General features: G+C 31.2%; 3 long non-coding RNA genes across 4 annotated transcripts; all 3 read right to left on the bottom strand.

Moving 5' to 3' along the window:
* Nucleotides 1–23,903: 23,903 nt before the first annotated feature.
* On the bottom strand, nucleotides 23,904–31,287 carry LOC148610662 (uncharacterized). The gene is made up of 6 exons (XR_015924730.1): nucleotides 30,943–31,287; nucleotides 30,430–30,702; nucleotides 29,712–29,811; nucleotides 29,107–29,195; nucleotides 27,475–27,848; nucleotides 23,904–25,770 (listed from the first exon to the last, which is right to left on the bottom strand). It is a non-coding gene; the product is annotated as an uncharacterized LOC148610662 (long non-coding RNA).
* Nucleotides 31,288–39,811: 8,524 nt separating this feature from the next.
* LOC148610661 (uncharacterized) lies at nucleotides 39,812–46,267 on the bottom strand. 2 transcript variants are annotated; one of them, XR_015924728.1, is made up of 4 exons: nucleotides 45,340–45,442; nucleotides 45,081–45,131; nucleotides 40,303–40,446; nucleotides 39,812–40,065 (listed from the first exon to the last, which is right to left on the bottom strand). It is a non-coding gene; the product is annotated as an uncharacterized LOC148610661 (long non-coding RNA). The 2 variants fall into 2 exon arrangements; XR_015924729.1 differs by lacking the exons at nucleotides 39,812–40,065; nucleotides 45,340–45,442 and adding exons at nucleotides 45,889–45,956; nucleotides 46,129–46,267 and having other exon boundaries at nucleotides 40,357–40,446.
* Nucleotides 46,268–46,300: 33 nt separating this feature from the next.
* LOC148610660 (uncharacterized) lies at nucleotides 46,301–48,153 on the bottom strand. Its single transcript, XR_015924731.1, has 3 exons — nucleotides 48,037–48,153; nucleotides 47,156–47,278; nucleotides 46,301–46,438 (listed from the first exon to the last, which is right to left on the bottom strand). It is a non-coding gene; the product is annotated as an uncharacterized LOC148610660 (long non-coding RNA).
* Nucleotides 48,154–60,948: the final 12,795 nt, after the last annotated feature.

Here is a 60,948-nt window from a genome sequence, read left to right as displayed (position 1 = left end):
TGAAATAAAGATGTACAGCCCATGGAAACGAGATGAAAAACGCCGAAAATGTATAAACGGAAAACAAGTCCGTAAATTCCGGAATTACCATGTCCAAGAACCAAAATACAACTTAAAATCATATAAAACAGCAAAGTATTTGAGGAAAGGGGAGAGTAACTCTGAAATAAAGATGTACAGCCCATGGAAAAGAAAATTAAAACGCCAAAAATGAATAAACGGAAAACAATTCCGGAAATTCCGGAATTACCATGACCAAGAACCAAAATATAACTTAAAAACATATAAAACAGCAAAGTACTTGAGGAAAGGGGAGAACAACTCTGAAATAAAGATATACAGCCCATGGAAACGAGATGAAAAACGCCAAAAATGTATAAACGGAAAACAAGTCCGTAAATACCGGAATTACCATGTCCAAGAACCAAAATACAACTTAAAATCATATAAAACAGCAAAGTATTTGAGGAAAGGGGAGAGTAACTCTGAAATAAAGATGTATAGCCCATGGAAAAGGAAATTAAAACGCCAAAAATGTATAAACGGAAAACAATTCCGGAAATTCCGGAATTACCATGACCAAGAACCAAAATACAACTTAAAATCATATAAAACAGCAAATTATTTGAGGAAAGGGGAGAGTAACTCTCAAAAAAAGATGTACAGCCCCTAATTCCGGAATTACCATGACCAAGAACCAAAATACAACTTAAAATGATATAAAACAGCAAAATACTTTAGGAAAGGGGAGAGCAATTCTGAAATAAAGATGTACAGCCCATGGAAAAGAAAATTAAAACGCCAAAAATGAATAAACGGAAAACAATTCCGGAAATTCCGGAATTACCATGACCAAGAACCAAAATATAACTTAAAAACATATAAAACAGCAAAGTACTTGAGGAAAGGGGAGAACAACTCTCAAATAAAGATGCACAGCCCATGGAAACGAGATGAAAAACGCCAAAAATGTATAAACGGAAAACAATTCCGGAAATTCCGGAATTACCATGACCAAGAACCAAAATATAACTTAAAATCATATAAAACAGCAAAGTACTTGAAGAAAGGGGAGAGCAACTCTGAAATAAAGATGTACAGCCCATGGAAACGAGATGAAAAACGCCGAAAATGTATAAACAGAAAACAATTCCGGAAAATTCCGGAATTGGTACAACTAATTACCAAAAAATAAGTTAAAATCATAAGAAAGTGCAACGAACGGAAAGGGGAGAGCAACTCTGAAATAAAGATGTACAGCCTATGGAAAATAAAATTAAAACGCCAAAAATGTATGAACGGAAAACAATTCGGAAATTCCGGAATTACCATGACCCAGATCCAAAATACAACTTAAAATCATATAAAACAGCAAAGTATTTGAGGAAAGGGGAGAGTAACTCTGATATAAAGATGTACAGCCCATGGAAAAGGAAATTAAAACGCCAAAAATGTATAAACGGAAAACAATTCCGGAAATTCCGGAATTACCATGACCAAGAACCAAAATATAACTTAAAATCATATAAAACAGCAAAGTACTTGAAGAAAGGGGAGAGCAACTCTGAAATAAAGATGTACAGCCCATGGAAACGAGAAGAAAAACGCCGAAAATGTATAAACAGAAAACAATTCCGGAGAATTCCGGAATTGGTACAACTAATGACCGAAAAAATAAGTTAAAATCATATGAAAGTGCGAAGAACGGAAAGGGGAGAGCAACTCTGAAATAAAGATGTACAGCCCATGGAAACGAGATGAAAAACGCGAAAAATGTATAAACGAAAAACAAGTCCGGAAATTCCGGAATTACCATGACCAAGAACCAAAATATAACTTAAAATCATATAAAACAGCAAAGTACTTGAAGAAAGGGGAGAGCAACTCTGAAATAAAGATGTACAGCCCATGGAAACGAGATGAAAAACGCGAAAAATGTATAAACGAAAAACAAGTCCGGAAATTCCGGAATTACCATGACCAAGAACCAAAATACAACTTAAAATCATATAAAACAGCAAAGTATTTGAGGAAAGGGGATAGTAACTCTCAAAAAAAGATGTACAGCCCATGGAAAAGAAAATTAAAACGCCAAAAATGTATAAACGGAAAATAATTCCGGAAATTCCGGAAATACCATGACCAAGAACCAAAATATAACTTAAAATCATATAAAACAGCAAAGTACTTGAGGAAAGGGGAGAGCAACTCTCAAATAAAGATGTACAGCCCCTAATTCCGGAATTACCGTGACCAAGAACCAAAATATAACTTAAAATCATATAAAACAGCAAAGTACTTGAAGAAAGGGGAGAGCAACTCTGAAATAAAGATGTACAGCCCAGTGAAAACAAAATTGAAACGCCAAAAATGTATAAACGGAAAACAATTCGGGATATTCCGGAATTACCATTACCAAGAACCAAAACAAAACTTAAAATAATATGAAGCAGCAAAGTACCTGAGGAAAAGGGGAGAGCAACTCACTAAATTTTTTCACTTTTAGTACTTTTCAGATCAAATTAGTTGGTTTTTTTTTTTTAGAGAGAAACTGTCTGTTTTTTTCGGCATTTTTATTTTTTACCTTGAAATGACTTTTTCAAAAAATAATTTTCACTAAAAATTTTCTTTTTTTTGTTATTTTCTTGCCAAAATTAGTTGTTTTTTAGCCACTATTTGTGTCTTTTTAGGCATCTGTGACCCTAAAAATTTCTGGTTAAAAAAAAAGTTTTTGTATCCAAAAATATATTATTTTTAGCAAAATTACTTTTATTTCGCTAAAATTGGTCGTTATTGTGCTTTTTTTCACCTTTCTAATGACCTTTATAAAACAGAAAATATGACTAAATTTTTGCAATTTTTCATCCAAAATTAGTCATTTTTTAACCAAAATCTGTCGTTTTGGCGAAAATTTGTAGCTCTCTTTGATATTTTCCACCTTAAAAATGACTTTAAAAAAACGACTAAATTTTGTCAATTATAGTAATATTTTACTCAAAATTAGTCAATTTCTAACCATAATTGTTTCATTTGGCATATTTGTCCTTAAAAATGACTATTTTTATGAAAAAAAATTTAATAAAATTTGTCACTCTTAGTTCTTTTCAGCCCAAATGTGTTGTTTTTTTTCGACAATGTTTGTCTCTCTTTTTGGCATTTTTGACCTTAAAATTACTTTAAAAAAAAAAAAATTTTTACAAATTCTTGTCAATTTTGGTAATGTCTTACCAAAAATTAGTCATTTTTTAGCCAAAATCAGTAAATTTTTAACCATAATTGTATCATTTCGGCATATTTGTCCATAAAAATGACAATTTATTTAGAAAAAAAATTCAATAATTTTGGACACTCATAGTACTTTTCAGCCCTAATCAGTTATTTTTTCTAGACAAAATTTGTCTCTCTTTTTGGCATTTTTGACCTTAAAATTACATTTTTTGAACAAAATTTTTTTTCCAAATTCTTGTCAGTTATAGTAATTTTTTAGCCAAAGTTAGTCGTTTTTAGCAAAAATTTCTCACTTGTTTTGGTATTTTTTATCTTAAAAATTACTTTAAAAGAGACATTGACTAAATCTTGTGAATTATAGTAGTTTTTTTCCTTCAAAAATTAGTCATTTTTTAGTCAAAATTATTTTTTTTTAGCGAAAATTTGTCGCTCTTTTTTTTGGTATTTTTCACCTGAAAAATGATTTTAAAAAAAATACTAACTAACTCTTGTCAATTATAGTAATTTTTTACCCAAAATTTTTTAGCCTTGATTTATCTCATTTTGGCATATTTGTCATTAAAAATGAATTATTTTTTTATGAAAAAAAATTCACTTAATTTGTCATTTGTAGTACTTTTCAGCCCAAATCAGTTGTTTTTTTGACAAAAATTGTCTCTCGTTTTAGCATTTCTGACCTTAAAATTACTTTTTTCAAAAAAAAAAAATTAATTAAATCTTGTCAATTATAAGAAAGTTTTTTTTACCAAAAATTAGTTATTTTTTAGCCAAAATCAGTCGATTTTAGCGAAAATATGTCGCTTATTTTGTATTTTTGATCTTAAAAATGTCTTTAAAAGAGTTATTGACTAAATTCTGCCAATTATTGTATAATTTTTTTCCAAAAATTAGTCATTTTTTAGCCAAAATTAGTCGTTTTTAGCGAAAATTTGTCGGCCTCTTCACGTTAAAAATGACTTAAAAATATGTTTTATTGATTAAATTTTGTCAATTACTGTAATTCTTTATCCACAATAGGTCGTATTTTAACCACACTCTGTGTCATTTTGGCATATTTGTTCTTAAAAATGGCTATTTTTTATGAAAAAAAAATTCACTAAATTTTGTCACATTAAGTACTTTTCAGCCCAAATCAGTTGTTTTTTTTTTTTTACAAAATTGTCTGTTTTTTTGGCATTTCTTTTCCTTAAAATTACTTTTTTTTCCGAAAAAAATTTTTTACTAAATCTTTTCATTTTTTCTTATTTTTTAGCCCAGATTAATTGTTTTTATCGAAAATTTGTCGCTCTTTTTTGGCATTTTTCACCTTAAAAATGATTTTAAAAAAACATTGACTAAATTTTGTCAATTATAGTAATTTTTTACCCAAAATTACTCATTTTTTAGCTATGATTGATCTCATTTTGGCATATTTGTCCTTAAAAATGAATATTTTTTTATGAAAAAAAATTCACTAAATTTTTTCACCTTAAGTACTTTTCAGCCTAAATCATTTGGTTTTTTTTGATAAAATTGTCTGTTTTTTCTGGCATTTTTTTTCCTTAAAATGACTTTTTTCGAAAAAAATTTTTTTACTAAACCTTTTCATTTTTCCTTATTTTTTAGCTCATATTAATTGTTTTTAGGGAAAATTTGTCGCTCTTTTTTGGCATTTTTCACCTTTAAAATGACTTCCAAAAAACACTGACTAAAAATTTTGTCAATGATAGTAATTCTTTACCGAAAATTAGTCATATTTTAACAACAATCTCTCTCATTTTGGGATATTTGTCCTTAAAAACGAATATTTTTTTATGAAAAAAAATTCACAAAATTTTGTCACTTTTAGTACTTTTCAGCCCAAATTAGTTGTTTTTTTTTGACAAAAATTATCTCTCGTTTGAAGCATTTTTGACCTGAAAATTATTTTTTCCAAAAAAAATATTTACTAAATCTTCTCATTTTTTGTTATAACATTTTTCAGTACAAATTAATCGTTTTTAGCGAAAAATTGTCGCTCTTTTTTGTCATTTTTCACGTTTAAAATGACTTCAAAAAAAACACTGACTAAATTTTGTCAATTATAGTAATTCTTTACCCAAAATTAGTCATATTTTAACCACAATCTCTCTCATTTTGGCATATTTGTCCTTAAAAACGAATATTTTTTTATGAAAAAAAATTCACAAAATTTTGTCACTTTTAGTACTTTTCAGCCCAAAGTAGTTGTTTTTTTTTTGACAAAAATTATCTCTCGTTTGAAGCATTTTTGACCTGAAAATTATTTTTTCCAAAAAAAAACATTTACTAAATCTTCTCATTTTTTGTTATAACATTTTTCAGTACAAATTAATCGTTTTTAGCGAAAATTTGTCGCTCTTTTTTGTCATTTTTCACGTTTAAAATGACTTCAAAAAAACACTGACTAAATTTTGTCAATTATAGTAATTCTTTACCAAAAATTAGTCATATTTTAACCACAATCTCTCTCATTTTGGCATATTTATCCTTAAAAATGATTAATTCACTAAATTTGGTCACTTTTGGTACTTTTCTGCCCGAATCAGTTTCTTTTTAGATAAAAATTGACTTTTTTTGGGTATATTTTACCTTAATATGACTTTTAAAAAGAAAAGAAAAATTTTTACTAAATCTTTTCAATTATAGTAATTTTTTTTTATAAAAAAATTAGTCATTTTTTATTCAAACTTAGTCGTTTTCTGCGAAAATTTGTCGCTTCTGTTGGCATTTTTCATCTTAAAAATGACTTTAAAAAAGATATTGACTAATTTTGTCTCTTATAGTAATTTTTTACCCAAAATTAGTAATTTTTAGCGAAAATTTGTCGCTCTCTTCCGTATTTTCCACCTTAAAAATGACTTAAAAAAAACGACTAAATTTTGTCTATTATAGTAATTTTTTACCAAAAGTAGTCATATTTGTTCTTAAAAATGATTATTTTTTTGATGAAAAAAATTTAATAAATTTTGTCACTCTTAGTACTTTTCAGCCAAAATGAGTTTTTTTTTTTAGACAATATTTGTCTCTCTTTTTGGCATTTTTGACCTTAAAATTACCTTTTTTTTTTTTTTTAAAATTGTTTACAAATTCTTGTCAATTATAGTAATTTCTTACCAAAAATTAGTGATTTTTTTTTTAAATTAGTCGTTTTTCGCAAAAATTTGTCGCTTCTTTTGGCATTATTTACCTTAAAAATAACTTTAAAAAAGACATTGACTAAATTTTGTCAATTATAGTAATTTTTTTACAAAAATTAGTCATTATTTAGCCAAAATTCTTATTTTTAAGCGAAAATTTGTCTATCTCTTTGGTATATTTCACCTTAAAAATGACTAAAAAAAAACGGACTATTTATTTTTGTCACTTGTAGAAATTTTTTTACCCAAAATTAGTCATTTTTTTAGCCATAATTTAACTGATTTTGGTATATTTGTTCCTAAAAATGACTATTTTTATGAGAAAAAAAATTCACTAAATTTTGTCACTTTTAGTCCTTTTCAGCCCAAATAAGTTGTTTTTTTGGAAAAAATTGTCTCTCGTTTTAGCATTTCTGACCTTAAAATTACTTTTTTCAAAAAAAAAATTTTAATTAAATCTTGTCAATTATAAGAAAGTTTTTTTTTACCAAGAATTAGTTATTTATTAGCCAAAATCAGTCGTTTTTAGCAAAAATATGTCGCTTCTTTTGGTATTTTTGATCTTGAAAATGTCTTTGCAAGAGTTATTGACTAAATTCTGCCAATTATTGTATAATTTTTTTCCAAAAATTGGTCAATTTTTACCAAAAATTAGTCATTTTTTAGCCAAAATTAGTCGTTTTTAGCGAAAATTTGTCGGCCTCTTCACGTTAAAAATGACTTTAAAATATGTTTTATTGATTGAATTTTGTCAATTACTGTGATTCTTTACCCAAAATAGGTCGTATTGTAACCACACTCTGTCTCATTTTGGCATATTTGTCCTTAAAAATGACTATTTTTTATGAAAAAAAATTCACTAAATTTTTTCACATTAAGTACTTTTCAGCCTAAATCAGTTGTTTTTTTTTTTTGACAAATTGTCTGTTTTTTTTCGCATTTTTTTTTCTGAAAATTAGTTTTTTTCAAAAAAAAATTTTTTACTAATCTTTTCATTTTTTCTTATTTTTTAGCCCAGATTAATTGTTTTTATCGAAAATTTCTCGCTCTTTTTTGGCATTTTTCACCTTAAAAATGACTTTAAAAGAACATTGACTAAATTTTGTCAATTATAGTAATTTTTTATCAAAAATTACTCATTTTTTTACCCATTATTTACCTCATTTTGGCGTATTCATCCTTAAAAATGACTATTTATTTATGAAAAAAAATTTAATAAATTTTGTCACTTTTAGTACTTTTCAGCCCAAATCAGTTGTTTTTTTTAGAGAAAATTTGTCTCTTTTTTTGGCATGTTAGACCCTAAAAATACTTCTAAAAAAAATTTTTTTTACTAAATCTTGTCATTTTTTGTCATTTTTTAGCCAAATTCGTTGTTTATTAGCTAAAATTTGTGTCTTTTTAGACATTTGTGACCCTAAAAATTTCTTGTTAAAGAAATTGACTAAATTTTGTAGGGAAAAAAAGTCAATTTTTAGCAAAATTAGTCGTTTTTAAGGCATTTTCCATCTGACTAATGACTTTTTTAAAAAAGAAAATATGACTAAATTTTTGTCATTTTCCATACAAAATTAGTCATTTTTTAGCCAAAAGTAGTCGTTTTTAGCGAAAAATTGTCGCTTCTTTTGGCAATGTTCGCATTAAAATGACTTTGAAAAAAGACATTGATTAATTTTTGTCAATTATAGTAATTTTTCACCCACAATTAGTCAATTTTTAGCCTAAATTTGTCTCATTTTGGCATATTCGTCTTTAAAAATGATCATTTTGTTATGAAAAAAAATTCACTAAATTTTGTCACTTTTTTTACTTTTCAGCCAAAATCAGTTGTTTTTTTTAGACAAATTCTGTTTTTCTTTTTGGTATTTTTGACCTTAAAATTACTTTAAAAGAATTTTTTTTTTTACTAAATTTTGTCATTTTTTGTTATTTTTTTTTAGCCCAAATTAAGTGAAAATTTGTCGCCCTTTTTGGTATTCTTCACATTAAAAATGACTTTAATGAAAAAGCTCTGACTAAATTTTGTCAATTACTGTAATTTTATACCCAAAATTAGTCAATTTTTAACCATGATTGTCTCATTTTCGAATAGTTGTCCTTTAAAATGACTTATTTTTTTTAGGCAAAATTTGTCTCTCTGTAGAATTTTTAACCTTTAAATTACTTTTTTTGAAAATTTTCTTAAACAAAATCTTGTCAATTATTGTAATTTTTTACCAAAAAATTTGTCATTTTTAGCGAAAATTTGTCTCTTCTTTTGGCATTTTTTATCTCAAAAATGACTTTAAAAAATTTTGTCAATTATAGTAATTTTTTACCCAAAATAAGTAATTTTTAGCGAAAATTTGTCGCTGTCTTCCCTATTTTTCACCTTAAAAATGACTTTAAAAGAACGACTAAATTTTTTCAATTATAGTAATTTGTTTACTAAAAGTAGTCATATTTGTCCTTAAAAATGACCATTTTGTTGATGAAAAAAATTCAGTAAATTTTGTCATTCTTAGTACTTTTCAGCCGATTTTAGCAACAATTTGTTTCTTTTTAGGCATTTTTGACACTGAAAATTGCTTGTTAAAAAAATAGACTATATTTTGTAGCCAAAATAGTTAATTTTCAGCAAAATTAGTCTTTTTTTCGCAAAAATTAGTCGTTATTGTGGCATTTTTCACCTTAGTAATAACCTTTTTAAAACATATAATATGACTAAATTTTTGTCATTTTTCATTCAAAATTAGTCATTTTTTAGGCAAAATCTGTCGCTTTTGGCGAAACTTTGTCGCTCTCTTTGGTATTTTTCACCTTAAAAATGACTTTAAAAAAAACGTTTAAATTTTGTCAATTATAGTAATTTTTTACCCAAAATTAGTATCGACGATTTTTAACCATAATTGTCTCATTCTGCCATATTTGTACTGACAAATTTGTCTCTCTTTATAGCATTTTTGACTTTAAAATTACTTTTTTTCTCATAAAAAGTTTTTACTTAAGTGTTGTCATTTTTTGTTATTTTTTATCCCAAATTAGTTTTTTTAGCCAAAATTTGTCGGTTTTTTTTTAAATGATTTTAAAAAGGTTGACTAAATTGTCAATTATAGTAAATCTTTACCCAAAATTAGTCATATTTTAAACACAATCTGTCTCATTTTGGCATATTTGTCCTTAAAAATGACTATTTTTTATGACAAAAAATTCACAAAATTTGATCACTTTTAGTACTTTTCAGCCCAAATCATTTGTTTTTTAGACAAAATATGTCTCTCGTTTTCGCATTTTTGAACTTGAAATTACTTTATAACAAAAAAAAAATCTTCTCATTTTATGTTATTATATTAGCCTAAATTAATTGTTTTTAGAGAAAATTTCTCCCTCTTTTTGGCATTTTTTATCTTAAAAATGACTTTAAAAAAAACGTCTAAATTTTGTCAATTATAGTAATTTTTTACCCAAAATTAGTATCGACGATTTTTAACCATAATTGTCTGATTCTGCCATATTTCTACTAACAAATTTGTCTCTCTCTTTATAGCATTTTTCACCTTAAAATTACTTTTTTTCTCATAAAAAGTTTTTACTTAAGTGTTGTCATTTTTTGTTATTTTTTATCCCAAATTAGTTGTTTTTAGCGAAAATTTCTCGGTTTTTTTGGAATTTTTCATATTAAAAATGCTTTAAAAAAAATATTGACTAAATTGTCAATTATAGTAAATCTTTTCCCAAAATTAGTCATATTTTAAACACAATCAGTCTCATTTTGGCATATTTGTCCCTAAAAATGACTATTTTTTTATGACAAAAAATTCACTAAATTTGATCATTTTTAGTACTTTTCAGCCCAAATCATTTATTTTTTTAGACATAATATGTCTCTCGTTTTCGCATATTTGAACTTGAAATTACTTTATAACAAAAAAAAAATCTCATTTTATGTTATTTTATTATCCTAAATTAATTGTTTTTAGAGAAAATTTCTCGCTCTTTTTGGCATTTTTTATCTTAAAAGTGAAAATGAAATGAACATTGACTAAATTTTGTCAATTATAGTAATTTTTTTCAAAAATTAATCATTTTTTAGCCAAAAATATATTTTTTAGCGAAAATTTGTCGCTCCTTCTTGGTATTTTTCACCTTAAAAATGATTTAAAAAAAAAAAATACTAACTCTTGTCAATAATAGTAATTTTTTACCCAAAATTACTCATTTTTTAGCCATAATTTATCTCATTTTGGCATATTTATCATGAAAAATGACTATTTATTTAGCAAAAAAATTTAATAAAATTTGTCACTCTTAGTTCTTTTCAGCCCAAATCTGTTGTTTTTTTTAGACAACGTTTGTCTCTCTTTTTGGCATTTTTGACCTTACAATTACTTTTTACAAAAAAAAAAAATTTCACAAATTCTTGTCAATTTTAGTAATTTCTTACCAAAAGTTAGTCATTTTTTAGCCAAAATTAGTCAATTTTTAACCATAATTGTATCATTTTGGCATATTTGCCCTTAGAAATGACTATTTATTTAGAAAAAAATTCAATAAATTTGGTCACTCTTAGTACTTTCAGCCCAAATCAGTTGTTTTTTTCTAGACAAAACTGGTCTCTCTTTTTGGCATTTTTTATCTTAAAAATGACTTTGAAATAGAAATTGACCAAATTTTGTCAATTATTTCTTTAAAGTGATTTTGAAGGTGAACAGTGCCAAAAAAGAGCGACAAATTTACGATAAAAACAATTAATTTGGGCTAAAAAATAAGAAAAAATGAAAAGATTTAGTAAAAAATTTTTTTGGAAAAAAAGTCATTTTAAGGAAAAAAAATGCCAAAAAAAAAAGACAATTTTATCAAAAAAAACAACTGATTTAGGCTGAAAAGTACTTAAAGTGAAAAGAATTAGTGAGTTTTTTTTTCACAAAAAATAGTCATTTTGAAGGACAAATATCCCAAAATGAGACAGAGTGTGGTTAAAATACGACTTATTTTCGGTAAAAAATTACAGTAATTGACAACATTTAGTCAATGTTTTTTAAGGTCTTTTTAAAGTCATTTTCAAGGTGAACAATGCCAAAAAAGAGCGACAAATTTTCGATATAAACAATTAATTTTGGCTAAAAAATAAGAAAAAATGAAAAGATTTAGTAAAAAAATTTTTTTGGAAAAAAGTCATTTTAAGGTCAGAAATGCTAAAACGAGAGTCAATTTTTGTCAAAAAAACAACTGATTTGGGCTGAAAAGTACTAAAAGTGACAAATTTAGTGAATTTTTTTTCATAAAAAAATATTCATTTTTAAGGACAAATATGCCAAATTGAGATAAATCATGGCTCAAAAATGAGTAATTTGGGGTAAAAAATTACTATAATTGACAAGAGTTAGTCAGTATTTTTTTTTAAATCATTTTTAAGGTAAAAAATACAAAAAAAAGAGCGACAAATTTTCGCTGAACAAAAAAATAATTTTGATTAAAAAAATCCCTAATTTTTGATAAAAAAAACTACTATAATTGAGAAGATTTAGTCAATGTCTCTTTTAAAGTAATTTTTAAGAAAAAAAATACCAAAAGAAGTGACAAATTTTTGCTAAAAACGACTAACTTTGGCTAAAAAATTACTATAATTGACAAAAATTAGTCAATGTCTTTTTTAAAGTCATTTCAGTGCAAAAATTGCCAAAAGAAGCGACAATTTTTCGCTAAAAACGACTACTTTTGGCTAAAAAATGACTAATTTTGTATGGAAAATGACAAAAATTTAGTCATATTTTCTTTTTTAAAAAGTCATTAGTAAGGTGGAAAATGCCACAAAAACGACTAATTTTAGCGAAAAGAAGACTAAGTTTGCTAAAAATTGACATTTTTTTACTACAAAAATTTAGTCAATTTCTTTACCAAGAAATTTTTAGGGTCACAAATGTCTAAAAAGACACAAATTTTATCTAAAAAAACAACGAATTTGGCTAAAAAATTACAAAAAAATGACAAGATTTAGTAAAAAATTGTTCTTTTTAGATGGATTTTTAGGGTCAATACTAAAAGTGACAAAATTTATTGAATTTTTTTTCATAAATAAATAGTCATTTTTAAGGATGAATATGCCAAAATGAAATAAATAATGGCTAAAAAATGAGTAATCTCTGGTAAAAAATGAGTAATTTTTGATAAAAAATTACTATAATTGATAAAATTTAGTCAATGTTTTTTTAAAGTCATTTTCAAGGTAGTAAATGCCAAACAAGAGCGACAAATTTTCGATAAAAACAATTAATTTGGGCTAAAAAATAAGAAAAAATGAAAAGATTTAGTAAAAAATTTTTTTTGGAAAAAGTCATTTTAAGAAAAAAAAGCCAAAAAAAAACCACAATTTTGTCAAAAAAAAAACACAATTTTATCAAAAAAAAACCAACTAATTTGGGCTGAAAAGTACTAAAAGTGACAAAATTTATTGAATTTTTTTTCATAAATAAATAGTCATTTTTAAGGATGAATATGCCAAAATGAGATAAATAATGGCTAAAAATGAGTAATCTTTGGTAAAAAATGAGTAATTTTTGATAAAAAATGAGTAATTTTTGATAAAAAATTACTATAATTGACAAAATTTAGTCAATGTTTTTTTAAAGTCATTTTCAAGGTAGAAAATGCCAAACATGAGCGACAAATTTTCGATCAAAACAATTAATTTGGGCTAAAAAATAAGAAAAAATGAAAAGATTTAGTAAAAAATTTTTTTTGGATAAAAGTCATTTTACTATAATTGACAAGAGTTAGTCAGTATTTTTTTTAAAATCATTATTAAGGTAAAAAATACCAAAAAAAAGAGCGACAAATTTTCGCTGAAAAAAAATAATTTTGATTAAAAAATCCCTAATTTTTGATAAAAAAAAACTACTATAATTGAGAAGATTTAGTCAATGTCTCTTTTAAAGTAATTTTTAAGATAAAAAATACCATAAGAAGTGACAAATTTTTGCTAAAAACGACTAACTTTGGCTAAAAAATTCTATAATTGAAAAAAATTAGCAATGTCTTTTTTAAAGTCATTTTAATGCAAAAATTGCCAAAAGAGGCGACAATTTTTCGCTAAAAACGACTACTTTTGGCTAAAAAATGACTAATTTTGTATGAAAAATGACAAAAATTTAGTCATATTTTCTTTTTTAAAAAGTCATTAGTAAGGTGGAAAATGCCACAAAAACGACTAATTTTAGCGAAAAGAAGACTAAGTTTGCTAAAAATTGACATTTTTTTACTACAAAAATTTAGTCAATTTCTTTACCAAGAAATTTTTAGGGTCACAAATGTCTAAAAAGACACAAATTTTATCTAAAAAAACAACGAATTTGGCTAAAAAATTACAAAAAAATGACAAGATTTAGTAAAAAATTGTTCTTTTTAGATGGATTTTTAGGGTCAATACTAAAAGTGACAAAATTTATTGAATTTTTTTTCATAAATAAATAGTCATTTTTAAGGATGAATATGCCAAAATGAAATAAATAATGGCTAAAAAATGAGTAATCTCTGGTAAAAAATGAGTAATTTTTGATAAAAAATTACTATAATTGACAAAATTTAGTCAATGTTTTTTTAAAGTCATTTTCAAGGTAGTAAATGCCAAACAAGAGCGACAAATTTTCGATAAAAACAATTAATTTGGGCTAAGAAATAAGAAAAAATGAAAAGATTTAGTAAAAAATTTTTTTTGGAAAAAGTCATTTTAAGAAAAAAAAGCCAAAACAAAACCACAATTTTGTCAAAAAAAAAACACAATTTTATAAAAAAAAAACCAACTAATTTGGGCTGAAAAGTACTAAAAGTGACAAAATTTATTGAATTTTTTTTCATAAATAAATAGTCATTTTTAAGGATGAATATGCCAAAATGAGATAAATAATGGCTAAAAATGAGTAATCTTTGGTAAAAAATGAGTAATTTTTGATAAAAAATGAGTAATTTTTGATAAAAAATTACTATAATTGACAAAATTTAGTCAATGTTTTCTTAAAGTCATTTTCAAGGTAGAAAATGCCAAACATGAGCGACAAATTTTCGATAAAAACAATTAATTTGGGCTAAAAAATAAGAAAAAATGAAAAGATTTAGTAAAAAAATTTTTTTGGATAAAAGTCATTTTAAGGAAAAAAATGCCAAAAAAAAAACAATTTTGTCAAAAAAAACAACTAATTTGGGCTGAAAAGTACTAAGTGACAAAATTTATTGAATTTTTTTTCATAAATAAATAGTCATTTTTAAGGATGAATATCCCAAAATGAGATAAATAATGGCTAAAAATGAGTAATCTTTGGTAAAAAATGAGTAATTTTTGATAAAAAATGAGTAATTTTTGATAAAAAATTACTATAATAGACAAAATTTAGTCAATGTTTTTTAAAAGTCATTTTCAAGGTGGAAAATGCCAAACAAGAGCGACAAATTTTCGATAAAAACAATTAATTTGGGCTAAAAAATGAGGAAAAAAATGCCAAAAAAAAACCACAATTTTGTAAAAAAAAAAAAAAACTAATTTGGGCTGAAAAGTACTTAAAGTGAAAAGAATTAGTGAGTTTTTTTTTCACAAAAAATAGTCATTTTGAAGGACAAATATCCCAAAATGAGACAGAGTGTGGTTAAAATACGACTTATTTTGGGCAAAAAATTACAGTAATTGACAACATTTAGTCAATGTTTTTTAAAGTCATTTTTAAGGTGAACAATGCCAAAAAAGAGCAACAAATTTTCGATAAAAACAATTAATTTGGGCTAAAAAATAAGAAAACATGAAAAGATTTAGTAAAAAAATTTTTTTGGAAAAAAGTCATTTTAAGGTCAGAAATACTAAAACGAGAATCAATTTTTGTGAAAAAAAAACAACTGATGTGGGCTGAAAAGTACTAAAAGTGACAAATTTAGTGAATTTTTTTTCATAAAAAAATATTCATTTTTAAGGACAAATATGCCAAATTGAGATAAATCATGGCTCAAAAATGAGTAATTTGGGGTAAAAAATTACTATAATTGACAAGAGTTAGTCAGTATTTTTTTTAAAATCATTATTAAGGTAAAAAATACCAAAAAAAAGAGCGACAAATTTTCGCTGAAAAAAAATAATTTTGATTAAAAAAATCCCTAATTTTTGATAAAAAAAACTACTATAATTGAGAAGATTTAGTCAATGTCTCTTTTAAAGTAATTTTTAAGATAAAAAATACCATAAGAAGTGACAAATTTTTGCTAAAAACGACTAACTTTGGCTAAAAAATTCTATAATTGAAAAAAATTAGCAATGTCTTTTTTAAAGTCATTTTAATGCAAAAATTGCCAAAAGAGGCGACAATTTTTCGCTAAAAACGACTACTTTTGGCTAAAAAATGACTAATTTTGTATGAAAAATGACAAAAATTTAGTCATATTTTCTTTTTTAAAAAGTCATTAGTAAGGTGGAAAATGCCACAAAAACGACTAATTTTAGCGAAAAGAAGACTAAGTTTGCTAAAAATTGACATTTTTTTACTACAAAAATTTAGTCAATTTCTTTACCAAGAAATTTTTAGGGTCACAAATGTCTAAAAAGACACAAATTTTATCTAAAAAAACAACGAATTTGGCTAAAAAATTACAAAAAAATGACAAGATTTAGTAAAAAATTGTTCTTTTTAGATGGATTTTTAGGGTCAATACTAAAAGTGACAAAATTTATTGAATTTTTTTTCATAAATAAATAGTCATTTTTAAGGATGAATATGCCAAAATGAAATAAATAATGGCTAAAAAATGAGTAATCTCTGGTAAAAAATGAGTAATTTTTGATAAAAAATTACTATAATTGACAAAATTTAGTCAATGTTTTTTTAAAGTCATTTTCAAGGTAGTAAATGCCAAACAAGAGCGACAAATTTTCGATAAAAACAATTAATTTGGGCTAAAAAATAAGAAAAAATGAAAAGATTTAGTAAAAAATTTTTTTGGATAAAAGTCATTTTAAGGAAAAAAATGCCAAAAAAAAAACACAATTTTGTCAAAAAAAAACAACTAATTTGGGCTGAAAAGTACTAAAAGTGACAAAATTTATTGAATTTTTTTTCATAAATAGTCATTTTTAAGGATGAATATGCCAAAATGAGATAAATAATGGCTAAAAATGAGTAATCTTTGGTAAAAAATGAGTAATTTTTGATAAAAAATTACTATAATTGACAAAAATTAGTCAATGTCTTTTTTAAAGTCATTTCAATGCAAAAATTGCCAAAAGAAGCGACAATTCTTCGCTAAAAACGACTACTTTTGGCTAAAAAATGACTAATTTTGTATGGAAAATGACAAAAATTTAGTCATATTTTCTTTTTTAAAAAGTTATTAGTAAGGTGGAAAATGCCACAAAAACGACTAATTTTAGCGAAAAGAAGACTAATTTTGCTAAAAATTGACTTTTTTTTTCTACAAAATTTAGTCAATTTCTTTAACAAGAAATTTTTAGGGTCACAAATGTCTAAAAAGACACAAATTTTATCTAAAAAAACAACGAATTTGGCTAAAAAATTACAAAAAAATGACAAGATTTAGTAAAAAATTGTTCTTTTTAGATAGATTTTTAGGGTCAGTACTAAAAGTGACAAAATTTATTGAATTTTTTTTCATAAATAAATAGTCATTTTTAAGGATGAATATGCCAAGATGAGATAAATAATGGCTAAAAAATGAGTAATCTTTGGTAAAAAATGAGTAATTTTTGATAAAAAATTACTATAATTGACAAAATTTAGTCAATGTTTTTTTCAAGTCATTTTCAAGGTGGAAAATGCCAAACACGAGCGATAAATTTTTCGATATAAACAATTAATTTGGGCTAAAAAATAAAAAAAAATGAAAACATTTAGTAAAAAATTTTTTTTGGAAAAAAGTCATTTTAAGGAAAAAAATGCCAAAAAAAAAACTACAATTTTGTCAAAAAAAAACAACTAATTTGGGCTGAAAAGTACTAAAAGAGACAAAATTTTTTTTCATAAATAAATAGTCATTTTTAAGGATGAATATGCAAAAATGAGATAAATAATGGCTAAAAAATGAGTAATTTTTGATAAAAAATGAGTAATTTTTGATAAAAAATGAGTAATTTTTGATAAAAAATTACTATAATTGACAAAATTTAGTCAATATCTTTTTTAAAGACATTTTAAAGATCAAAAATGCCAAAAGAAGCGACATATTTTCGCTAAAAACGGCTAATTTTGGCTAAAAATAACTGATTTTGGTAAAAAAAAAACTTTCTTATAATTGACAAGATTTAAATAAAAAAATTTTTTTGAAAAAAGTAATTTTATGGTCAGAAATGCTAAAACGAGAGACAATTTTTGTCAAAAAAAACAACTGATTTGGGCTGAAAAGTACTAAAAGTGACAAATTTAGTGAATTTTTTTTCATAAAAAAATATTCATTTTTAAGGACAAATATGCCAAAATGAGATAAATCAAGGCTAAAAAATGAGTAATTTTGGGTAAAAAATTACTATAATGGACAAGAGTTAGTCAGTATTTTTTTTTAAATCATTTTTTAGGTGAAAAATACCAAAAAAAAGAGCGACAAATTTTCGCTAAAAAAAAATAATTTTAACTAAAAAATGACTAATTTTTGATAACAAAAAAAACTACTATAATTGAGAAGATTTAGTCAATGTCTCTTTTAAAGTAATTTTTAAGATAAAAAATACCAAAAGAAGTGACAAATTTTTGCTAAAAACGACTAACTTTGGCTAAAAAATTACTATAATTTTCAAGAATTTGGAATTTTAAGGTCAAAAATCCCAAAAAGAGAGACAAATTTTGTCTAGAAAAAACAACTGATTAGGGCTGAAATGTACTAAGAGTGTCCAAATTTATTGAATTTTTTTTCTAAATAAATAGTCATTTTTAAGGACAAATATGCCAAAATGATACAATTATGGTTAAAAATTCACTAATTTTGGCTAAAAAATGACTAATTTTTGGTAAGAAATTACTAAAATTGACAAGAATTTGTAAATTTTTTTTTTTTTTTAAAGTAATTTTGAGGTCAAAAATGCCAAAAAGAGAGACAAACATTGTCTAAAAAAACAACACATTTGGGCTGAAAAGAACGAAGAGTGACAAATCTTATTAAACTTTTTTGCTATTTAAATAGTCATTTTTAAGGATAAATATGCCAAAATGAGATAAATTATGGCTGAAAAATGAGTAATTTGGGGTAAAAAATTACTAATTCACAAGAGTTAGTCAGTATTTTTTTTTTAATCATTTTTAAGGTGAAAAATACCGAAAAAATAGCGACAAATTTTCGCTAAAAAATTATAATTTTGGATAAAAAATGACTAATTTTTGGAAAAAAATTACTATAATTGACAAAATTTAGTCAATGTTATTTTTGAGATAAAAAAAAGGCCAAAAAGAGCGAAAAATTTTCGCTAAAAACAATTAATTTAGGCTAATAAAATAACATAAAATGAGAAGATTTTTTTTTCAAAAAAGTCATTTTAAGTTCAAAAATGCTAAAACGAACGATATATTTTGTCTAAAAAAACAAATGATTTGGGCTGAAAAGTACTAAAAGTGATCATATTTAGTGAATTTTATTTCATAAAAAATACTCATTTTTAAGGACAAATATGCCAAAATGAGACAGATTGTGGTTAAAATATCACTAATTTTGGGTAAAGATTTACTATAATTGACAAAATTTAGTCAATCTTTTTTTAAATCATTTCTAATATGAAAAATTCCAAAAAGACCGACAAATTTTCCCTGAAAACAACTAATTTGGGATAAAAAACAACAAAAAATGACAACACTTACTAAAAAACTTGTTATGAAAAAAAAGTAATTTTAAGGTCAAAAATTTTGTGTAAAAAAAAAAATAGGAATTTTAAGGACAAATATGCCAAATGAGAAAATTATGGTTAGAAATTGACTAATTTTGAGTAAAAAAATTACTATAATTGACAAAATTTAGTCGTTTTTTCTAAAGTCATTTTTAAGGTGGAAAATACCAAAGAGAGCGACAAATTTTCGCCAAAACGACAGATTTTGGCTAAAAAATGACTAATTTTAGATGAAAAATGACAAAAATTTAGTCATACTTTTTGTTTTAAAAAGGTCATTAGTAAGGTGAAAACAAGAACAATAACGACCAATTTTAGCGAAATAAAACTAATTTTCCTAAAAATAAAATATTTTTGGATACAAAACATTTTTTAACAAGCAATTTTCAGGGTCAAAGATGCCTAAAAAGACACAAATAGTGGCTAAAAACTAATTTTGGCAAGAAAATAACAAAAAAAAAAGAAAAGTATTAGTGAAAATTATTTTTTGAAAAAGTCATTTCAAGGTAAAAAAACAAAAATGCCGAATAAAACAGACAATTTTTCTCTAAAAAAAAACAACTGATTTGATCTCAAAAGTACTAAAAGTGAAAAAATTTAGTGAGTTGATCTCCCCTTTTCCTCAGGTACTTTGCTGTTTCATATTATTTTAAGTTATATTTTGGGTCTTGGTCATTGTAATTCCGGAATTTCCCGAATTGTTTTCCGTTTATACATTTTTGGCGTTTTAATTTTCTTTTCCATGGGCTGTACATCTTTATTTCAGAGTTTCTCTCCCCTTTCCGGCCGTTGCACTTTCACATGATTTTTACTTATTTTTTGGTCATTAGTTGTACCAATTCCGGAATTTTCCGGAATTGATTTCCGTTTAGACATTTTTGGCGTTTTTCATCTCGTTTCCATGGGCTGTACATCTTTATTTCAGAGTTGCTCTCCCCTTTCCTAAAGTACTTTGCTGTTTTATATGATTTTAAGTTATATTTTGGTTCTTGGTCATGGTAATTCCGGAATTTCCCGACTTGTTTTCCGTTTATACATTTTTGGCGTTTTAATTTTCTTTTCCATGGGCTGTACATCTTTATTTCAGAGTTGTTCTCCCCTTTCCGTCCGTTGCACTTTCACATGATTTTAACTTATCTTCTGGTCATTAGTTGTACCAATTCCGGAATTTTCCGGAATTGTTTTTCGTTTAGACATTTTTGGCGGTTTTCATCTCGTTTCCATGGGCTGTACATCTTTATTTCAGAGTTGCTCTCCCCTTTCCTCAAGTACTTTGCTGTTTTTATATGATTTTAAGTTATATTTTGGTTCTTGGTCATGGTAATTCCGGAATTTCCGGAATTGTTTTCCGTTTAGACATTTTTGGCGTTTCTCATCTCGTTTCCATGGGCTGTACATCTTTATTTCAGAGTTGCTCTCCCCTTTCCTCAAGTACTTTGGTTTCTTATATGATTTTAAGTTATATTTTGGTTCTTGGTCATGGTAATTCCGGAATTTCCCGAATTGTTTTCCGTTTATACATTTTTGGGGTTTCAATTTTCTTTCCCATGGGCTGTACATCTTTATTTCAGAGTTGCTCTCCCCTTTCCGTCCGTTGCACTTTCACATGATTTTAACTTATTTTTTGGTCATTAGTTGTACCAATTCCGGAATTTTCCGGAATTGATTTCCGTTTAGACATTTTTGGCGTTTTTCATCTCGTTTCCATGGGCTGTACATCTTTATTTCAGAGTTGCTCTCCCCTTTCCTCAAGTACTTTGCTGTTTTATATGATTTTAAGTTATATTTTGGTTCTTGGTCATGGTAATTCCGGAATTTCCCGAATTGTTTTCCGTTTATACATTTTTGGCGTTTTAATTTTCTTTTCAATGGGCTGTACATCTTTATTTCAGAGTTGCTCTCCCCTTTCCGTCCGTTGCACTTTCACATGATTTTAACTTATTTTCTGGTCATTAGTTGTACCAATTCCGAAATTTTCCGGAATTGATTTCCGTTTAGACATTTTTGGCGTTTTTCATCTCGTTTCCATGGGCTGTACATCTTTATTTCAGAGTTGCTCTCCCCTTTCCTCAAGTACTTTGCTGTTTTATATGATTTTAAGTTATATTTTGGTTCTTGGTCATGGTAATTCCGGAATTTCCCGAATTGTTTTCCGTTTATACATTTTTGGCGTTTTAATTTTCTTTTCAATGGGCTGTACATCTTTATTTCAGATTTTCTCTCCCCTTTCCGTCCGTTGCACTTTCACATGATTTTAACTTATTTTTTGGTCATTAGTTGTACCAATTCCGAAATTTTCCGGAATTGATTTCCGTTTAGACATTTTTGGCGTTTTTCATCTCGTTTCCATGGGCTGTACATCTTTATTTCAGAGTTGCTCTCCCCTTTCCTCAAGTACTTTGCTGTTTTATATGATTTTAAGTTATATTTTGGTTCTTGGTCATGGTAATTCCGGAATTTCCCGAATTGTTTTCCGTTTATAAATTTTTGGCGTTTTAATTTTCTTTTCCATGGGCTGTACATCTTTATTTCAGAGTTGCTCTCCCCTTTCCCCAAGTACTTTGCTGTTTAATAAGATTTTAAGTTTAATTTTGGTTCCTAGTCATGGTAATTCCGGAATTTTCCGGAATTGATTTCCGTTTAGACATTTTTGGCGTTTTTCATCTCGTTTCCATGGGCTGTACATCTTTATTTCAGAGTTGCTCTCCCCTTTCCTAAAGTACTTTGCTGTTTTATATGATTTTAAGTTATATTTTGGTTCTTGGTCATGGTAATTCCGGAATTTCCCGAATTGTTTTCCGTTTATACATTTTTGGCGTTTTAATTTTCTTTTCCATGGGCTGTACATCTTTATTTCAGAGTTTCTCTCCCCTTTCCGTCCGTTGCACTTTCACATGATTTTAACTTATCTTCTGGTCATTAGTTGTACCATTTCCGGAATTTTCCGGAATTGATTTCCGTTTAGACATTTTTGGCGTTTTAATTTTCTTCTCCATGGGCTGTACATCTTTATTTCAGAGTTGCTCTCCCCTTTCCTCAAGTACTTTGCTGTTTTATATGATTTTAAGTTATATTTTGGTTCTTGGTCATGGTAATTCCGGAATTTCCCGACTTGTTTTCCGTTTATACATTTTTGGCGTTTTAATTTTCTTTTGCAAGGGCTGTACATCTTTATTTCAGAGTTGTTCTCCCCTTTCCGTCCGTTGCACTTTCACATGATTTTTACTTATTTTTTGGTCATTAGTTGTACCAATTCCGGAATTTTCCGGAATTGATTTCCGTTTAGACATTTTTGGCGTTTTTCATCTCGTTTCCATGGGCTGTACATCTTTATTTCAGAGTTGCTCTCCCCTTTCCTCAAGTACTTTGCTGTTTTATATGATTTTAAGTTATATTTTGGTTCTTGGTCATGGTAATTCCGGAATTTCCCGAATTGTTTTCCGTTTATACATTTTTGGCGTTTTAATTTTCTTTTCCATGGGCTGTACATCTTTATTTCAGAGTTGCTCTCCCCTTTCCTCAAGTACTTTGCTGTTTAATATGATTTTAAGTTTAATTTTGGTTCCTAGTCATGGTAATTCCGGAATTTCCGGAATTGTTTTCCGTTTAGACATTTTTGGCGTTTCTCATCTCGTTTCCATGGGCTGTACATCTTTATTTCAGAGTTGCTCTCCCCTTTCTTAAATTACTTTGCTTTTTGATATGATTTTAAGTTATATTTTGGTTCTTGGTCATGGTAATTTCGGAATTTCTCGAAATGTTTTCCATTTAGACATTTTTGGCGTTTCTCATCTCGTTTCCATGGGCTGTACATCTTTATTTCAGAGTGGCTCTCCCCTTTTCCTCAGGTACTTTGCTGTATCTCTGGAGTTTTGTTTGCGAGTACAGTGTTCATTCCAGATATTTTATGCATGTCGCACAAAAAGTGTGGCATGTGCGCCAAGCGGGCACACAGTATTCCATGGGTTGATCTCTAAATTTCTGGCTTGTTTTCAGTTCGGTGTCCGGACACCGGGTTGGATATATGTACAATCACGATAAGAACAGGAAGATTTTAAGTGGAACTGCAGCATCATATTGAATTACAATTCATGCCACAAAAAAAATATAACAAATTGATCCTAGCACCCGTTTAAAAATCAAATGGTAGCCCCTAGGTTTTCTTGTTAAATTTATATTTCATTGTCTTTGCATTTTTTTTTTATTTGTAAAGTTTTACTGTTTGATGCAGTAGCTGTTTTTTTCTGTTACGTAAACGCAAGGTTTCGATGATGGGTTTTCACTGGATGTTATACAGGGTTTAAATTCGTTATGCACAGGATTTGGTGTACATATTGGAAGCATGATACTCCGTTGGCTTTTTATCAAATGGTCAAGGCTTTTTTGTCCAAAAGAATCAGTTATGTGCACATTTATGGGTGTTTGGTATACACTGGTTATCCTGTTATTCTGATATGATGTACAGCCCTGTTCACAAAGGGAAACCAGAAAAAATAGGCTATAGCTCATCACTGCACCACTCTAAACTATGAACGCAATTCTATTTTTATGACAGGTTAAATTGATCCAGCCGTTAAATTTTTAAAAGAATTATATGCATAAATTTTTGGAATAGAAGCAATGCGAAGTGAATAACCGACTTAAATTCAGTGTACTTGTTTCCTTTGAGTACATATTGATTGGCTATTAACAAAATAAAAAAGTAAGTTTCATTCATTTTATTTGTAGTCATCAAGCAAACTTAACATTCAATATATATTTTCAAATGACTGCTAATTCATAAATTCATCACAAAATGCAAGACGAAAAAGAAACTGCTTTTTTTTTTTAGCTTACTACAATACTGAGACACATGTATAAATTTAAGTTATAAGTATTACAATTACTGCTAAAATAGTCAAACAAATGAAAAATGCTGAAAAAATTATCTTCATTTCAGCTAGATGGGCTACCTTGCAAGGTTAAAGAGTCCCATCTACCAGAGGCTGACTAGTTAAGGCGCCAGTAGTTCGCCTTCACCCAACCTCCGTCTGTCAACACAGTTCCCCACGAGAAGGTGGAGTTGCACTTAGTTGACGGAGGCTATGAAAAGCATGCCTTATAAGGAGCATTTTATAGGATTTGGGAGCCTACTTCCCAAATCCAATCCTTGGCAATATAACAACCATTCTGGAACCAAAAAATAAAATAAAAATTTAATGCTTAAGTATGAAAAAATCTGTTCCTGAGAATACCCTTGCTATCCTTAAAAAAGGCTAGTTTTAATCATACAGGAAGCCAATTCAACATACATTGCAGTTTTTTTTTTATTCCCCCACTTTTGAATAAATGCATTTTTATAATGCTTAATTAACATTATAAATGTAAGACCAAGCTGTGATAAATGTACGAAGTTTATCAATCTAGTAGAAGAAAAGTGTAAAAGTAAAAGGAGCAACTTAGACAAAACAAATGTACCAATAAAAGTGATGTTAGCACCGGGGGTATTTGATTCTTGTGGAAATTGTAGCACGAACAAATGATACAAAATAAAACTACAATCATACATTTGCATTCCTTATATTATAACAGTATCCAACTTCACAAATATTTACAAATTATGTTCCATTTTCACCTTTATCTCATTTTTTTTAAAACCTGTCCAAAATTGAATTTGCAGTCACATTCAAAACTATTTCGATGTAGTATTATCCTACACTATAATCATATTCTAATATGGAACCAATTTCAGTTTAAGAAAATAATTTTCTTGATCAATATATTTTCAAAACTAGACAATTTTTATCAATTTGAATGTTCCCACAAATTTTACTTGTTTAAGCTCTCTGTTTATTAATCATAAAACATTTATGACAGGCTGGAGAATGACTGATGGTACATGCTTAGCACATTAAATACTTCTTCACACATTACTGTGAACATCATTCCCTACATGCAAATTCATTAAACATCTTTCAAGGCTGCAAGGAGTCTCTCAAATCCTCAGCTCATTCGAAGACTATTGACCTAAATACAAGTAAATAATTGCCAGAAACATATTTAGACTCGATCTTATTGAGCTGAATAATTACCAGAAACATATCTAGACAATCTTGCTGAGCTGCATAATTGCCAGAAACATATTTAGACTCGATCTTATTGAGCTGAATAATTGCCAAAACATGGACTAGATCTTGCTGAGCTGAATGATTGCCAGAAACATATTTACAGGTTACAAAAGAATGCTATAAAATGATCATATTTTTGTGTAGTGTTCAGAAACAGTGAGGAAGTTCCTTGCATGAACCAGCAACATAAGGTATTTTGATCCTAAAGGATAAATAATGTACAAAAATATCTTTTTTCCCCTTCTTTTTTATCTTTTGTTTCTTTTGCTTTTAACTTTTCTTAACTTTTTTGTCTTCATTCTGATCAATCTGTCAATTAATCACAAATGAACTCGTTCTTTGATCTTCAAGTTTATGCTCCAGTTGCCACTTGTTGACCTGTGGCTTCTGTCTATTGCTTTTGACCTGCAGTTAATTCCATTTCACTGCTTTTTGACCCACAGTGTGTTTTTCCGGTCATTGACTGAAAAAGATGAAAGAAATCAAATAGAAAAGAAAGAATATGAATATTTACTGCTGTAATCAACAAATAATGAAATAGTAAAAGTGCAAAAAAAAAGGACAATAACTCCTACTATAGCTTAATAGATTTGCATGAAAAATTAACAAATTCTGATAAACTTTATAGTTTTGGCGATATATATTCTTTGGCCAATCTGAAGCTTAAATAGCCTCTGGCAGCCATCTTGTTAAATCAAGCTGAACCAAAATCTTACAACATTTAAGTTGTCCCTTTTATTATTTCTGCCAAGAATGGTTGCTATTGGCTAAAAGAAAACAAAGATGTATAGTTTTCCGGTGGTAACTTCCAGTGGCCATAGCCACCCGATGAGCCACTGAAGCCCTACAAAAAGTGGATCCGTTGTAGAAAGCATTCAGGTCATTAACCCTATCAAGCTTCAAAACATTGGCACATGTAGTTTCAGGAGTTGATCTTTGAAAATTGGCCAAACAGGAGCTTCAATAGCCTCTAGCGACCATCTTATTTACCATATTTTGGTGTGTATTATGGGCACATTTTTACATAGAATTTTTTTTCCAGAACATTAGGGGTGTATTATGCATCAATATATAAGAATTGGCCACAAATAAAGGAATTTGCTATGCGAAAAGAGATTGCATAATGTAAACAAACTGGAAGTGAAATGTTACAGAAAGAAATTTTATCTGACCATGAAAAACATCTTTAAGTACTGAATTTTTAGTGATAATTTCTTCAAATTATATTTAAATGTCTTAATAACATGTTTTGAACAAATGTTATACATTATTTCCTTATAAAATGTCATGGTTCGAGATCTAAATGAAACAACTAAAAACCAAAAAGTAACAAAATTCTCTTTTGACAAACTCTCCTTATCAAATGCTTTTGCTGCAGAAAATTATTATGATACTTATTTTGTTTCTTACCACTTCCTTTCTTAAAAGTATGTTTTTAAATGAAAAATTGTGAAATTCGAGTTACAACCAAAACCAGAAATGTCCTATTTTCCTGACTTTCGATTTTGTTTTATAAGCCATTTCATACATCCTGTGTCAATTTTATCAAGATTCGAAATTAAAATTATTGATGTAGCTACTGATCTTAAAACAGTGTTTTAGCTTGCATATAACTTTCTTTCCTTCACATTTTCGAAGGAAATACTGCCTCAAAGTAAATAAATTGATGGATCAAGTGCAAAATATTCATCTTTTGTCTCACGAAATTTACTGCAATGTAAGTCTAAAAAAATTTTTTTCATATGTTTAAACCTTCAAAATTGCACTGCGCACAATACATAAATGTGTATTATACACACCAAAATATGGTAATCAAGCATAACCAAAAGTGGACTCTGCGTGTATTCTTTTTGCCAAGTTAGGTTAAATTTAATCTAGGGGTTTTCATGTATTTTTAGCAAAATGTGAATCGTTTACGGACAACAGACAACAGATGCAAAGTGAAAGCATTAACTAACAGGAACCTTTTGCCCAGGTGAACTAAAAAGGTAATGCCTCCAACATGGCTTCACAGATTTACATGAAAATTTGACAACAGATAGATCTTAACAGACTTGACATTTTGTCAAAATTTTGATAAACCTAATGATTTTGGGGAAATAATCCTTTGGGCTAGATGAGCTTAAAGGCATATATGATCTGTTCCATTGTACATTAGTAAACATACCTTCTGATGATACGACTTTATATATATTGGAGCTATCTTTAGTGATCTTTTCCCAAGGACAGACATCCACTGATTACCCCTGCCAAAGATAGATATGCCAAAGGCCTCACAAGAAATCCCCCAGATTTCTTGCAAGAAGTCTCCCTCTCATTCAGGGTTAAGTGCATGTGTGTTAGTAAGGGGTTAAATGTGAGTTACATTAGTTTTATGAGTATTTTTAGTACTTGTTAGGGTTGTTAGGGTTGAATGATATGGAAGACAAATTTGAATGGATTTTGAATATTTACTTCCCTCCCTAAAAGTCCCCAAAAAGGAAAAAATTAGAAAAAATCAGTTTCCGAATGTCCTGGGCTTCAGCTGGAAGTTTTGCTGTTCTGAGTAAAGCTGTTCTGAAATCACAAAAAGTTTGTCATAGAGATAAGCATATTAGAACAAGTAGATTTGCTATAAGTATTCAGTTGCTTTGAATTTAATTCCTATCTACCATTTCTTAACCACCATTTTTTTTTTGGCACATCAACAGTAATAACTAGGGATGTCAATGAGTACTTGAGTATTCCTTGACAAGTCTGAGAATCAAGTAGCATTCGAGTTACCTGGGTACTTTATAAAAAAAATCTTTCTCGTTTGGGTTTTTTCCCATCCTTGCCTTTTATATAAGAAACAGTGATAACCTTAACATAAAATAACATTTAAAAACTGGAGTTTCGATAATACCTTCAGACTTACCTGTATATACACTGTATATTTCTTCGTTCAATAATTATGATAATCATTGACTTGTATTTTTGATCTCATTCAAAGCCTCCAGAGGAGTTTTAATTAATGTTGTATGGTGTTATTTTTAACTTAAATGTGTGTTTCCTACATAACTTACTGTTTTCCTCTATTAGCCAATTTTACGAAGAATAACATAAATACAATTTATAAAATGAAAAAAAACTGGAACTGTTAATATTATCATAGCATTCTATTTTTAACATCATAGTCCAGCATTATCTAATATAAGAGATGTAGTGGGTCTTTGGTAATCCCTCATACCAAGGGAGTACTCAAGAAGTCATTCAAGACAACACTGACATCCCTAACCAGAAATCTATAAGAGTGATACCACAACATATGAAAAATAAATGAAGTCTGGTAAACAGTCAATTTTTCAGGGGTATAATAATAATTCTTAATAACCTTTACCTAGATTAATATAATTATACTTTTTTTATTTATATATATATTGAAAGCTTCAATGAGTATATCAGAATTAATAAGTCATAAAAAAAAACTGTCAAATACAAAATCAAGTTTGCTCCAATGATCAAATTTTCTCAAATATCTGATCTGTCATTTTACCTCAACCAAAGTGATTTTAGAGGAAATGTATTCGGAAAATTGTAAAATGTAGAGAACACTGTTCAATAACTCAAACAAAATTTGATAAATCAAAAAGGTGGTCAAAATACAAAATATAAAAGATATTTAAGAGGTAGTTGCATACATGCAGATGGAGAGATTCAAACAATGGACCACAGAAATACCTCACATAAAAGTGCTTATTTTTTTGGCAGATGCGCTAGATTTTTGGACAGTGTTTATGGTGATTCTTATAGGATTACCTAAAACTAATTTATTACTAACCTGACCAATAAGGAAGGACTGCATCACCTCTGTAATTACTGCAGTGAGGCTATTGTCTGTACATATATACATACAAGACATTCACAAAACTGCAAGAGGACAAAACAAAAAGCTAATGTTACTAGAAATTTGTGAGCAAGCTCACAAAGAATATAGCCCTCGCTTCAAATAGACTTTAAAAATGTTCATCCAACAATAATTATATTCCTTCATGACTATCTCCATATGAGACCTAACCTTCATATAAAATTACATATTGAACTCCCTTGAGAAGTTAGGCCAACAAGGTTTTACCATGTAAAACATTTCATTTGGATTATCTCCCTTTTGGAGAAATCTGAGAGTTAAAACATTCCTGCATCATGAAGTTTAATGGTCATCATGAACTTATGTATCCATCTGACCATGAAAACTGATTTGTTCAACTAGTAATAGAAAAGCAGAGGATGCTTACCCTATCAGTGCACCTGGTCCATGCTCATTTACTTTACTTAACATAATTTTGGTTATTTTATGTATGTTGTGTGTGTCTGTTTTCCATGCCTGGTCATCATTTAATTTTATTTTCATCAAGGCAGAATCCATTTTTAAAACAAGTACTGTACCTTCCATAAGCTGGGAAATACTTCAAATACATGTTCCAAAATGATACATGTATGTACTGTTAAGTGTTGACCTCCACATAAACAGCCTTTAGTTCTGTACCTGTAAAAAAAACATAAAATACATACACAATCAAATAATTCAAGCTGACAAAATTACACCTTATAAAATAACACACTGCTGGAAAATTCTTGATCTCTGTCAATTCTAAATGTTTAAAACTGTTATCTGGTAAAAGGGAAGATCTTCGGGATTGTTTTCAGGCTATTATTTGCCCCTTCTTGCCCAAACTTTGTGAAAAATTCAAGAGCAATGGCACTATACTATGTAAAAGATGAAACCGAAGCAGTGGTATAAGGGAGTAGTGACACCTCCGGAACCCCCATTGTAATCACCACTATGCAATTATCAATATAAAAATATCTACATGTCCTGGATATTAAAAATTATAAACACTAACAATAAAAGAATTGAGTAAAAGTAGAAACCTTCTACTAGGTGGTGATGACAAGTACAACAGATTGTTACATTACAACTGCATTTGGTAGCAATGTACTGAATTTAATTTTTTTTTCACCAATTTCTGTCTATGGCTTTCTAAACAGGGATCATAGATTTCTTTAACCATTAGTTCTTGTTCAACCTCCTTATTTTAAATCTGAATAGGAAGGATTCATAAAAACAAAATACTTTCTACTAGAGAGATGCAAGATTACTTACCTCTCGACCAATGTAAAGTATCTGTAATCGTGTTGTGATATATTGACCAGTATCCTCTGAGGGCCATGTTGAGAGGTTATATCACATTCAGCAGGGTACCTTGGTATGTAGTTAAGCCTTACTACATACAGAAGGGCAGTATCACTGAAATCTGTTAACTGTAATTTCAGTGAAGATAGCCAATCAATTAAGGCATTGTTTCTGCAGAAATCCTTCCTTGCTTTACTCAGGCAACATGATTTTCCCCCTCAAGCACAACATGGAAGATATAGCCTGCAGCAAATAAAAGTGAAGTGTAAGTGCATTTGTTTGTTTCACTGAATGACAACTCAAATATAGAAATATATATATAGAAATATAGAACATTTATCTTTTAGTACTAACTTTAATCTTAATTACTGTTTCCATTTGACAATTATCAAAACAAAAACTTGCTTTGTGAAAAGAAAATCAAAATATGTCTTGACAATATAGCCAAATACAAGTACAATATCACATACAATATGTACTCACATTTTACAGAACACTTCTAAGACTAATGTTAACTGATCTAACACAGTGACATGCTACGTATCTTCTCCATTTGTCTTTTTATCTTTATTTTTTCTTTTTATATATCTATTATCATCAGTTAACAATGTTTACTCTATTGTCTTAGTTCTGATCACAAATTTACTTGGTTTTTGACTTCCAAGTTCATGCTCCAGTATAGCCACTTGCTGACCTGAGGCTTATTTCAACTGCTTTTGACCTGCAGTTTATTCAATTTCACAACTACAGATTTCTTCCTGTTCTTTTTTTGTGTTCTTGTTGTCCCTTCTCATCATCAGATAAGCTTGTCAATTCTTATGTCACCATTCTGATCACAAATAAACTTGGTTTCTGGCTTCGAAGTCCTGCTCAAGTGACCACTTTTTGAACTGCAGTTTATTTTATTTCCCCAATGTCTGACCTGCAGCTTTTCTCCACTGCTTTTGACCTAAAGTTTATTTCATTTTACCTCTTCATGACCTATGGTGCTGGAAAAGATGAAAACAACAAAATAGGAAAGAAAAAATCGGAATACATCCTCTTGTATGCAGTTCTTTGTTTGTTTGTTGGGGTTTAACGTCCGAGCAGCAATATTTCAGCTATATTCAGACGATGAACATGAAATTGATGATAAAATGAACACGAAATAATGATGAAATGAAAAAAAGGGATGGGACACAAGGACAATAGGGTCGACAAATTTTGATTGCCACTGGAAATAGGGAGAGGTGGGTAGGGTCGGGCAATTTAGCCTCCTGTGGCAGAGCCCTATGGTTCCTACTCTGGGAAAATACCACAGTAGGGTTCTTTCACGTGCGAGGAACGTGGCATCTTTCCCAACACGGTGCTGTAAATAATTACCTAAAATTAATTGCTTTTTATATTAAGTGGAAAAGACTGAAAAAAAAACACGTTGGGTATCTGCTCCAGCTAAGAATCAACCAAAATTTTCTCCCTAAAAATGGGGCATCCCCTTAGAATCCACCAAGGTTTCTGATAACAACAACAAAAAACATTTGCAGGAAAAGGAGGTAAAAGGAACAATAATGTAGAGCCAATTAATATTTTTTTTAGAATAAAAATATTAAAATAGCTAAAAATTTGTCGAAAAAAGAAAAAGGCTAATAACTCCAACATGGCTTAGGTCTCACTAACCACTTCTAACGTTTCCAGAACTTAACTGATATTTAACATTGATCATTAAAAACGAAAGTTTTTCTCGTGGCGGAGAGGTGGCTTCCTGCCACATCTCATATGCCAGTGAAGTTTTAATGCCATGGAGTATTTTATTGAACTTCTCAACATCCTGTACATTTACAGAATTAGTCAATTTGATGAAATTTCCTCCTGTATAATTTTTGTTTTTAAAAAGTGACCTGAGAACCTAGGCAGTTTTTTTGTATGGCCTTACATGAATAATTTACCATAGATCTTATCATGTTGAAACTTTCACCATGGCAATATTTTTTGCAAGATCATAAATTTCCATATAGTTCTATGCAGAATTCCTTCACGAACATTCATACCAATTTTGGTTCTAACTGGTACAGTTGTGTCAGAGGAGACTATTTCAATTCAATAACATCAAAATAGTGAAAAAAATATCAAAAAAGAGGCTCCCAGGAGCCTGAATTGCTCTCTGTTAAATTTTTGCCTTTCAAGGGCAATAACTTCAAAAAGGAGTTGTCCAACAATTTTGACTTCATGAAGACTTTGGTAGGACTTATCATAAGGATCATTTCATCAAATAAAAGTTTAATTCTACATACATGTATTACAGTTTTCAAGATATTGACTGAAAACTGCTAAAACAATTTGTCTTTCAAGTCTTTCACTCTTACATGGATTCTTCTGGCAACTTTGATCCATGGAGATTTTTGTAGGCCTTACAATAAGAATCATTTCAGCAATTGAAAGTTTCATTCTATCATAGTTTTTCAAGATATTGGCTGAAAACTGTAAAAAAAACAATGTCATTTTATACCTCTCAAGGGCAATAACTCTTAGATGGAGTCGTTTGACAACTTTGATCCCTTGGAAACTTTTGTAGGCCTTATAAGGATAACTTCAGCAATTTACAGATATTGGCTGAACCTAACAGTTTTGGAAATAAATGCATAACTCCTGTCTGACCCCTAAATTCTATTTTTAGTAACAGTGGCCATGTTTTTTAACCTACCAAAAATCTAAATGGTAATTTTATTTAGGATACCCAAAAAACCAAAATGATTACAAACTTTCATTGAATTCTGTATAGTAGTTTCTAAAAAGAAAATTTGACCACAGATAAACCTCATCACGCCAGATACTTTTATTCATGTCAGAATTTGGTTAAACCATATAGTTTTGGAGATATATGCAAAAATCTGCAGCCTGACCCCTATATTCCACTTAATGGTGGCCATGTTTTTTAACCAATCAAAAATCCAGTCATTTTGTTCAGGATACTCCAAGGAACAATCAACTTAATTTTCATCCAAATCCATTCAGTAGTTTCAGAGGAGATGTTTGAAGCAATTTTTAACAAGGACATCGACAACGGACGCTAAGTGATGGCAATAGCTTACATAGCTTACGGCCAGGTGAGCTAAAAAAGCAATAACTCCAACATGGTTTCACAGATTTACATGAAAATTTAACAACAGATAGATCTCATCAGGCTTGACACCTATACACTGTCAAAATTTTGATAAGCCTAATGATTTTGGAGATATAATCCTGGGGCTAAGTGAGCTAAGAAGTGTACGCCGTCTGTTTCTTTATAAAATAGTGTACATACCTTCTGATAATTTGATTTTACATATACTGGAGCTATCTTTTGTGATCTTTTCCCAAGGACAGACATCCACTGATTACCCCTGCCAAAGAGATATGCCAAAGGCCTCACAAGAAATCCCCCCAGATTTCTTGCAAGAAGTCTCCCTCTCATTCAGGGTTACGTGCATGTGTGTTAGTAAGGGGTTAAATGTGAGTTACATTAGTTTTATGAGTATTTTTAGTACTTGTTAGGGTTGTTAGGGTTGAATGATATGGAAGACAAATTTGAATGGATTTTGAATATTTACTTCCCTCCCTAAAAGTCCCCAAAAAGGAAAAAATTAGAAAAAATCAGTTTCCGAATGTCCTGGGCTTCAGCTGGAAGTTTTGCTGTTCTGAGTAAAGCTGTTCTGAAATCACAAAAAGTTTGTCATAGAGATAAGCATATTAGAACAGGTAGATTTGCTATAAGTATTCAGTTGCTTTGAAATTTAATTCCTATCTACCATTTCTCAATTTTTTGGCCCATCAACAGTGATTGGGATTACTGTGCACTATAGTCGCATTTCCTCTTATAATGGCACATTGAGTGACTAATTTGTTGCATCATATGCGCGCATTAAGTTTCCATCATTGATGATGGAGTGTTGTCTACTACTTGTGACAGTACAAAAGGCATGTCGGTGTCTTTTAATGTTTTATTAGCTGCAGGCGAATGTTTTGATCACCACGTTTTGAGGGGATTTGAAGACCGGGGAATGAAACACATATTCTTGATCGCTTATGCGTTTAAAAGAACAATAAACATTGTTTTTAAAAAATAAAAATAATTTGATAATATCAGAAAAGCGTGGACTTGCGGTCCCATTTGAAATTGAAAACGCCACCAAAGACCTTTTTAAGCTAGACCCAAAACAGAAGAAATTACCTTTTTCAAAGCCTAAAAATAGTAATGATGGTAATTACAAGAATCAAACTGCAATTGTTGTAGAAACTAACTTGGCAGCTGGACACGATTATGAACCCCCTTTTGAAAAAATTGATAGTGGTGGAGTCATATTATCTGGTCCTTAAGTACCCTCCCCCCCAAAAAAAATCTAAAATCATTTTTGATGAACTACTTTAATAGCCAAGTTAGGGTCTAACTGATGGGGGATATGGACTTTGATAAAGCACTAGATAATACATTAGTATAAAAACTCAAACAACAGAAAAGAAGTAATTTTATGTGACAATTAATTGACACATTAATTGTTAACTGCTAATAAACAATTGATCTGCTGTGTAAATTGAATATCTATTCAATATCTATGTCTAGCCGGTCTTAGCTGCTATTCCAAATTTTGTCCCATGATTTTTTTAGAGTGGCCCATTGAAACTGAAAATGTCCCATTGAATTGAAGGGTAAAGGGGCCATAGTCCCATTGGCAAAATTTTAATCCCAATCACTGCATCACGAAATATATGAGCATTGGCTCACTAATGATATCCCTGCTTTCAATCTACTATGAAAGAAATAAAAGAATATTTTTAAACAGGAAATTGTCAATTTTTTTTTTCAGAAAATGAATCCCACCATATGGCATGCCTACAGGAAGTATTAAAATTTCAAGCCACTATGACGAGTAGTTGCAGAAAACCATGGTGGGTGGGAAAAGTGTTACAGACACGTAGAAACATAGACAAGGGTAAAACAGTATATATAATAATAAATTCTTGATAAATTTATACTTTTTTATTTAATGAGTATATCAGAGTTGATATGACAAAAAAAAAGACAAGCGCATTAAGTAAAAAAAATAACTGAACCATTACTTCCAGGTTTATCTTTTTAACTGATAACAGTCCAGTTTTAAAACTCAAAATATAGTTTATTTGTTTAAGTTTGATTGAAGAAAACCATAAATTTCAGTTTTGTTATTTTGTTTTTGCACTAACAAAATTCATTATTGCAAACCACAGATTTGTATCAACACAGTGTGTCAAATACAAAGTAGAGTCTGTTCTATTATCAATTGATCAACATTCTCATGCAAAAAATATCTGATCTGCCATTTTACCTCAATCAAGTAAGCAGTGTTTTCAGAGGAAATGGATTTGAAAGGTTATAAAATATTGAGTTCTATAATTCATACAAAATTTGTTAAATCAAAAATGTGGTCAAGTATCTACATCTAAACATTACAAAAATATGTCATACAAAATACGAAAGATATTTAAAAGATAGGTACATAAATGCAGATGGAGATTCAAATAATGGAGCACAGAAATACCTCACATTGAAGTGGTGCTTATTTTTTGGCAGAGTTTTGGACGGTTTATGGTGATTCTTTTAGGATTACTTTCCAACTAATTTATTACTTACCTGACCAATAAGGAAGGACTGCATCACCTCTGTATTACTGCAGGGTACCTATAGCAGTGAGGCTACTGCCTGCATATATATACAAGCCCTTCACAAAACTGTAAGATGCACAAAACAAAATTCTTTAATATTTCAGTATCCTTGAATAAAACAAGAGTCTCCCAGGAGCCTGAATCGCTACATTTAAAGGGCAATAAATTTAACAAGATGTTGTCCAACAATTTTGACTCAAGAAGACTTTGGTAGAACTTATCATAAGGATCATTTCACCAATTGAAAGTGTCTCTCTATATACCAGAGTTTTCAAGATATTGGCTGAACCAATAACTCATACAAGGAGTCGTCTGACAACTCTTATCCCTGAAGACTTTTGTAGGCCTTGTAATAAGCCGACGACACAATGGACGTCAAGTGATGGCAATAGTTCACATGGCCTTTAGCTAGGTGAGCTAAAAAGGCAGGAAATTTTAACTAGGTTTCACATTCCTTCCAAACAAATGCAAACTTAGCTGTGAACAGTTGAGTAGATAAAGAATTAAGCTCACTATTATAAGAAATTAACTCCTGATGTTTAGTCCATACATAATGGAACAACTCGTGCTGAATTACATACATATTTGAAATAATTCACATGAATTTTGAACTTTAAGCTGACAAAATGTGAACGGTGGGTTGTGTCCTTAATTGACATATTACAATTGAATTATGATTAAATGTGAAATCACTGAGTACATGTATTATTAAAACAAGTACAGTACCTTCCATAAACTGGGAAATACTTCAAATACATGTTCCAAAATGATACATGTATGTACTGTTAAGTGTTGACCTTCACATAAACAGCCTTTAGTTCTTTACCTGTAAAAAAAAATACATACAATTGTCCATACACAAACATCTATTTTCATAAAAAAGAATAAAAGAGTAATCAAGGGAACCAAGGTTATTGCTGTAATCAAAAGAATGTAATCCAGGGACAAAGACCAGACATGGAAAACAGACATACACAAGAAAGAACATGAAGTGACTAAAATTACATACAAAGTAACAAAAGCAAATGAGCAACTTGGACTCCACTAAAATCTGGGAGTATGGACCAGGTGCATCGGTAGGGTAAGCGTCCTCTGTTTTTCTAGAAACAACCGCCGAGTTGCTCATAAAAAGTTAAGTCCAGGGTAGACAAAGGAGGAAAGGAAAACTATGACCCGTTGAATAAATCAGTTTTCATGTGCAGATGGACACACCATAACGATCCACGAGTTCATGATGACAACCATGAAACTTCTATAGTGATGACTTCAATCTTGTAGCAACATAACCCTGTTCCAGAAGCCTATTTGTTAGAGTTCTCATAAAGTCAGTGTTCGAAATTCCCGGTCGTCCGATCGTCACCGGCGACCTGTGTTGACCTCGGACGACCTCAGTTTGTATTCTACTCGTCCGATGGACGACTGCCAATTTTAAATGTATTACAGGACACTTACTTCTTTTACTTTCACCTTTCACATTATTTAAAACAATATTCCTTAAGTTTTATTCCGATCTATTTTTGTCTATCGATCGTATTGTAAACAAAGTAAAAATCTGGTTTCTCCGTCATCGGTTCCGACTTTACATTAGGATTTCCTATTTCCGGTTTTATTTTTGACCTTGATTGTTTTTCTAAAATGTGGAAATTTGTGACCGGTGCAAAAGCACCAGCCCCCAAAAAGGAGAAAAACTATGAACTTAATAGAAAACCAAGGACTTTCAGAAATGAATGGCTAGAAAACCACCCTTGGCTACGTTTTTGCCAGGAAAGCGAGGCAATGTTCTGTGATGTGTGTCAAACTGCAGGAAAACAATCTGAATTTACAAAAGGCTGCAAGTCTTTCCGTGTTGAGATGGTGAAAATACATGAGAAAAGTGAAGCACATCGCCATGCTGAGGAAATTAAGTTCAACAAGGAAAAAAAGGTAGGATGTTCAGTCATTGTTTAAACTGTTATTAATGCATGATTTTCAATGTAAAAGTTTGGTCAATAGTTTTCCTTTACCATCAATTTCTAAGTGTAGGTCAAGATATGAGGCTGACCTCACAGTGTCTGTTGTATCCTTTATCTCAAGTTCTTTGGGGTAGATGCGATGTACCAAATCCCCGAAATTAGAATTGTTTCAAGATAATATGTCATCTATATACCAGAAACTGAGATTAAAGGATCTAGCTAAACAATATTCTTTCTTTCAGATCAGATCAGCTGTAAAGTCCACCTCATAAGAGTGAAGGAAAAGGTCAACAAGTAAAGGAGCACAATTTGCTCCCATTGGAATGCCGACCGTTTGTTGAAAACAAATATTTTGTCTATTAAAAATTCCAGCATTTTGTAAACAACTTCCTCTGTATATTTGGAAGATGATTTGGAATTGTTTTTTACAAAGTATGAGGAATCTCTACCAAGAACTATATATTTGTATCTAGGTGTACCATCTTTTTTGAAAAAACAATGATGTATAATATTTTAAGTCAGGATTTTAACTAAGTATGAAGAATGCAAGTATACAGTGTTGAAAAATCATAGGTTTTAATGCTATTATATTCAGATAATAGTCTTGAACTGATTGTCTCCAAAAGATCTTTTGAATTTTTCAGGACCCACATTGAATTAATACCACTACGGGATTAACAAGTATTGTGGTAGGATTGTAGACCCTCTTTGACAGTTGTGAGCATAGAAGTTAAAAGTTTTGAAATAGGTTTGGTGGTACATTTTCCAGCTATGAAACACTGTTTGTATGGATTCTTGTGGAGTTTAGGAATCCAGTACATAGACGGTAAATCACAATCATCGTCCTTGGCAGAGTGACCAAAAGAGGATAGCACAGATTTATGGTTTTCCACAATCGCTTCTTTGGAGAGTGTGGTAGCAGTATAGGTCTTATCACTGCTATTATTTTCTAAGTCTACCTCTGATAATAAACATTTTATGTAAAACAGAAGGGCAGTATCACTGAAATGTAAAAAAATAGCAAATTACACCTTATTCAAAAATACATTCATTGCTAGAAAATTCTTTTGGATTTTTTAATGTTTAGGTCTTACCTCCAATTAAATATGATGTACATGGGCAGGTCTTGGAGGGGTCCCATTTGCCCATTTATGCCCAATATTAACAATTATTTTTTAAAGAAGGGAGGTGCACCATTGCAGTATTAATATAAAAAATTTACATTTCCTGATTTAAAAAAAAAACTTTTATTATTATAAACACTATTAAAAAAAGAAAATAAGAAAAGTAGAAACCTTCTGCTTGGTTGAACTGCTCTTCATACAATAACTTCTGTTCACTGTTTATTGACCTTCAGCAAACATCCATTGGTTCTGGTGACCTATAAAACATACACAATTCCTAAATACACATTTTTGTTTAATTCATTTAAGCTTAAGACTACAAGTAAAACAGATTGTTACATTATAATTGCATTTAGTAGCAATGAACTGCATTTAATTCTTTGAATCAATTTCTGTCAAAACTTCTGTCTATGGCTTTCTAAACAGGGATCATAGATTTTTTATCCATTAATTCTTGTCCAACCTCCTTATTTTAAATCTGACTAGGAAGGATTTATGAAAATAAAATACTTTCTACTGGATACTTATTTGTGAACAGACTGGTACACAAATTTACTTGTTATGCTTGTATAAATGCAAGATTACTTACATTTCTACCAATGTAATGTATCTGTAATCATGTTGCTCCTGCTCTGTGAAATATTGACCAGTATCCTCTAGGGGCCATGTTGAGAGGTTGAATATCACATTGAGCAGGGTACCTTGGTATGTAGTTAAGCCTTACTACATACAGAAGGGCAGTATCACTGAAATCTGTTGACTGTAATTTCAGTGAAGATAGCCAATCATTTGAGGCATTGTTTCCGCAGAAATCCTTCCTTGCTTTACTCAGGCAACACGATTTTCCCCCTCAAGCACAACATGGAAGATATAGCCTACAGCAATTTTTTTTGTTTTAATTAGCTTCATTGAATGACCACTCAGAAGGGATATAGAATGATTATTGATTTTTAATTTGTCAAGCTAAATTATACTTCTATTTTTATCTTTTAATATGAACTTATAATTAATAATTATTTTACCATTGGCAGCATAACCATAAATATTAAAGAACAATTACCACATAAAACATGAGCTCACATTTTATAAAGCATTTATAAGACTAATGTTACCTGATCCAATGTTGTGACATGCTGTATATCTTCATCTGTGTCTTCATCTGTATCTTCATCTGTATCTTCATCTGTGTCTTCATCTGTATCTTCATCTGTGTCTTCATCTGTATCTTCATCTGTGTCTTCATCTGTATCTTCAGGCTACAACATAAAACTTTGATGTTATGCTCAGAAAAACAAAATTACTTTAACAAAGTTTTAGTTGAAGTCATGTTTGAAGTGTATAATTCCACCAATAAATCATTCAGGGAACCAGGCAGGTAGTCTTGCTTGAGCTTACAGCCCCTTTGGAAGACTGAATAAAGGAGGCTGATGAAAGAATCACCACAAAGTACCAGAAACTTGTAGATGATCGTAAGCAGCCAGGATGGAGGACATAGTGTCATAAAATAGTAATATAAAGAGGCTTTGCAAGGCTAACGTTGTGGACCTTGGTATATTGGTAGGGACAGATAGACGGCATCCCAATGGATTTGGAGGAAGAGAGAAAATGTGAGGTAAAGTGCAGTGTACTAGTGAACAGTCATAGTAAAGAGAAAATTTGTGAGAAAGTGCAGTGTACTAGTGAACAGTTATAGTAAAAAGAAAACAGCGGGAAAGTGCAATATACGTACTAGTGAACAGTTATAGTAAAGAGAAAATGTGTGGGAAAGTGCAGTGTACTATTGAACAGTTATAGTAACGAGAAAATGTGTGGGAAAATGCAGTGTACTAGTGAACAGTTATAGTAAAAAGAAAACAGCGGGAAAGTGCAATATACGTACTAGTGAACATTATAGTAACGAGAAAATGTGTGGGAAAATGCAGTGTACTAGTGAACAGTTATAGTAAAGAGAAAACTGTGGGAAATTGCAATGTATGTACTAGTGAACAGTTACTGTAAAGAGAAAACTGTGGGAAAGCGCAATATATGTACTAGTGAACAGTTATAGTAATGAGAAAATGTGTGGGAAAATGCAGTGTACTAGTGAACAGTTATAGTAAAGTAAAAATGGAAAGAAAAAGAGAAAGAGAAAGAATGTCAAGTACACCAGGAGAAGCAGAATGATGTAAGCCATCCAGTTTCAGGTTCAGACTTGGGTCACTTGAGCAGGAGCACCTCTGAATGTTGTACACATAGAATATCAATGAAACGGCAGGAGGACTCCACCTGATGATGGAATAGGATTAGTATATAGATGTTTAAAAGGTAATGCAGAAGAAGACAATATATACCGATGTAACACAATATTTTGACAAGACCCTATAGATCTTTTAAATTACGTTTTCTGCATTTAAAGTAGTAACCCTTAGTTCTCTGTAAGAAGAAAGCATTGAATTATGGTGAAAAAAGGTTTTCCATGAAATCCTTTTCAAAATATTATCTGAAATGCAGAAAGCAGATCTGTTTATACTACTTGATGATAATCCATATTTTTCACCGTATTCTAAGGAAATAATCCGTAAAATCATGGACTTTCTGAAATTTTAACAAAGGCACTATAAAGATATTCACAATCTGTAGAGCGTAATTTGCAGTCAAAATTCGTAGAAAGTAGGGAAATCCATGTAAGTAAACACCTCTGAGAAAGGCATTCATTTCTTTTTTAAGTGTCAGTATATCAAGGCAAAGTTCGTTTTGCGAAACATGGGGCAAGTCACCTCCCATATGCATATTGCCTCACAACTTCAAAATTTAGATGCCACACATACTTTCCATCCTAAACACAGAGCATTTTGAAGATTGGTGGGAAAATCAGTCACCATGACAACAGCATCTTTTATCTGTGTTTGATTTCAACATACATTTTGTACATGTAGAAACCAGATTTCATCCCAATTTTGGCGCATTTTGAAATTTTGGTGTATTCCCCCCTCCAAATCTTGTTTAGCAAGTCAATTAACTTTACTGTTGTTCCTAGACACCTAGGTTTTCAAGAAATTGCTATGTCCAGTATTTTGACCTTTTTAATCCTTATTCTGCAGCAATTTCAAAATGGCAACTTCTTTTTTGAGTAATGAAAACTTGGGGTTCAACTTCAGATGGTACCAGATATGTGTGAACTGTTTTATTAAAACCAGTCATATGGTTTCTAACAATTTCATCCCTCCCCCCCAGAAATGTCATTTAAATCAAGGCAATTTTAGGCAGAAAAAATCAGTCACCATGGCAACGGGCAACATATCCTTCCGGTTTTTTTTTTTACAATATTGTTCAACATGCAAAACCCTTTAATAGTACCAAATAGATTTCGAAGATAATGCAATATCCTGTATTTTGACCACGTTTCCTTATTTGGCAACCAATTCAAAATAAATTTTTCAAGGCTATAAACTATGTGCCAACATTGTTAAATTTTTGTTTTTTCAACTCTTGCATTTAATCATAACAATTGTTTTGTAATTCAAGATTATCCTCGTACAAGTAAATTTCTAGGATTTGATTGTCTAGGTTCACGTAGACCATGACTGCAGGGGCATATACATGTAAATGAAAATTACATGAAATTTTAACTTTTTTGTGACGCTAAAGTAACTAAACAAAATACACAGTACCATTGATCTGGCATGAGTAGTAAACTGAATTAATCAGAGAACTTAAAATCAAAATTAAGTAACATTAAAATCTCAAATTTCAGTCAATAAACCATGAAAAAAATATGGAACTGTAATGAAAAGATAATGCAACTGCATACCAAATACAATTGACTTAGCACAAGTAACATGTATACAGTGATTCATTATTAACTGACCTAAAATGTATGAGAAATCTCAACATAAAATTTTTTACAAAGACTGTGACATAAACAAGAGGCTCCTAGGAGCCTATATTGCCCACCTGCTTGAATTTCGCCTTTCAAAGGCAATAAATTTAACAAGAAGTTGTCCAACAATTTTGACTCAAGAAGTCTTTGGTAGGGCTTATTATAAAAGTGATAAAATTCTATCACTGTTTTAAAGATATTGACTGAAAACTGTCATTTTTCCCATTTCAAGGTCTCACTAACCACTTCCGGGTCAAATGGCCATGTAGTACCAAAAACACATTGAATCTAGAAATATGCATTGTAAGTGCATTATTAGTGTGTATTCTGATAAAAAGTAGTCAAAATAAAGCTCAGAATGTGTACATCAAAATCATATTTGTAATTTACCACAAAAGTGTATGAATACTGTTTACATGTGCGAGTAATTTGATTTTTGAAAGAAATGATATTAAAAATAGCAAAAATCGTTGAAAAAAGGCAATATCTCCAACATGACTCAACAGTTTAAAACAAAAATTTGTCCATAGACAGATCTTATCATGCTGAACACTTTTACCTTATGTCAGAATTTATTTAAACCTAATGGTTTTGGAGATATACGAGAAAGACTACTGTCTGACCCCTATGTTCTATTTTTAGTAACAGCGGCCATGTTTTTTGACGAATTAAAAATCCCCAAATCAGTTCTATAAAGGATACCCAAAGGAACATTCATGTTAAGTTTGGTTTCAATAGGTCAAGTAGTGTCAGAGAAGATTTTTGAAAGAAATAACATTAAAAATGGCAATAACTCCAACATGGTTTGATAGGTTAAAACCAAAATTTGACAGAGAGAGATCTTATCATCCTGAATAATTTAACTTAATCAGAATTCAGTTAAACCTTACAGTTTTGGAGATATATGTGAACTACTACTGTCTGACCCCTATGTTCTATTTTTAGTAACGGCGACCATGTTTTTTCGACAAATAAAAAATCCCCATGTCACTTCTATGCAGGATACCCCAAGGAACATTCATACCAAGTTTGGTTCTAATCAATCAAGTGGTTTCAGAGGAGAAGAGTTTTGTATAATTGTTAATGACGACGACGGACACCAAGTGATAACAATAGCTCACCTGGCCAAAGGCCAGGTGAGCTAAAAATGTATGGAAGAAACAGATGGTGATGCAGTGTCACACTGACACCAAAAAAACATAATTTAGTTCACAAGTGATACAACAATTATGGAAATCAATAGACAAATAATAGTCGAAATAGGTATATATTCTACCTAAAGAATTTTGTGAAATTCTGAATAGCTCAGAGTTGTGCAGCAACATTGTCCATTTTGTTTAACCTAACATGGTATTTTAGCCACAACCCCTAAGTACCAACTACTTCAATGGGATATCCCAATGCACCAAAAGCATGCATGTAAATAACCAATGGCGTAATTGATTGACATTTGATAGTACTAATCCACATTGAAAAAAATGTGTTCAGTTGGTTAAATTATGGGATATCAATGATTATTCAGCGTAAACAGATCCAAAGTCATTCATAATCCCATAATCAAACTAATAATTGAAAAAATCTTGAATCAAGGAATCTTGAAATTTATCAACAATAATAACAACCTTAAAAGTATATTGGTAAGGGGATGACCACTTCAGTGCTCGTATTTAGCTACTAGCCTGAAGCCCAGGGCTATTGATTTGGGCTAAGGAAAAGGACTGCCATTTGATTCTGAGGTGGGGGGTGGGGTGGCAGCGCTGTAAATAAAGATTCTGACCCTGAAAATGTTGAAAATAAATAATCTGCCCTACACATCTTGGACAATAAAAAAAATATTTTGACATCAGTCAAGATACTTCATGCATCAAATTGGAAATAAATAATATTACCCTGATGTGGTTGAAAATAAATTTTCTGACCCTCCTCAGAATCATAGTTTGTACAAATCCATTCTGTCAGGTATGACAAGAAACTTGATTATTATTTGTTTTTGTGTAATATAAAACTTATTTGTAATTAAGTTTCACTTACTGGCACAAATCCACCTAAGTGCAGTTCCCCCGTCTTCTCAACATGGTTCAGCTATAAATTAAAAGAAGAAAATAGATACCTATGTCATAAAAAGCCAAGAAATATGATTCTGCAATATATCGGATAAAAACATCATTTAAAATGTCTGAGTTCCGGCTGGCAATTATGTTTGTGTACTGCATATATTGATCAAACTACTAGTGATAGAAATAGTACTAAGAGTAAGAAAAAAAATGCTTGAAACTACATTTGTACTTGCCATGCTTAGAAAATTAGATGTACTTGGCTTAATATGTACTTAATTACAAATTTAATGCCTTCTGTTCTAAAATTACTTGCACCTAAAACACTGGCTACTATCCATGAAAGGATAGAATTATCTCCCTTGTATCTAAATACTCTCTATATCTAAATACATCTTTTCAGCAAAATTAAGATTTCCGGGGGCTTCATTGCCTAAACATGCTTTAAAAACCTGTTAACCCCATGTAAAAGTGTCAAATTGGATTATCTTTCTTAGGAAACATCTTGCCATAGTTACATGTATTACTATCTTGATTCTATCATCCTCGTAGATCTGCATACTTGGATTTATAATGCCTAGCATTTCCGATATTGATGTAATGATCAAAAAATATTTCAGAGGTTGTATTACCAAAATATTTACTAGTAGATAAACAAATGCATACAGTAATTTCGGATATACCCCTAACTTCGAAGGGTATAAAAAAAATCCTATATGTAGCTAAAAACTGTTACTGAACTTACTTATATATACATGTAATAGCTAGGCAGTATTGTTACTCACCTTGGCCTGCTGGTATCCACACCATTGTTTCCACAGTGACAAAGCAACTGTGTAAGAATTGCATCAACCTATCATAATGAAAATAGAAGTTCATTACCTTTTGGTTGAGAACATTAGATATGAGAACTTTTAGAAAACATTAGTAAAACAAGCGTATGTAACTATGTATACATGTATATTAAACAGCTGATAGAGAATATGAATTGATTTATATTTATGTATCAATAAATATTAACAAACCTTTTTTTGAAAGGGTCTACTCTTTCAGCAGTTATGATGATTTGCTGTCTTTAGAACCTTGGGATGCAATTCTGTAGCTGTCTTTCCCCAGGAATCAGACCAAATCTTCCCCCACCAAAGGCCTCACAAGAAATCCCCCCGGATTATCTTGCAAGTAGGCTCACCATCCCATTCAAGGTTAGTGGTTTTAGTAGTATTAGTTGAACAAGAATGGACGAGCGTTTTGAAATGAAGAATTCAGTCAGAGGGTCCTGTAACCTATGGGAACTTGGCTTCTGCAGCTTGCTGTTCTGAGTACAGCTGCCATTTTCTGAAATAAATGAATCATCCTGTAATTTTGGAAAACCATTCAATAACATGTTTTAATTGTAAATACATGTATAATGATGCAAACTAAAATGTTACCTAAAATATATATAAAATAAGACTGAACACATTTTAAAATAGATTTAGCATTTTATCACTTGTATTGAAATACAACTTCAGTATAATTATATTTTCACACAATCTATCATATACTACATTGTATAAGGGTACTTTCATCATTAAGATCATTGCATTAGGGGAGTTATTCTTTTAATTTTCAAAATCCTGGTATTTCAAGGACACAAAGTCTAATAAGGAGACAAATCTCAACTCAAAATTTTAGTAAGCATAATCATATGGATAATTTTATCAATTAAAAGGTTTTTTTTCTAAAATTACAAGACTAAGTTATACACATTAGTAGCAGCTTTGAAGTGCCAATTGTTGCTTTTAGCTCAAATTAGGGGTTGCCACACAAGTTTGAATCATTTATGAATACAAATTTATGTATCTTCCCCGAGTTACATTATTTTGATTTCTGATAGAATCTTGGTTCCCTTGATTTCTCTGATACACAATCCACTGATTAGTTTATATTTAAAGAAAGGTTAATCACTACAAATGATAACAGACAGGAAATGATGGCAATACATGTACATGTACATCATAATGTAGCTCAGGTGGACTATTGAGCTGAAAAGTGCAACAGTGAATACTTTACCTGACATATAAGCTTCTTAAACCACAAGATAATGGCTGACCTACAGGAGGGTAGGCTGACCCTTTCTATTGTACATGATGTGGACTGCAGGGGCTTCTATCTCACACCACTCAGAATGTACCTCTAAAACAAAACAAATAAAACTGCTTTTAATTTAAAACCTGTAAAAATCAGTATGATGGGTGCACTGCTCTGTAAATTGAGTTCCACGGACTGAAAACATATACTTGTGTACATGTACTTGTACATCTCACAGCACAATTTATGGAACCAGAAAAATACATGTAGAATAAAATACACACTAGGCCATGTCTTTGTATTGTATCATGCCATGACCAGTTAATGAAAATGTTTGAGAAAATAAAATATTGTATATTTCAAATACAATACATGCAATTTCATGCTCATTAGCTATGACATACCACAAATCTATGGCAAGGCAAGTTCACAATTATGTTTAAAATTTGCAAAAATTAAAGCCTGGAACCTTAAATCCTTCTTTCAAAAATAATCTGGAACCTCTCATGTCAAAGGGACTCGTTAAGGATGATTTTATGGGTTATAGGCCTACTAGGACGGTACTATCAAGAGCCATACATACATATAGTGACTTAATGTACAAATATGCTCAGAGTTCATTAATATCCATTTTTTATAAAAAATTAAAGCAAAATCCACATAAACAAACCTTTAGTATGTGAAAATTCTTGTTCTTCATGTATAGAATCATAACACTGAAGCAAGATTTGATTTGATTTTTTTTTTAATGATTAAAAAATAAATGTTAAGTTTCTCAACTTTCAACTTCACATAAACCTGTCCTTTTGAACAAATCATTTATATAAATATAACCAAACCAATTGACAGATAAAATCACTAACCTTTGAAGCCAAGTGACAGCGCTCGAAATTTCTTTTTTATATAATTGTATGTTTCTGACTTATGAAGACCCTACTGCCTTAAACGATAGCAGACGGTCAACTGATAAAACAGCGGGAAATCTGTACTTAGTAAGTACAGTAACCAATAGAATTGCGACAATGATAGTGTGGTCCAATAAGAATTCATATGTTATTTGAAATATATGGACCGACAAAAACCGAAAGCGACCGAATTAAGACGAAAAATCCAGTAATTTTTCGAACGAAATTTTAACGTTTATTGTCAATTTGCCCGAGATCAGGTTATAAGACCGATAAATCAATTATACAATTCATTTAAACTCTTATACGATTAGGCACATTCAATTTTACTGCGTGTGTGTGTGGGGGGGAGGGGGGGTTGGTGGGGGGGGGGCTCAGCTGGGATTGTTTTGAACAAAAAAATATTCCTAATTTGAGCATTTTGTTAAATCAGTCATGGTCAGAAAAATAAATATGATTCAATTCATGTGCAGCTGTTAAAAAAAAATTCGCGAGCGAAAAAATTCAACATAACACCCCAACCCCGCAAAAGAAAATGGTCGATCTTAGATACAGAGAGAAGCCTTACGCCTTACGTAGAGGAACACCGAATTAAAGAAATTCGAAATCCGATCATCATTGACCTCTAATTAAATTATATTACGGGTCTCTGGATATATATATTCATTTAAGGTACTTAAGAAGGTCATTTGTTGACTGAAAATTCATCGGTATCGTCGTACGATCCTTTAATATATATAATATATATAAGGATTGTATATATATCGATGTACCAGGGACTTCATATTATCCTTTGATGTACATTTTCATGAAATTAAGAGTTTTCTTTCAGCCACCAGAATTTACGCTTCGTTTGCTGTTTGATCGCAGTCATCGATACAGTCCCTGGACTTATACCCCCCTCCCACGTGCACCCCCAACCCAATAATCAATCAAAATATGATTTTCAGGTACCCTAATACCCCTCCCATTTACGAATCTGTTTGTCGCCAAAAAATACACTCGAGCATTTTTGCATTTTTTGGCTACTTTTTATGCCTCGTTGAGCAAAAAATCATTTTTTTAAGAAGTTTTTTGATTCTACGAACTTCTACTTTCTACAGAACGAAGTGAACTGACATGTATACATGTATAAATCATCATGTAGCCCAGTGTCTCAGCTTTACAATGGTACTAAGGAAGTTGCTGTAACACCTCGGGTTTTGCGGTAAAATGAAAAATACCCCAACCCCGCCGAAAATCGCTGAAATTGACATATTTTTCCATGTCAAAACCCCTCGAGTATTAATGCTTCAGTCAAAAATGGCTTATTTGGTATTTTCTGTTTAGTATTATCACAATTTATACTTCTGGGGTTCATTTGATGAATTTTGGTGATTTTCGTAGTCAGAATTTATCAAAATTAATGCAAAAAATGACCGGATTTTCGATTTTTCGACCAAGAGTCATATAAATTCCACTCAACAAGTTATTGCTCACATAAAACGTCTTAAATTTGGTATCATTCGATAGATAATTTAATGTTCTACATAAATAACCACGAAAAACTAATTTTCAAGAAAGGATTTAAAAAAAAATGTTAAAAAATATTACCCCTACCCCTGATCTCAGTATCAAACAGAATTCTCATTTGCAGCATACCGATACCATAAAACTCATATTTTAGGCATTCGTAATCAAGATAATGATTTTCAAAATATGTCTGATCAATTAAGGCACTTAGATTTTCCTTTAGGGGTAACAGTTACTATAAAATCGTAAAAATTGGAATTTCAAGAATTTCAGAATTTTATTCTATGTCTTTATTTTTAGATTACCGTAGTTTAAACAAGCTTTTGTGTGATACTGTATATTAAAATAGTGTCTTAGCTTCAAAATGAGCCTAACTTATAAATATTTGAACACTCCAAGTCAAGTAAGGTAGAAAATTACCACCTCTACCCATAAAAAAATGCCTCAACATGAACTAAAATGTTGATTTTTGGCGTATAAACTGTGTACAATAGACATGTTGGGCACCTTCGTTTTAATTATCGATGTATTCGACATATCTTCTCATTTCAGGCGCAAATTTTTTAGTTTCAATGTGACAATAATGAGTTTTTCATAAAAAGGGGACTTTTCAGACATTCATTTTTCCTTCCATTTCACCTATAATTGGCATTTTTTTTCAAATACCGTACTTAAAATAAGCTTTTGTATATTCAACTACAATTATATAGGGTCTTAGATTTGTAATGAGCCGAAGTAATAAATATTTGAACTTCAAGTCCATATAGCTGAAAAATTGCCAGCCCCACCCAAGAAAAGAATACCTGAACATGCACAAAAATATTAATTTTTAGCACTTAATCGATGTAAAAAAGACATATATTTTTTATATAAGTTGTTGGAAGGTTCAAATTAACATCCCTGAAAATCTGAATTGAATTGCACTGGTGGAATTTTTTTAAATTACAGAAAGGCTATAAAGAAGACAGTGGGAAAATTAATTGTGGTTTCGTGCCTAATAGAGAGGTATGTTTGCATACAAAAACAGCTGATATGGCTACATTTTCATATTGGTGAGTATTTTTATGTTTCATATGTGTAGTCAAATTTATTATATTTTGAAGAAATTTTGCATAATTTAGCCATTTTTCAAAAGATAGGGGTTGGATATCTCAAATTTGGACTTTTTTTTGTGGTTTTGAGGAGTACCAAATCCTCTTTTTGAGAAATATTCCTACTCAATCTTGCTTGAAAAAGTAACTTTACAAAATGGATGCCTTTTTTCAGAAGTACCATCAAAAGCTAGAGGAAAAATGTGCCCTTGGGCTAAATGGAGAGTGTTTTATTTGGACAGGGTCATGTACACCAAATATGGCAAATATGGGGTCATAAATTGTAGATTTCCTGGTGCCATTGGGTGGAAATTGTTATATGTGCACAGGCTTGCATACATGATACAGCATAGGGCTGCACAGTTAGCAGCTGTTGATGTATCACACCTGTGCCACAATACCAAATGCATAAATGTAGCCCATCTGGTGTTGGAACCACATGGTTTCAACAACAGTAGGCAAACATGTGTGTCGAAAGGGAAATGTAATGTATAGGTCACATTGCCCCTTTTCCGCCCTGTTTAGTGCACCTTAAGATGCCAGATAATAATTTAGGTATTTTAATGGATTTAAAAGAAAATGGGCAGGGGAAAGTGTTCATTTATTCATTCAATTTCATTTTATTCGTATCGATATAAGAAATCTTTCTGGAAGAGTTGGGTGGTCCTTAAAAGGACCTTTGATTTTTTTAAGCTGTCTGTCTTTTACTTAGGCATCTTCTTCTTGCAGTATGCATCATGCATCAGCTCATCTGGTACAGGATCTAGTTGCCCTTTTACATAGTCTGGTCTCTTTTTGTGGAGCTCTTTATGAATCTTGTGTTCCTCCAGTCTGACAGCTGCCTGTTGTAACCTTCTTATCTTTACTTCGGGTTTCTGCTCATAAGTCCTTTTGTAAGTATACTCTCTGTCCATTTTATCAAAGAAGGTCTCACAGTCTTCGGACACTTTAATGTTCAACTCTTTGCTTTTCATCTTGGCTGATGTACCAGGTCTGTTGTTGTTCCTGTGTATTGCAGAATGAAGTCTGCCTTCCATGTTTTTTCCATGAGTTACATTTTTTGGTAAACTCACACTCAATGCACGATGAACTCCTTCATTTTTATTTGTTGTGTGGAACATTCTCATGCTATTGACTGCTTCCTGACTATGTATCATTTTCAGTAGTTCTAGCAGTATAATTTCATCAATTTCATCTATTTTCAGCACAGTGATGTTGTAAGTGCTTAGGTAAAAGGATCTGGTCCACCAGTTATCACTGACTGTACCTTGGCATACCACAGACTCCTTAAGGCAAGATGAACAGTCTCCACCATAACACTGGACTGTAGTTGAAAGGATGGTAGGTAATTTTTTACGTACTTTTTCTGTGTCCTTGTTATATTCATTCATTAACTGGTTCAATATCATGGAACTGCGACACTTCAAGTCCAGGCCAAACATTTTCTTCAAGTCTTTGTTCTCTTCTTTAGTTTGTCCATGAGACATGGTCTCACTAAACTCAGCTCGCATTCCCGCTCGGAATTGATGTTGGCTTAGATGTACTGGGTCAGCCAGTCTCTGCACTTCCCACATAGGATACAGTACATGTATGGCATCTTCTACTCCTTTAGCGGAACGTGCATCTCCATCTGTTGTGGCATAACGGATAAGCATACCTTGCAGTGCAAGCTGATTTCCAATTTCTTTTCCCATGGCATATTCTGATATTGGTATAGTTCTATGAAGGGTAGCAGTACAGCCTTCATGGCCTGGGCACTCTGCATCAAATCCCTTTCCTCTGAGCCAAGCTCCCTTCCAACATAGCTGGTTTAGTGAAGATGCTGCGACTACAAACTTCCATGGAGTATTTTGTTCAATCGCAAGCATCTGTGCCTGTGATGCATTTAACCCTGGTTTCTTCCTGCTGGACCTTGTTGCAGTTGGGTACCTGCCATCTAAGGTCACATCTATCACATTTTCTGGTTGTCCCTTCTTTTTGTTGTATGCCTTCACTTGTTCAACCTTATCTTTCATGTCGTCCTTGTTCTGCTTTACCATAACTTTAGAAATTCGGTCGGTGTTTCTCTGCATACCACTCTTGCGTGGAGGTGGAACACTTACACGCGCTAAAATCTCCTGGGTCTTGGTGCTTCCTATTGGACTATCTAGTCCTGCTGAAACTAGCGCAATGTAAGTACCGGCTGGATTTGGCCCCGGCTTGTTGTTTTCAACTTCTGAGTACAACTTTGCTAGTGTTGGAGTCGCAAACCAACAGTTTGCACACCGAACTCTGTACATGATACAGGCACCCCATTTTCTGTCACTATGTGGCTCCATCCATGGCCTCTTGCAAGTTTTTGGTGTTTCCCTGTGCTGTTGGTACGCCAAGTTGAACATGTCAAACATCTTTTCACTCTCAATAATATGAGAATTATTTGATGTCACCTTTTCTTTGTCTGCTTTCAGGAACCGTGGCCGCGGGATCATACTGGATTTAATCACACCACTTCCATCTTCTTTTACCACTTGTGAGCTGTCAGTCCTGGATACGGAATCAGCTTTGATGTCGTCTTGTTGGTGATCTTGCAGATTCATTCGGATGTAAGCTTTTGACTCTTCTTCATCTGATGAAACTGCATTCTCAAAAACGAGACCTTTCGACCATGGAGTATGACCTTTCTTGAACCGTCCAGCATTACTAACCTTGTGGCTTCCTGCTAGACCAGTTTTGCCTTTGTTGTGTGGAGTATTACCATCAGTAAACATATTTGAATCTTCTTCTTGTATGGTTCCGCAACAAAATTTGGTATGATTTCAGTCTCAAAAGGGCTACTATTTGTACTTTTTTGGTTCTTTTGATAGTTTAGGTGAGAATTTCTAGATGCTGACAATGTATACTTAGTTCTAATAAGGCTCAGGGTGCAGTCTTTTACTCATTACATCAGATAATTTGATCCTAATAGGATACTAGACCGCCCCCTGAGTGATGGGGGGTTTTCAAAGAATCATCAAAAGAAAGCCAATATGGTGGTTTAATTCCGTATTATTGATAACAAATATTTGATTGGGATTGTTTTTGTACTTTTTAAGTAGATACTAGTAAAAAAAATAAAATGCCTTTAGAAAAAAAAAAAAAAAAAAATTTAATTGACCATTTTTGCACCACTATATTATAATTTTCGTTCTTTGAGACCCAAATGTGATAAATCAATTTTGTTTTCTTTAAAATGTGAAGAAAAAAACTTGCTGTGATGAAAATTTCCTAAAATACCTGTGTAATTATTCAAAAATTTTCTTATCTGAAGAACTTTATGTATGAGTATGCAACCCTGAGCCTTTAGATTATTGGTCATATCGGCACCTGTAGAAAATAATTATTTACACAAATACTTTTCAACTTATCAAGAATCTGTAAATTGGGGCTGTTTTCTGGATCATTCAAGTAATTTATAATATTTTTTTTATGAAGTAGAAGTATTTTTAATTTTAGCTTCATTTGATTCAATTCTATTTTTTTCCATATTTGAAATTTGAAAAAAAAAAAATTAAACCACTTTAAAACTATTTTGATAAAAGAAAATTTGTAATTCAAATACTATAATTATCCAAGAGAAAAAAACACTTTAGTTTGTGAAAATATCTCAAAAAGTAAAAAAGTTATTGCAATATTGATAAAAGTGGTCATATCTAACTTTTTGAATTTTTCAGATAAGAAAGAAGAGCTGAAAACAGTTTTGGGTAGCTGTCTTTGAAGCTGGTTTGTGGACATGATAATGGACCGATTTGATCGGAACTTTGCAGAATGATTGGAAATATGATGAAATAACAGAAGATGGTTTTTTATTACAGTATTTTAACTTTGGCGCATCTAATAATTAGGTACGAGACCACAATTATCTGCCCTTAGCTTTTCGTTGTATACGAATATAGTTCCTATAATAATAGGGGATTTTTCAAAATTTTTTTAGAAACACTTCCTTTCAGAATTTCTCATACTTTTTGTGCTCAAATGGAAGAGGAATAATGAAATTACTTTAGTAGATGTGTTGAAATGAGAAATTTGACATTTAGGTTGTGATTTGGTCAGGTCAAAAAAGGTCAAGTTTGTGACATCCAGAAGCCATTTTGGGTCATTTTTTAGGGTATCTCTGTGTTTATGCATAAAATTTGAAAAAAATAAAGGTAAATTTTTTTGATATTTTTATATAAGTTGTTGGAAGGTTCAAATTAACATCCCTGAAAATCTGAATTGAATTGCGCCGGTGGAATTTTTTTAAATTACAGAAAGGCTATAAAGAAGACAGTGGGAAAATTAATTGTGGTTTCGTGCCTAATAGAGAGGTATGTTTGCATACAAAAACAGCTGATATGGCTACATTTTCATATTGGTGAGTATTTTTATGTTTCATATGTGTAGTAGAGGTACAGTACTATTGAAATATATCAAATTTACTATATTTTGAGGAAATTTTGCATAATTTAGCCATTCTTCAAAAGATAGGGGTTGGATATCTCAAATTCGGACTTTTTTTTGTGGTTTTGAGGAGTACCAAATCCTCTTTTTGAGAAATATTCCTACTCAATCTTGCTTGAAAAAGTAACTTTACAAAATGGATGCCTTTTTTCAGAAGTACCATCAAAAGCTAGAGGAAAAATGTGCCCTTGGGCTAAATGGAGAGTGTTTTATTTGGACAGGGTCATGTACACCAAATATGGGGTCATAAATTGTAGATTTCCTGGTGCCATTGGGTGGAAATTGTTATATGTGCACAGGCTTGCATACATGATACAGCATAGGGCTGCACAGTTAGCAGCTGTTGATGTATCACACCTGTGCCACAATACCAAATGCATAAATGTAGCCCATCTGGTGTTGGAACCACATGGTTTCAACAACAGTAGGCAAACATGTGTGTCGAAAGGGAAATGTAATGTATAGGTCACATTGCCCCTTTTCCGCCCTGTTTAGTGCACCTTAAGATGCCAGATAATAATTTAGGTATTTTAATGGATTTAAAAGAAAATGGGCAGGGGAAAGTGTTCATTTATTCATTCAATTTCATTTTATTCGTATCGATATAAGAAATCTTTCTGGAAGAGTTGGGTGGTCCTTAAAAGGACCTTTGATTTTTTTAAGCTGTCTGTCTTTTACTTAGGCATCTTCTTCTTGCAGTATGCATCATGCATCAGCTCATCTGGTACAGGATCTAGTTGCCCTTTTACATAGTCTGGTCTCTTTTTGTGGAGCTCTTTATGAATCTTGTGTTCCTCCAGTCTGACAGCTGCCTGTTGTAACCTTCTTATCTTTACTTCGGGTTTCTGCTCATAAGTCCTTTTGTAAGTATACTCTCTGTCCATTTTATCAAAGAAGGTCTCACAGTCTTCGGACACTTTAATGTTCAACTCTTTGCTTTTCATCTTGGCTGATGTACCAGGTCTGTTGTTGTTCCTGTGTATTGCAGAATGAAGTCTGCCTTCCATGTTTTTTCCATGAGTTACATTTTTTGGTAAACTCACACTCAATGCACGATGAACTCCTTCATTTTTATTTGTTGTGTGGAACATTCTCATGCTATTGACTGCTTCCTGACTATGTATCATTTTCAGTAGTTCTAGCAGTATAATTTCATCAATTTCATCTATTTTCAGCACAGTGATGTTGTAAGTGCTTAGGTAAAAGGATCTGGTCCACCAGTTATCACTGACTGTACCTTGGCATACCACAGACTCCTTAAGGCAAGATGAACAGTCTCCACCATAACACTGGACTGTAGTTGAAAGGATGGTAGGTAATTTTTTACGTACTTTTTCTGTGTCCTTGTTATATTCATTCATTAACTGGTTCAATATCATGGAACTGCGACACTTCAAGTCCAGGCCAAACATTTTCTTCAAGTCTTTGTTCTCTTCTTTAGTTTGTCCATGAGACATGGTCTCACTAAACTCAGCTCGCATTCCCGCTCGGAATTGATGTTGGCTTAGATGTACTGGGTCAGCCAGTCTCTGCACTTCCCACATAGGATACAGTACATGTATGGCATCTTCTACTCCTTTAGCGGAACGTGCATCTCCATCTGTTGTGGCATAACGGATAAGCATACCTTGCAGTGCAAGCTGATTTCCAATTTCTTTTCCCATGGCATATTCTGATATTGGTATAGTTCTATGAAGGGTAGCAGTACAGCCTTCATGGCCTGGGCACTCTGCATCAAATCCCTTTCCTCTGAGCCAAGCTCCCTTCCAACATAGCTGGTTTAGTGAAGATGCTGCGACTACAAACTTCCATGGAGTATTTTGTTCAATCGCAAGCATCTGTGCCTGTGATGCATTTAACCCTGGTTTCTTCCTGCTGGACCTTGTTGCAGTTGGGTACCTGCCATCTAAGGTCACATCTATCACATTTTCTGGTTGTCCCTTCTTTTTGTTGTATGCCTTCACTTGTTCAACCTTATCTTTCATGTCGTCCTTGTTCTGCTTTACCATAACTTTAGAAATTCGGTCGGTGTTTCTCTGCATACCACTCTTGCGTGGAGGTGGAACACTTACACGCGCTAAAATCTCCTGGGTCTTGGTGCTTCCTATTGGACTATCTAGTCCTGCTGAAACTAGCGCAATGTAAGTACCGGCTGGATTTGGCCCCGGCTTGTTGTTTTCAACTTCTGAGTACAACTTTGCTAGTGTTGGAGTCGCAAACCAACAGTTTGCACACCGAACTCTGTACATGATACAGGCACCCCATTTTCTGTCACTATGTGGCTCCATCCATGGCCTCTTGCAAGTTTTTGGTGTTTCCCTGTGCTGTTGGTACGCCAAGTTGAACATGTCAAACATCTTTTCACTCTCAATAATATGAGAATTATTTGATGTCACCTTTTCTTTGTCTGCTTTCAGGAACCGTGGCCGCGGGATCATACTGGATTTAATCACACCACTTCCATCTTCTTTTACCACTTGTGAGCTGTCAGTCCTGGATACGGAATCAGCTTTGATGTCGTCTTGTTGGTGATCTTGCAGATTCATTCGGATGTAAGCTTTTGACTCTTCTTCATCTGATGAAACTGCATTCTCAAAAACGAGACCTTTCGACCATGGAGTATGACCTTTCTTGAACCGTCCAGCATTACTAACCTTGTGGCTTCCTGCTAGACCAGTTTTGCCTTTGTTGTGTGGAGTATTACCATCAGTAAACATATTTGAATCTTCTTCTTGTATGGTTCCGCAACAAAATTTGGTATGATTTCAGTCTCAAAAGGGCTACTATTTGTACTTTTTTGGTTCTTTTGATAGTTTAGGTGAGAATTTCTAGATGCTGACAATGTATACTTAGTTCTAATAAGGCTCAGGGTGCAGTCTTTTACTCATTACATCAGATAATTTGATCCTAATAGGATACTAGACCGCCCCCTGAGTGAGGGGGGGTTTTCAAAGAATCATCAAAAGAAAGCCAATATGGTGGTTTAATTCCGTATTATTGATAACAAATATTTGATTGGGATTGTTTTTGTACTTTTTAAGTAGATACTAGTAAAAAAAATAAAATGCCTTTAGAAAAAAAAAAAAAAAAAAATTTAATTGACCATTTTTGCACCACTATATTATAATTTTCGTTCTTTGAGACCCAAATGTGATAAATCAATTTTGTTTTCTTTAAAATGTGAAGAAAAAAACTTGCTGTGATGAAAATTTCCTAAAATACCTGTGTAATTATTCAAAAATTTTCTTATCTGAAGAACTTTATGTATGAGTATGCAACCCTGAGCCTTTAGATTATTGGTCATATCGGCACCTGTAGAAAATAATTATTTACACAAATACTTTTCAACTTATCAAGAATCTGTAAATTGGGGCTGTTTTCTGGATCATTCAAGTAATTTATAATATTTTTTTTATGAAGTAGAAGTATTTTTAATTTTAGCTTCATTTGATTCAATTCTATTTTTTTCCATATTTGAAATTTGAAAAAAAAAAAATTAAACCACTTTAAAACTATTTTGATAAAAGAAAATTTGTAATTCAAATACTATAATTATCCAAGAGAAAAAAACACTTTAGTTTGTGAAAATATCTCAAAAAGTAAAAAAGTTATTGCAATATTGATAAAAGTGGTCATATCTAACTTTTTGAATTTTTCAGATAAGAAAGAAGAGCTGAAAACAGTTTTGGGTAGCTGTCTTTGAAGCTGGTTTGTGGACATGATAATGGACCGATTTGATCGGAACTTTGCAGAATGATTGGAAATATGATGAAATAACAGAAGATGGTTTTTTATTACAGTATTTTAACTTTGGCGCATCTAATAATTAGGTACGAGACCACAATTATCTGCCCTTAGCTTTTCGTTGTATACGAATATAGTTCCTATAATAATAGGGGATTTTTCAAAATTTTTTTAGAAACACTTCCTTTCAGAATTTCTCATACTTTTTGTGCTCAAATGGAAGAGGAATAATGAAATTACTTTAGTAGATGTGTTGAAATGAGAAATTTGACATTTAGGTTGTGATTTGGTCAGGTCAAAAAAGGTCAAGTTTGTGACATCCAGAAGCCATTTTGGGTCATTTTTTAGGGTATCTCTGTGTTTATGCATAAAATTTGAAAAAAATAAAGGTAAATTTTTTTGATATTTTTATATAAGTTGTTGGAAGGTTCAAATTACCATCCCTGAAAATCTGAATTGAATTGCGCCGGTGGAATTTTTTTAAATTACAGAAAGGCTATAAAGAAGACAGTGGGAAAATTAATTGTGGTTTCGTGCCTAATAGAGAGGTATGTTTGCATACAAAAACAGCTGATATGGCTACATTTTCATATTGGTGAGTATTTTTATGTTTCATATGTGTAGTAGAGGTACAGTACTATTGAAATATATCAAATTTACTATATTTTGAGGAAATTTTGCATAATTTAGCCATTCTTCAAAAGATAGGGGTTGGATATCTCAAATTCGGACTTTTTTTTGTGGTTTTGAGGAGTACCAAATCCTCTTTTTGAGAAATATTCCTACTCAATCTTGCTTGAAAAAGTAACTTTACAAAATGGATGCCTTTTTTCAGAAGTACCATCAAAAGCTAGAGGAAAAATGTGCCCTTGGGCTAAATGGAGAGTGTTTTATTTGGACAGGGTCATGTACACCAAATATGGGGTCATAAATTGTAGATTTCCTGGTGCCATTGGGTGGAAATTGTTATATGTGCACAGGCTTGCATACATGATACAGCATAGGGCTGCACAGTTAGCAGCTGTTGATGTATCACACCTGTGCCACAATACCAAATGCATAAATGTAGCCCATCTGGTGTTGGAACCACATGGTTTCAACAACAGTAGGCAAACATGTGTGTCGAAAGGGAAATGTAATGTATAGGTCACATTGCCCCTTTTCCGCCCTGTTTAGTGCACCTTAAGATGCCAGATAATAATTTAGGTATTTTAATGGATTTAAAAGAAAATGGGCAGGGGAAAGTGTTCATTTATTCATTCAATTTCATTTTATTCGTATCGATATAAGAAATCTTTCTGGAAGAGTTGGGTGGTCCTTAAAAGGACCTTTGATTTTTTTAAGCTGTCTGTCTTTTACTTAGGCATCTTCTTCTTGCAGTATGCATCATGCATCAGCTCATCTGGTACAGGATCTAGTTGCCCTTTTACATAGTCTGGTCTCTTTTTGTGGAGCTCTTTATGAATCTTGTGTTCCTCCAGTCTGACAGCTGCCTGTTGTAACCTTCTTATCTTTACTTCGGGTTTCTGCTCATAAGTCCTTTTGTAAGTATACTCTCTGTCCATTTTATCAAAGAAGGTCTCACAGTCTTCGGACACTTTAATGTTCAACTCTTTGCTTTTCATCTTGGCTGATGTACCAGGTCTGTTGTTGTTCCTGTGTATTGCAGAATGAAGTCTGCCTTCCATGTTTTTTCCATGAGTTACATTTTTTGGTAAACTCACACTCAATGCACGATGAACTCCTTCATTTTTATTTGTTGTGTGGAACATTCTCATGCTATTGACTGCTTCCTGACTATGTATCATTTTCAGTAGTTCTAGCAGTATAATTTCATCAATTTCATCTATTTTCAGCACAGTGATGTTGTAAGTGCTTAGGTAAAAGGATCTGGTCCACCAGTTATCACTGACTGTACCTTGGCATACCACAGACTCCTTAAGGCAAGATGAACAGTCTCCACCATAACACTGGACTGTAGTTGAAAGGATGGCAGGTAATTTTTTACGTACTTTTTCTGTGTCCTTGTTATATTCATTCATTAACTGGTTCAATATCATGGAACTGC

The sequence above is a fragment of the Perna viridis genome, chromosome 8, assembly GCF_037379345.1.
Source record: "Perna viridis isolate PV_CMFRI_1.1 ecotype Kerala chromosome 8, ASM3737934v1, whole genome shotgun sequence".
NCBI lineage: Eukaryota > Metazoa > Mollusca > Bivalvia > Mytilida > Mytilidae > Perna > Perna viridis.
Note: the sequence above shows the minus strand (reverse complement) of the source record. Positions and strands in the feature narration are given on the sequence as shown.